This window comes from Copadichromis virginalis, linkage group LG6 (genome assembly GCF_057382275.1).
Source record: "Copadichromis virginalis isolate Kocher_CV1m ecotype Utaka linkage group LG6, C_Virginalis_male_GT1.1, whole genome shotgun sequence".
Lineage (NCBI taxonomy): Eukaryota > Metazoa > Chordata > Actinopteri > Cichliformes > Cichlidae > Copadichromis > Copadichromis virginalis.
The window spans coordinates 1,833,214-1,904,309 of NC_140623.1; the positions used below are offsets into that span (position 1 = coordinate 1,833,214).

General features: G+C 41.7%; 4 protein-coding genes and 1 pseudogene across 5 annotated transcripts; 3 read left to right on the forward strand and 2 right to left on the reverse strand.

Moving 5' to 3' along the window:
- The first annotated feature begins 2,472 nt into the window (after window positions 1–2,472).
- Window positions 2,473–15,560, forward strand: LOC146706894 (B-cell receptor CD22-like). The gene is made up of 10 exons (XM_085460713.1): window positions 2,473–2,632; window positions 6,947–7,141; window positions 9,580–9,795; window positions 9,955–10,215; window positions 11,107–11,367; window positions 12,038–12,298; window positions 12,377–12,655; window positions 14,989–15,067; window positions 15,154–15,214; window positions 15,372–15,560. The coding sequence occupies exons 1-10, from the start codon at window positions 2,473–2,475 to the stop codon at window positions 15,558–15,560; spliced, it is 1,962 nt and encodes a 653-aa protein (XP_085316839.1).
- A 12,282-nt stretch (window positions 15,561–27,842) lies between these two features.
- Window positions 27,843–33,192, forward strand: LOC146706895 (B-cell receptor CD22-like). The gene is made up of 9 exons (XM_085458186.1): window positions 27,843–27,989; window positions 28,210–28,566; window positions 28,649–28,909; window positions 30,098–30,358; window positions 31,012–31,272; window positions 31,373–31,633; window positions 31,722–31,809; window positions 31,930–31,987; window positions 32,116–33,192. The coding sequence occupies exons 1-9, from the start codon at window positions 27,920–27,922 to the stop codon at window positions 32,218–32,220; spliced, it is 1,722 nt and encodes a 573-aa protein (XP_085314312.1). The 5' UTR covers window positions 27,843–27,919; the 3' UTR covers window positions 32,221–33,192.
- Window positions 33,193–38,695: 5,503 nt separating this feature from the next.
- On the reverse strand, window positions 38,696–42,909 carry LOC146706896 (glutathione synthetase-like). Its single transcript, XM_085460714.1, has 7 exons — window positions 42,871–42,909; window positions 41,792–41,890; window positions 41,682–41,744; window positions 40,702–40,932; window positions 40,477–40,558; window positions 39,255–39,474; window positions 38,696–38,757 (listed from the first exon to the last, which is right to left on the reverse strand). Exons 1-6 carry the CDS (start codon window positions 42,907–42,909, stop codon window positions 39,455–39,457), a joined length of 534 nt encoding a protein of 177 aa, XP_085316840.1. The 3' UTR covers window positions 38,696–38,757; window positions 39,255–39,454.
- Window positions 42,910–44,988: 2,079 nt separating this feature from the next.
- On the forward strand, window positions 44,989–48,492 carry LOC146706897 (kinesin-like protein KIF1B). Its single transcript, XM_085460715.1, has 5 exons — window positions 44,989–44,993; window positions 45,078–45,188; window positions 45,307–45,373; window positions 45,521–45,605; window positions 48,440–48,492. Exons 1-5 carry the CDS (start codon window positions 44,989–44,991, stop codon window positions 48,490–48,492), a joined length of 321 nt encoding a protein of 106 aa, XP_085316841.1.
- A 6,929-nt stretch (window positions 48,493–55,421) lies between these two features.
- Window positions 55,422–69,230, reverse strand: LOC146706898 (lysosomal alpha-mannosidase-like; annotated as a pseudogene). The gene is made up of 22 exons (XR_014921002.1): window positions 69,172–69,230; window positions 65,313–65,415; window positions 64,152–64,322; window positions 63,882–64,075; window positions 63,316–63,448; window positions 63,065–63,210; window positions 62,328–62,527; window positions 62,077–62,197; window positions 61,501–61,580; window positions 61,062–61,171; window positions 60,738–60,896; window positions 60,371–60,467; window positions 59,829–60,063; window positions 59,506–59,624; window positions 58,940–59,041; window positions 58,660–58,747; window positions 58,469–58,549; window positions 58,351–58,389; window positions 58,021–58,245; window positions 57,246–57,395; window positions 57,002–57,104; window positions 55,422–55,964 (listed from the first exon to the last, which is right to left on the reverse strand). The product of XR_014921002.1 is annotated as a lysosomal alpha-mannosidase-like (transcript).
- Between the last annotated feature and the right edge of the window lie 1,866 nt (window positions 69,231–71,096).

Consider the following 71,096-nt stretch of genomic DNA (forward strand, 5'->3'; position numbering starts at 1 on the left):
ACCACCGTTACCTTCACCCTCCACATCCTATATATACATACATATATGTATGTGTTTCTATGGTGTATTGATAATCATGTGCTTTTTGTGCTGTGAACAGTTATCAAACTGTTCTCCCACTAGGAGCTCAGTCTGAGTGGAGTTTTTTTTCTCCTCCTCTTACCTTGTGTTATGTATTTTCGTTGTTTTTTTCCTATCAGCCTACCTTTCTGACATGTCTCCCCAATGTGATGTTTGTGTAAAGTTGGTCAGAAGGTTCCTTTGTAAGTGCGCATGCGCTATTAGCGTGCTGCCTGCTGTAACCCTAATTTCCTTCGGGATTAATAAAGTATTCTGATTCTGATTCTGATGGCTACAGATACCGACTACATAATGGAGCAATAATCAGCCGCCTCCTGCAAATGGATGACATCAAGTGTTATGCCAAGAGTGAATGGGGCATTGATTTCCTGATCCACACAGCCAGGATACCAGGATATACAGCAATGACATCAGAATGTTGTTTGGTTTTGAGAAGTGTAGTAAGATGGTAACAAAGAGAGGAAAAGTAGTTAGAACCCAGGAGATTGCACTACCAGAAGGCAACATTGCAGACACTGAGGACAGCTGCAAGTACCTGGGGATCCCACAGACAAATGGGAACCATGAAGAGGCCACTAGGAAAGCTGCAACTACCAAGTATCTACAGATCGTCAGGCAAGTCATGAGGAGTCAGCTGAACGGCAAGAAAATTCTGGGCTGTTAACACCTACACCCTGCCCGTGATCAGGTACCCTGCTGGTATAATAACCTGGCCAAAGGCAGCGATAGAGCAACTGGCATCAAGACTGACATACTTCTCTTGGCTTACGGCAGAGATGGTTGCATTTTCTCCTGTCTCCTCTCCCTCCCTTATCTTCCTGCTTGGCTTGTATTGTCTTTGTCTAGTTTCGTCTAACTGTCATAGACTCTCTTTGCCTTGTTCTTTAAAAATCAAGCAATTATGGATTTGATCAACTGGTCTCTAAACGCTTCTTGACACCTGAGAAATCTGGGCGTGGAGGAGCCTGATCGTCCTGCAGGAACGTTGGCTGCCAGATACACGACCATCTTTCGCTGGAACAAGTGGCATCTCGCGTGCCTAGTAACGCTCTCAATGGAGGACGTTGAAGGAAATTTTTCAGAACCTTGATAACAGCGTTCCTGCTGATTGGAACTGGCACAGCCCTGGCTTATCGACAAAGCGGTTACAGCTGCTCAAAATCCCCCAAGGCTGCCCGGCATGATTGACGGTGGGTAGAGCCACGAGCAATCAGACTGTGATTGTTGAATGCAATATGGACTAAATCATGGAGAAGCTCACAGTTGTAGAATTGGGACCAGTGACAGACACTCTCTCTATCGATCAATCAATCAATCACTATGTTCATTTGGCCTTCCTTCACCAGCCGGAAGCTCGAAGGCTGAAACTGGGACAAATACTCTCCCAGACTACAAGACTGTGTAGACTCTCTGCCCTATATCTTCTACTTCCACAAGGCCACCGGTGTTGGCTTAGGGATTGCTGACTTTTGCTTAACTGGGCAAAAGGAGACTGTTTCACGAGTTGGATACAGGATACACACATATGGACACACATATGCACACACACACCAATATACAGTCATCCCACCCCTCCCCCTTTCAAACACCTCCAACGTGCTTATGTCTTTTTATGTTGTGAAATGTGATAATCATGTGTATGTGATGAGGTGGGGTTTGTTTTTTTTTGTTCTCAAACTGATCTCCCTTTAGGAGCTCAGTCTGGGGGGAGTTCTTTTTTCTGCTCTTCTTTCATCATATTATGTATGTCCATTGTTCTGCCTGTTATGTTTGTGTAATATATTTGTGGTTGTAATGGTAAGATGGCTCTGGAATGCCAGCAGCCTTAACAGCCTTCGGGATCAAAAGAGTTTTAATGAAATGAAATGAAATGAAATGGAAAAAAAAAAAGGAAGCTCCTAACCTAAGTCCAGCATCCTGAGACTGCATGCTAAGCAGAAGGAAGAATTTTTACTGACACTATTGAGTGTCACTAAAAACAGTCCAGGATGAGGCAATGAACATCCATGAATACATCAGGAAGATGGCCCCAACCAACCACGTGCTCAGTGAATACTTCAGGCAACAGAAACCCAAGGCAGAGGAGGAACCATCATGGAAGGACAGGCCCCTACACGGTATGTACCACTGGCAGATAGTGGAGGTGGCTGACATCCAGATGTCCTACCGGTGGCTGGACAAAGCTGGACTTAAAGACAGCACAGAGGCACTAATCATGGCAGCACAGGAACAAGCTCTGAGCCCAAGATCTATAGAGGCTGGGGTCTATCACAATACTCAAGACCCCAGGTGCAGACTGTGTAAAGATGCCCCTGAGACAATCCAGCTCCCTGCAGCCCTTCTAGGGTGGTGGAGAATGACTGAACGATCATGTGGGACTTCCAGAGATAAATGGTGGTGGCTAACCAACTGGACACAGTGATGGTGGTGGTCAAGCAGGAGAAGACAGCCATACTGATAGATGTAGCAATACCAAATGACAGGAACATGAGGAAGAAGGAACATGAGAAGCTGGAGAAATACCAAGAGCTCAGAGAAATATCAAGAAGATGTGGAGGGTGAAGGTAACGGTGGTCCCAGTGATAATCGGAGCACCAGGTGCGGCGACTCCCAAGCTAGGCGAGTGGCTCCAGGAAATCCCAGGAACAACATTGGAGATTTCTGTGCAGAAGAGTGCAGTCCTAGGAACAGCTAAGATAATGCACACGACCCTCAAGCTCCCAGGCCTCTGGCCTTAAAGGGCCTTAAATTGTTTTTATTAAAAAAAATAATAAAAAAAATATGTATTTATTTTTTTAAATCAATAATTTATTTTGAATTAAAAAAAATTCTCCCATCTAAAACCTTTTATGGTCAATATTAAAAACAAAAAATAAAGACAGAAACAATATCTGCAGTGAATTCTGCAGTGCCACTTAAAGGTTACTGAACCCTGTTTGGGATATGACATTTTAAACGTTTGAGTAAAAGCAAGCCAGTGAATAAAGTTTAACTTAAAAGCTGTTTTTATTTAGAGGTCACAGTCTATTACAACAAGGAATGTGTGGCTGATGAGTTTGTCAGTTAACTCAGACTTGACCACAGTAAGTTTTTGATGTTGTTTCTTTCTTCCTTCTCTTTGTAGCTAACCTTTAAATTTGGAAAAGCAAAAAAGCGCTGCTGCCCTGAATCACACAGCAGACATTCTTGCTTGAAATGCAAAAGAGAGAACTGTGTATCACTATTTTGAAAAGGAAGGACGTTAGGGAAGCTGCTTTTATAAGCTGTTGTACGGTTGTTAAAAAGCAAATTATGCTTTTCATGAGCACAGCAGCCTCTGTTCCTGTTATTATGTGACTGTTTTATTCTCATGCACTTTACTCATCTGCTGGAGTGTTACTGTCATAACAGACAGAGAGGCAAGAGGAGCAGCAATGGCTTCAGCAGCAGCAGTCGCCCATCTTCTTTTTGCCCTTTTTTTCTCTGTTCAAGGTAATGTTTACATATTTATATATATATTAGTTTTATTGTTGTTTCCCATGTCAGACAATTATGTTGAAAGATGGTATATGTGACTCCATCCATATGTTATGATGCTGCTGGGTCATATTAAAATACAGTAACAACAGCTTTAAAACTAGTGACCAGTGGTCTGCTGATGGTACCTTTCAGTTTCCATCTTTCTGTATATATTTTAATGAACAATTGTCATAAAATAGAAACTGCCTATTTACTAGGCTTATTTTTAACAAATCCCTGAAAAAATACTGAAAGCAAAAATTAGATTTTTCTAATTTAATACTTCTTTTCTGTACAATATACAATTCCGTTTGTAGGTGTTATAATTTTCTATATACTGGCTTCCCTCTCGCCTATACTTTTTCTTACTCATCATTATATATAAAATTGGGATGTTCTTCCTGAAAAAAAAGAAGAGAGTAGGACTACATGCTGCTTTTCATACTCTAAAAATGCTCAAGTATCTCTATTTCTTTGTTTTAGTCCTTACAATATGTGAGGATACACGTTTTATGAACCTGAAAGATCTGGGTTTAGTTATTCTGCTGCATAGAATTGAACCTAATAATTTTTAATTTCATTTGGGCCTCATTGCAAAGCAAATGCTGAAAGTACATTCAGGTTGTCCTTTACCTAATAGGTAAACCGTTACATGACACTTAGCAAACACTATTAGTTTTTTATGGACTTTTGCAGAATGTTATCTGTAGCCTTATGTAAAGTAAAAACAAAGTACACAGAACTGATTATAATAAAAACTGTCTGATAATAAGCTTTTGGCTTTCTGTTATTACTTTGTGGCATGCTTTGTTGATCTTGAACTCTTGAGTTTTTTGTTCACTATTATGTTTTTGTCAAGTGTTGTTATGTTACAGTATATTCAAGTTGTGTTCTTTTTTTGTTTTATATTAATTCTTGGTCTGGTTTATTATTTCCTTTCCAATGGTCTTTTTGTATTTAACATTTTATTTAAAATCCTCCATTTTACATCATCCTTGAGTCGGGTTTCTGAGTTGTTGCTGTTATTGTTACCCCACCGCCATTCAGGTATAATTCAGGTGTAATATGGCATAACACTTATTTTTAATATACTTCTTTTTTTATGCACAAACCCCCCAATTTGTGAATAGAGCCTGCTCTGCTCTGCGTGTGTCTTAGCATGTCAGACATACACAACAGTGTCAGGACGGATTAAAAATACAGTTTTACTTCTGTTCTACTGATGTTGGACCAGATCTGGAAGATGCTGTGAAACTATAAAACTTGCAGTGCCTTTTATGAAAGGAGTCCGATACGAGTCAATGAGTGAGAGAAAATCACTTCTGACTGAACGCAATGCATAAATGGAGTGACTAAAAGTGACTAAACTCTCATACGATGTGACAATGTGATCAAACTGGACAGTGAAACCTAAGATTAGCTGGCATGATGTAAAGTAACTTGCTACCAGCTGTTTTTGTTTTACTCCCTCTTAGGCATTCAAATTGCCCTTCTCAGGCATCCAGAGAAGGGAGGTTTGTATGCTTAAGTAACTGAGACAATATCAACTCTAGGCACCAATTTGAGCACATGAATGTCTACAATGCCCCTTCTCCTCCACCTTTGGCATACAACATGTGTGGCTGTTCTCTAGCCACATATGTAAATCAGCATTAGTCAGAAGGGAAACATTTTTCCTGGCGAGTGTAACCAAATATGGTGGAGGAACACGGCGTGTTTCCACAAACCAAAAAATGCAACTGTTCTAAATTTCTGAGAATCCATCTCAGAACCGTTGGAAAATACCATTACACACACACATTATAGTGCAGGTCTCAAATCCTCCTATTGTTAGATGTGGCTGTGTGCAGACAGGAATAGGACCCAAGGTGCAGACTCCGGAGACAGTCATGAACTCAAAAAGGCTTTAATTTGGTACTCAAAATATAACATAACTGAAAAGACTCAAAACAAACTTAAACTGGAGGAATGACAGAACACACAGCTAGGAAAACGGTAGATCGCATCACAGACACAGAGAAACACAGGGCTTAAATACACAGAGGGAGCAATCAAGGAAAGGGTAACAGGAGGGAAACACAGCTGGGGCAAATCAGGCCTAACGAGACAAGGGGAAGCAAAACCAGACACATTAACATCAGACATGGACTTTCAAAGTAAAACAGGAAACACATAACACAGACTGAACAAAGACACAGACTCGCACGCACTGCAACAGAGGGAACAGAGACGTGGGACCAGGGCAGACACAAACACTGACTGGACACGGGGATATAGCCACTAAGGACACACAGAGACGCGAACTAGACAAGGGGATACAGCTGACAGGGGAGACAGAGCAGCTAGAGAAGACAGAGACATAAACTATAAGACAGAACTCAAAGAAACCAAAGACTAGAAAGTATAAATAATATAATAAACTCAAAACCCCTGGGTCAACGACCCAGGCATCCTAACACCTATCTTCCCTTTGTGTCACGTTAATCCTTTCCCCCTGTTCTTTTGTGTCACACTTCCTGTTTTATAATGGTTGTTTTTTTGATTGAGTTTAATGTCATGAGACATGGCCATTTCTCGTTTTGTCTGTTGTCTCCAGCAGACAAAATGTACTATACTGTATGTTATTGTCTCATTTTCCCCTGTCTGATTGTTAAAAGAACACTTGTAGCTGTGTGTCCTCCAAATCTGTATGTGCCTGTTCTGTGTTTCTCTCAGCATTTGAATTTCTCCGGCTCAATCGTCTGTGGTTCAGTTCCCTGGTTGTTCCTGGAATTTTGGATTAATCTACATTAATCCAAAATTCTTAATTTCTTAATTTGCAGTCTACTACAGTGAGAACATAAGTATTTGAACACCCTGTGATTTTGCAAGTTCTCCCACTTAGAAATCATGGAGTGGTCTGAAATTCATATTGTAGGTGCATTCCTACTTTGAGAGACACCTTTTAAAAAACAATTCAGGAAATCACATTGTATGATTTTTACAGCATTTATTTGTATTGCACTTTCTAAGTGGGAGAACTTGCAAAATCACAGAGTGTTCAAATACTTATGTTCCTCACTGTGCATATGTACATATCTCTTTCTTTGGCATTGTTTTTCCGTAAACAGCAATCTGTGTTCATCTGTAAACCTTATTTTATGATAGGTTAACAAAGTCAGAGTTGTTAGATAAGCTGGTTGCTGGAAAAGTGCCCACCAATACAACTCAAATTCAAAGAGTACACTTCATTAATGTTGTTATACAGAATAACAACACATACTGGATTAAAGGTAAATTCATGGCTTGCGTTTCCAGTCCCTCAAACATTACCTGGCAAAATATTAAATCCTGTTCTCTGGTGTTATTTTTCTGATTTGTGTTACAGTGGTGCAGAATAAGGCTAACTGGGGAGTGACATACGCTGCAGATAAGATATGTGCCTCTAATGGATCAACAGTGGAAATGAAATGCACCTACACATATCCTGCAGGGTATACTGTTACAGAAGAATTCTGGTGTTTTCAAGACAACAAGAACCTCAAAGTCAACTCAGATTACAAAGATCGGATTCAGTACAACTGTACTAAGGAGAGATGCACTATGAAAATGGCAGACTTGAAATGGACAGATTCCTGTGAATACAGGTTCCGTTTCATAACAGACAAATCTGATGGAAAATATACTGGTATACCTGGAATCACTTTGTCTGTCACTGGTAAAATTATCTAAAGATCTTTTTTCCCTTTTTCTTTTTCTGCAAAAGGTAGCATATTTATGTTTACAATGTGTAGACCACAAGGACCAGGCACAACCCAGATGTTTAGTTTGACTTATTTTTTTTTTAGTTTGCTCGCACATTCCAATGTTGGCTTCTGCCTCTATTGAAGTAGGGAAGGCATGATTAGATGATGCTTACCAGCTGCAATAATCAGCATTCCCTGAAACAATATCCTGAACCCGCTGCTCCACCCCTCCCCTGCAGCAGAGCCACCAACCACATCCACTGCAGTGGAGTGTGATCCAAACAGAGGGAGCAGCCAAGGAGGTAATAGTGAAGAGAGCTGACCACCCATCAGATGGCTAGGATCTCCTTCTCTATGGTGCTGTACCTGGCCTTCCACTCTCACAGTTTCCTGATTTACACAACTGGGCGGTCCCCCCCCCCCCCCCCCACCTTAACAATTGGGGCAAAACAGCTCCATGTCCAAGTCATCAGTCTGCAGAATAAAAAAACACAGGAACATCTAGGTGTGTGAAGTAGGGGTTCCCCACAGAAAGCCTTGTTAACCTGCGTCCACTGGACCAGATCTGGTACAACCTTCCAGGTGAGGTCAGTCAAGGAGCTGGTAAGCTGTGGCGGGAGTCTCCAGCTTGCCCCAGGAACTGCCTAACCTCCTTTTTGGTCTTGGGGCACGGGCAGGATGCAATTGCTGCAGTTTTGTCCATCTATGGATGCACCTGCCCACCTCCCAAGTGGTATTCCAGATACCATACCTCCCTTCGTACAACCACACACATCTTTGGGAAATTTGTGGGTCCAGGCACTCCAGGATCACAGCAGCTCCACCCAAGTGTCACTGTGGATAATAACAGTATCCAAATAGGTGACAGCACATGAAGCTTGCAGCCACAGCACCCAGTTTTTGAGGCATCGCAAGGTGGGGGGGCCCCTGACCAAGATGAATTGAAGTGCAACAAATTGGTGCAAACTGTACGGAGTGGAAAAGGCATGGGGTAATCATCAAACCATGACACCTCATTCACTTTGCATTAGTCAACTCAGAACCATATATACCAATCTTTCTTTAAAAAAGAACTAAAGGTATAAACCACAAGCTGTGCGACTCTTCTGTTCTGTTTCAGCATTTCAGCCATTTCTTTCTGCTTAGGTAACCTGTAGGGCTGTAAATGCACCATCATGCCAGGCTCGGTTTCAAAATGGCCCTCTTTAAGATTTGTAAAGCTGGCAGGGGGGAGAACACATCTGCCAACAGCTGTTGCAATGCGGCAACATCCTCTCTCTGGCCTGTCTGTGATGGTTATCACAATGCGAGAATGGTGGGATTTGGCACCTACGGCCCCAACTCATCTCTTTCTCATGACAACCTCCCCAACGTGTGCAGCTTTGCTCTTAGGTCCAGAAAATATAGAATCTCATCTTTCGCCAGGCTCAGATGTTCTCTCCAGTTTTCTTTAATCAGGTCCAACACCCCCTACAAAATTCTGCCAAACAGTAGCTCAAGTGGAGAAAATCCAGTGAAGGCTTGGAGCATCTCCCACACAGCAAACAACATAGGGTCTAACCAGCGATGAAACTGCGAATCATGGTGTTATTCAGCTGCTCCACCAGCCCATCAATATGAGGGTGATAGACGCTAGTCCCGAAAGATTTAATGCCAAGTAATTCATACAGTTTGTGTGTTATTATTATAACACCTACAAACTGTGATTGTGCAAGACATGAACGATGCGCCCAGGGATCTGCATTAAAGGTAAAGGGCACAAAGTCGCTTGATGACCTGCTGACAGACAGGGTACCCACCACTGGCACACATCTCCCCTGAATGCCCGGACGATAAATTCGGGACATTATTTGCTCCAGAGTTTTGTCAAAACGCATGTCACCAGCCATTGGGTTATATTGAGCCACCTGGAAAATCATTTCCTGGTGGCTTTTATGCACCAGCAACTGTGTGTGGTTGTCCTGCATGAGAGTGTCGCCACTCTCTCAATACAATCTGCCAATATAATCAATACAAAATACGGGAATGTCAGATTCAGGGTACACCACCTGATCATCAATTTTTATTACTTGATCGAAGGCTGAGTGTAGACTGTCATCCTGAGGCTAACCTAGTAGCCACCTACTCTAGGGCCACCTTGTGTGGACATTCCTAGGTAGTACTGGATGGGTTACGCCCTTGTCGTAGCTAATGAGTCATTTACAATGAGTGAATCTTTTGTTTTTATTTCTTTATGAACACCAGTGTTATTTTGGGACTTTTTTCACTTGTCCAGCTCTGCAGGTGGAGGTGACCAAAATAAGAGTAAATGAGTCCTGTACCAAGGCGGAGCTGAAGTGTAAGAGCAGCTGCACCGGGGATGTTTCTTATGTCTGGCTCAAGAATGGAGAGAAGGTCACAGAAGAAAATCCTCACATAACCAGCCTTCGGTTTAATGACAGCATCTGCTGTGCTTTGAAAGGACAAGAAGATTACTGCTCGGCTTCACTGTGTAAGTGCAGTGTAACTGACAAACTCTAACATAAAGGGTGGAGTTTTTTAAGAGGAACTTCCCCCAGCTTGATTTTTTTTTCTAATTTTATGTAAGCATTCGGCTTTTTGTGAATATACTTATTTCTATCTATTAAACAAATGATTATTGTTCCTCCAGATGCTCCAAAGCTTCCCTCTGTGACAGTGAGTCCATCTGGTGAGATAGTGGAGAACATTTCAGTGATTCTGATTTGTAGCAGTGATGCTAACCCAGCTGCTAATTACACCTGGTACAAGGAAGGTGGGCAAACACCCCTGTCCACTACAAAACAGCTCAGCCTCCCGTCCATCCGGCCATCTGACTCTGGAGTTTATAACTGCACAGCAGAAAATGAGCTGGGAATCAGGAAATCCAAACATCTTCGTATAAATGTAAAATGTGAGTGAAACTGCTGATATTTGGAGCCTTCTTCTTGTAAGTTACCAAAAAACAGTGCATACTTTACACAAGACTTTACACATGACTCTAACCTAAATAATATTATTGCTCCATAATGAGCAATTCAACTCACTCTGTCAGTGGATTTAAGTTTCAGCCAAATCAAATTGTTGACAATTTGCCAAGAACTCCCCCCTCCCGCTTACATATCTGTAAGGACAAACCTGCCTGGGAGTAGGTTTATTCAGTGACTAAACTGGTGGAGCCAGTTGTCGTGAATGCCTTGACTCCAACTAAGTAAAAAGAGCATTACAGGTCAGCACGATCATCTAGCATATCCTGTCTCACAATATTTATAGAGGCACTGCTTCATTAAGGACAGCATAATTCACATATGTCACTTTTTAGAACCACAGTTTAGAAGACAGATGTCTATGGACTCTTCTCTGTATGAACACCTCCCCTGAACAATTATGAACTAGACGAATAGATTACACCCTAAAGAATGACTGAATTTGAAATGTTATTATCCTGACCAGCTTCTCTTAATCTTATTCAGATATGATTTTATATTATTCTTCCATTTGCTTTTTTCTAATAGCCTTTGTAAGAAATCTGTTTCCCGATGAATGAAAAAAAAAGATTTCTATGATCATAGTTAACTAACCAACCACAGCCTAACCAGGATCAGCCAATCCTGGCTCACCTAGTTAATTAATGTTATGTGACCCTAACACAGTCCTCTCTTTATAGCTAATTTCTGATGCTCTTCTTGTACAGGAAATAAGCAGAAGTTTAAAGATTGTATATGGTGCTTTACATAGAACAATCAAGTTCTACAACAAGTAGGACCTAATTTACAGTTAACATATGTTAGCATATTTCCTCCAGATGCTCCAAAGCTTCCCTCTGTGTCAGTGAGTCCCTCTGCTGAGATAGTGGAGGGCAGTTCAGTCACTCTGACCTGTAGCAGTGATGCTAACCCAGCAGCTAACTACACCTGGTACAAGGAGGAGCTATTCCTGACTTGGCCACGAGTGGGCGTTCATCATTTCACCTCGATCAGCTCTGAGAACAGAGGAAACTACTCCTGCAAGTCAGAGAATCAGTATGGACAGATCAACTCTTCACGTGTGTTTATAAATGTCCAGTGTAAGTAGAAAAGTGCAATTTAACCCTATGATACCTAAATCATCATTAGTGATAAACTGTGCCCTAGCACTACCTCTAACCCTAGATAATCTGAATATGTAATTACTGAGAGATCATGAAGTGTCTTGAAATGTTATCACTCAGATGCTCCAAAGTTTCTTTTTGTGTTAATTCACTGTAGACACAGGGAAATTCATGAAATTAGACTATGGTTTTAGTTTAATAATATTCTTAAATCCTCTTTATTGCTTGATCTGCACAAAGGTAGGAAAAAAATGTTACAAAACAACTATTTAACTAACACACCAGGCCCTCATTTTACACAAATCTATGCAGGAATAAATGTAGCAGGAGAGTATTTAGTGTGCTGGAATCAATTTTAAGTAAATACTGTGGAAACAGTAAAGTACAGGATTTCCACAATTTCAATTTACCCTCAAATTAAAGTGGCACACTCAGTCTCAGTTTATTTAGTTATTGGGCAAAACAACATCAGTGGATTTGTAGAAATAATATGTTGTCCTTTATGACAAAGTAATAGAACATTATTCTGTAACATGATTCATGGCTTAAGGGTCATCATTTGCTTTCATGAGTTACACACACTAAGCAAATATTTGCCTTGCTATATTTGTTAGTGTAATAAAAGGCTTTATAAACTGTCCTCCAGATGCTCCAAAGCTTCCCTTTGTGTCAGTGAGTCCCTCTGCTCAGATAGCGGAGGGCAGTTCAGTCACTCTGACCTGTAGCAGTGATGCTAACCCAGCAGCTAATTACACCTGGTACAAGGAGAATAAAGCACTGCCTCTAGGACCAGAGGGCAGTCATCATTTCACCTCCATCAGCTCTGAGGACAGAGGAAACTACTTCTGCAAATCAGAGAATCAGTATGGACAGATCAACTCATCATATGTCTTTATAAATGTTCAGTGTAAGTATTCTTCATTGTCCAAAGGCTTCTCTATACTTTGCATGCTAATATAAATGAATAATCTTTATAATTTCCCAGATGCTCCAAAACTTCCCTCTGTGTCAGTGACTCCGTCTGGAGAGATAGCTGAAGGCAGTTCAGTGACTCTGACATGTAGCAGTGATGCTAACCCAGCAGCTAATTACACCTGGTACAAGGAGAAAGAAGACTCACCAAAGGCACATGGACAAACCTTCACCATTGACAAGTTTAGTCCTGCACACAGTGGGGCTTACCAGTGTAAAGTCCAGAACAACAGAGGACATCATAGCTTGACCTTTCTCTTGGCTGCTGTACGGTTAAGTGGGAATGGCACTGGTACGCCCTTTTACTTACTGAAAATCAAGTTGTTGCCAATCAGATGCTTTACAGATGGTATTGCATGGTGGATCAGAGTACACTTGTCTGCATTCATAATTCCAAATACTGTGACAAAATCCTGAACAACACTGGCTGAAAAGCCACCCCAAACTACCACAGAGCCTCCATCGTATTTTAAAGACAGCTTTAAGGCCCTTTCACATAGGACGCTGCATGCCGATTGCTGCGGTCTGAAACGCTCTTATTTCTATTGCTTGTGCTGTGCAAATTCAGTTTCCCATTATAGCACGGCATTCTTGGAAGTGAGACGTAATTGTGCATACCAGTTGAACTTTCACAGCAGCGTGCTGTGACGTACATTCGTGTGACCATTAGAAATAAATCCTACTGTGCTAGGTTCATGCACACAACCACACAATGAAGGAAAACATTCTGTACATACCAAGTTCAGTGAACTTTTTTGACACAAGTTTCAAAATGAGAATCAGAATACTCTATTGATCCCTAGGGAAAACTATGTGGGTTACAGTGCTCCAGTAAAAACAGTAACAAAAAGGCAATACAAGAAATAAGAAACAGCACAATATATACATATATATCCGACATAGCAAAATTGGTATGGTGCCGATCTGGCCCACACAATGTGCTTACATATGGCCCAGATACCACAAAGAATGACGGCCCTTTGGTGGCCCAGATCTGGTTTGCCAGCGGTGTCCCACTCATGGGCAAGCACAAGGCCAGTTGCAGACACAGTGGTGGTCCTGTGCTGGCCCATGTGTGTGGATTACCTCTGGCAAACCTGATCTGGGCCACCAAAGAGCCGTCATTCTTTGCAGTATGTGAGCTATATCGAGCCAGATGTGGCATGCCATCACACAGACAGTGCCATCTATGCCAGCCCTGGCTCATATCTGGATGACATACATCTTATCATGCCAGAAGTCAGCCAGCAGTGCGAGCTTGATACCAGATCCGGGCCAGACCTGTGGGACACATACACATAAGTCACTTACTAATAAATATCTGAATAAGAAAGAAGAGCATGTGCAAAAAGGGTGTAGCTATTGCAGTGTATACAGTGTGTTAGGTGGAGGAGTTGTACAGGGACATGGCCACAGGCAGGAATGATTTCCTGTGTCATTCAGTGGTGTTTTTTGGTAATCTCAGTCTCTCACTGAACGTGCTCCTGTGGCTAGCCAGCATGTCATGGAGTGAGTGGGAGGAATTATTATTATTATTATTATTACTAACATTGTGTTTATCTTGGAGAACATTCGCCTCTCTGACACCACCTTAAGACAGTCCAGCTCCATCCCCACAACATCCCCACAAGCTCCATCCCCTTGTGGATCCATATATTGAGTCTGTTAGCATCAGCAACTCTCAATCTGCTCCCCCAGCATGCATAGCAGGCATAGAGGATAGCAGTGGCAACAACAGACTAGTAGAACATCCTGAGCATTGTTTGACAGATGTTGAAGGACCTCAGCCGCCTCAAAAAATAGAGACGACCCTGACCGTTCCTGTAAAGTGCAGTAGTGTTTTTAGCCCAGTCCAGTATATTGTCTATGTGTTATTTATGTATAATCCACAATGTCAACATTGAGCCCCTGGATTGAAACAGGGGTCAAGTTTTTTTCTGGCAGGAGACTAGAATAAAACAGGAACACTGAGACTCGGATACGTAGACTTGACACAGGGACCAGTGAATAAAGACAGGAAAGACTGAACTTGTTAAATGGAACACAGGGAGGCATGATAACAGTAACGTACAGACCTAAGACCATAAAATACAAACACTGTGCATAACGGAATGACAATAAAGAACCAAAACCTGGAACATGAACTTAGCCATATAATAATAAAAGCCTGAATGATAATACATATCAAATACAGAACTATAATATAAAGATAAAAAAAAACTTGCTAAACATTCCCAAAACTCAAAACCCTGGGTCACAGACGCAGGACCATGACAGACTTGATCATTGCTGTTGCAGTCTGAATCCAGTTTGAATCCCCACACTGAAGCTGAAAGAGGAGAGGGTTTGGAGAAAAGTAGGTGGGCAAAGGTGTAGGATTTCCAGCTAAGTTCTGAAAATATGTATATGTATTTGATCTATCATTAGGTAGCTACTTTGGAAGGAAACAGTTCTTCCATTGAGTGTTGTAAAAGTACACGTATTCATGAGTTATACAAGGTGAAACTTGGCTTTACACTTAGTCTGAAGGGCAGTAACACTTTGTTATTCTATGGTGCCAGAAGTTGGAAACATAATATATAACAGTGTATGTAACAGAGTTTTAATGTTATCCCCCTTACTCAGAAATGTGGAAAATCATTGCTGGAACAGTGATTGGCATTCTTCTTGTTGTCATACTCATGTGGATTTTATTATCGATATGGTGAGTACCATATCATTTTAATTATTTTACTTAAAGCTTTTCAGTTAGTTTAAGCAATCTAAACCTTTATTTCTTCCTCCAACTAGGAAAAAGCAGATCCCAAGAAAGCTCCCTGAGCCTACAGAGAGCCCAGGCACAAGTGCACAGGTCAGGAAGATCAATACATGTACAAAAGGTGGTTTCACATTTCGCAGACTAAAGCTGAAAGGCTACAGTTACAGAAAATTGACTGATGATTCATGAGAACTGCATCAGGCTTAGGCTCACAGTTGTACTGAGAATCACAAATGTGTCGTGTCTACAGAAGCAACCAGTAGAGCAGAAGTGCAGCCTTCAGTATGCCAGCATTCAGTTTTCTAAGAAGCAGACAGATCCTCTCTATTCCAACATCAACCCAGCTCAGGCCCAGAAGCACAAGAAAGAAGAAGAAGAGGAAAACAAAATCCATTATGCTACTGTCAAGTTTGCCAGTTCCAGTAGAGCACCAAGGTAAGCAACACATAGACATTATCATTGCTGTAGGATAAAGTTTTGTTTTTGAGAGGAACTTGGCAGGACAGTCATGCATCACCACTTCTTCTTTTGTTTTCATAGATTTGAACATTTAATATCACACGATATACACATCAGATTTCCTCGCCCTGTAAAGCATTAACAATGAAAAATTTGCCAGAACATTCAAATTTTTTCTAGAAAACTGGAGCGTTCATTGAATCTTCTGGCAATTAAAAAAGAAATTAAAGGTCATTTTGCAGATGAGTTTTAATTTGTGCAACGTTTTTGTGTAACATATTACTCATAATTTGCTCATCTTAAGCAAAAACATACAAGAGGATCAGGGTTTAAAATTTTGCTGTATGAGGTAGTGTATCATATATCAAATATGATGCGCTCAGTGTTGCAGGGAGAGTATTTCACTTCCACTTCTGCAAACAATCTGTTTGTCTGTGTACTCATCTGTTTTTAGTTTTCATGCTTAATGTAAATCCTGTTCATACAGTCTAAAACATGACTTACTTCACACTGTTGAGTAGATAATGAGTTGGTTGTCAGCCCAGTCATGTTGGGGTTTTTTCCCTCCCTAGTTATTTGCCTATGATTCCACTGAACACATTCAAACCATAAGACTGATTTGCCTGTCTACTTTGCCTTGCATTATTTCCCAGGCAAAATAAATAGTCATGAGACTTAGCCATTGAGGTTGAGTCTGAAAGCCAATTCCATGTTAAAGTATCAAGTTTTAAATCAGAAATAAACATGGCTTTGGGGGTGGGCGGGTTATACAGCGTCCAGAGGATGGTCTGTGTATTCAAACCCACCTCTGGCGCTGGTGCTCTACCCTCAATTTTAAATGCATATAGACACTGAGGGTTTTCGGGATCAGCCGTGCTGCTCTCTGGTAGGAAGCATCATGTTTTAAATGCACTTTAGAACAGCATGCAGCAACACTACATATGAGCGGGCGGAGGGAGGTTTGGGGTCTTCACTCACCTCCATTCTCTGTTGACCGCCGGGGCTGGGAGGTATTGGCCGTCCGATTGGGGTTCAGGATGCGGGGCGTCCCTGCTACTGCAGATATGGGGGCGGTCTGCTTGCGTCCACCCCAGGGAAAAGGGTTACATCTCATGGGTCTAGGTGTGGTTTGCCTCTCTTGGAGAAAGGGTACCTGCACCTGAGGTATAGAGTATGTTTGGGAAGTGTGATTGTATGTACAGTGTCTATTTGTGTCTGTCTCCATGTCGGGTGAGTACTTGTTTATGTGCATATGAGGGAATGCACATTTGTGTCTGTGTGCGCCTGTTCGTCGGTGTCTATACTGTATGTCAGGTCAGGTATCAGACGCCACCTCTCTGGGAACATCTCAGGTCCTCCAAGGTATGGAGGCCTATCTCCCCTACCTGCCGGTTGCTGATGCCGTCAGACATGCGTTGGTGGTTCTTGGCGTCTGGGGCTGGGGCTGGGCGCTCATGTATGTACCACCTCACTCCTGGTGGCCGCTTGGCGGGGCCTGACAACTGTGGCCCAGTTGGGCCCCTTCGGGGATTAGGGGGCCCTCAGGCCTCTGTCCTCTGGGCCTGGGGCTCGGTCCTCTCTGGTACTGCTGGCTGCCAGCAGTGCCCGCGAACACATCACTGCAGCCCCGTCTGGCTGCTGGGTGACCCTGCGTCTGAGGCTCTCCTCAGCTCTTCCCAGGCAGGTGGCACTGTTGCCCCTCTGATGGTCGTCCTTGGGTTCTCGTACTTTGGGGCCTCAATCTCCCCCATACCTGCTTCATGCCCTGAGGGACGGGGCTATGGCTCCCCACACGCCCTAGCAGATCATTACATGGAGAAACCTTTTGAATACAAGCGTGTTGATCCACACAGGCGTGCACACGGGTGTTCACTGTTCATAGACACAAACTACACCTTTCTTGCCTGCTACTTCAAAGCACATTGTGTGCTGCACAATAACATTTAATATTTAGTATCTACTGTTATTTACTGTTAGCTAGTTTATTGTGATGGTGTTGTGTTTATAATGTTGCTCTCTTGTTTGTTTTTTCTTCTCTCGACAGGTGATCCAGATGATTTTTTTATTCAACCCCTTTCTCACTATCTCTTCTCCCCTCGGTTTTTCTTTCTCTCATTCTTTCTTTCTCCCTGTCCTATCCCCAAGTCATGCCTGTCCCATCTGTAACAACTGAAAATAAAATAAATACATAACAATAATAATAATAATAAAGGTCAATCAAATGGACCAATATGTCAAGACCATAATGAGCCACTTGGTACAGTAAACCCGCTAGACATCTTTCTTGGCCTTTACACAATAATTCTGATGAAGAAGAAAGAAAGAAAGAAAGAAAGAAAGAAAGAAAGAAAGAAAGAAAGAAAGAAAGAAAGAAAGAAAGAAAGAAAGAAAGAAAGAAAGAAAGAAAGAAAGAAAGAAAGAAAGAAAGAAAGAAAGAAATCGACAGCCTGATAAAAACCTATTTTGGTTTCTACAAATCATGACTGGGCGGTGATAGAGGTGAATGGATCTAGAGTTATGAACCCTTAGAATGACAGGTGGGTGCATTTTTGTCACTGTAAACTATTTAACATTCCAATAATAAACAAGGAAACTTGGTAACTAGTTACCAAGTTTAGCATGAATGTACAATCAGAATAACTGGCCAGCCGATGTTATAAACAAACAAACAAATACATGCATACATACACACAAAAAGACTAACAGTGTGAATGCATAACTTAAACAGTTATTGACACTATTTTAAACATTTGATTTATTTTATTTTATATATCCTTTCCTTTCAGTAACAAAAACCAAAAAACTGAGGAGGATCCAGCTACCCTGTACAGCGGCGTCAACAAAGCACTCCAAAAATATATGAACCAGAATTAGAAACTGCAATGCAGAAACCAACCCACTCTGTTTTTGTTATGATACATGGTACAAGGCAGTGCATTGAGGATGCCAAACTTTGCTTCACTTATTTGGAAGCGAAGAAAAATTCTGCAGATACACTGTATCGCCATGAGTATTCACTCACCCATCCAAATCAGGTCCTGCCTCCATGCACTTATGCAATTAACCGCTAGACGGGCATATTTATAAATAATATTATATTAGGGAAATTTTCCAAGACATATTTCTGACCTGGGGGTAGAACTGATTGTGAACTGGAAAGGGAAAATGCTTATGAACTTGCAAATTAAAAACATGATGCATTTAAAGTAGCCCTTTTTCATTTTTATTTAAGAAGAGAATTTGTTCTAGTGTGCGATGGCCAAACCTGTTCCTTTTCGTGGAGATAATTTCTCCTGCCTTATCGAAAATCCCTTCACATGGAAAAGAGGAGGCTGGAGTGCAGAGAAACTGGTAGAGATGCAGTTATACAGTCTACCTGGGTCTACCAAACCATCAGATAAAGAGAATAAATAAATTCAATTGCTGCACATTTGGCAGACTAGCAGTTTAAGATTAATTAAACAATAAAATATATATTTTTACAACATTACATGTAAAGAGTCAAGTGGAAGTTTTTCTAAAGTTATTTAATGATATTTATATTATGGAAGCAGATTTTTGACATTTTACCTTTTTCCCGTTTTCAGATAAAATAAACACGCACAAAACAAAAGCAAACAGCCAGAACAAAAAGCTGGAAAACCCACCAGATTCACCAAAATCAACTCAAAATTCTCCCACACAACAGAACCTCCTATTCCTCGCTGACTCCAAATCTCTCAGTGAAATGATCAGTGGTTCGCTATCTGTCACCATCAAAACACTCCACAAATCCCGCAAATGATTCATTTCCTTATAAACCATTGAATCAGACACCGAAGCAGTTAGGTTCTAAGTGAAGCTTCGGACGTCACTGATCACGTGGCTCTGGCCAAACGAATCAAGCTTCGACACAGTGCTTCTGAAGCAGTGTGTTGATTTTTTTAACACACACACCGGAGCTTCAGCTTCAAGCGGGCCATCACTACTGTAAATAGTTTTGTCAAGTAGCAATCGTGTATTTTGTTCACCTTGTATATATTCTTTACTGCAGCAGCCTAGGTGTGAGAAGCCATTTTTGTTTGAGTTTTCTCGTTTTTCATTTAGAAAGTTAGGTAAGTGAATTGTCTTTTGCTTGGTTTTCATTTGTATAGGAAAGCATAGGGACCATTAGGGAGTTTTGTTTGTTATTTTTGGCACTGCTCACTGCTGAAGAAAATAAATGGCTGCTTAGCACTTTAAAAAGATATTGTTGTTTGTGTTCTTGCTTTGGTGGAGCGGGAGTGGGCCAGTGGGTTCAATACTCGCCTAGACTAAGAACGTAACATAAATTGGGGGCTTGTCCATTCTTTTCCTTTTTTCTTGTTGGGTCTTTTGGTGAGTGGGCTCTTTCGTTCTTTGTTCATTGCCGTTGTTGCAGGTGGGTTACCTGTGTTCTGGGTTAGCTCTGCTTTTTCTGGTTGGCAGTTTTTTCTTGTGTGGGAGTATGGAATTTAAATTGGAGGATTTCACTTTAGGCCCAACTGAAGAAAAGTTGGACAGATGTAAAAAGGATGACCTCATTCTTATTGCCAATTTCTTAGATGTGACTGTGCCATTGAATGCAAAGAAAAAAGAGCTTAAAGAGCTCCTGTGTATTAAACTGCATGAAAGGGGATTGTTTGGTGAGCCAGGTCCTGCAGAGGGCGTCAAGCTGGGAGCTGTTGCTGGTATTCCTGCCCCACTGAAAAATCTCCCTTCTCAACCTGGCCCTTCTGCGGAAGAGCTGCAGTTAAGGAGGAAGTGGAGTTAAAAAAGCAGCAGTTGAAGGTGGAAGCTATGCTCCGCCTTCTGGAGAGGGCTCTGGAGATAGAGAGGGAAGCCTCTGTATCTGCCAGTCCTCCTACACCTCGGTCAGCTCCGCAGTCACCATCCCCGCAGTTACCATCCCCTAAGCCAGAAGACAGCTTTGATGTAAGTAGGCACATCAAATTAGTCCCAGCATTTAGAGAAACTGAGGTAGACTCTTATTTCACAGTGTTTGAGCGCATTGCAGGTGCACTACACTGGCCAAAGAATGTATGGTCTCTTTTACTTCAATGCAAATTGGTGGGGAAAGCTCAAGAGGTATGCACAGCTCTTTCACTTGAGGACAGTTTGGACTATGACATTTTGAAAGCTGCTGTCCTGCGTGCATACGAGCTTGTGCCAGAGGCTTATAGGCAAAGATTTAGGAATGTGAAAAAATCTGCCACCCAGACTTATGTGGAGTTTGCCAGAGAAAAGAAAACTCTGTTTGATAAATGGTGTCACGCTACAAAAGTAAAAACCTTAGATGACTTGCGTGAGTTGGTGTTGTTAGAAGAGTTCAAAAGTCAACTCCCAGAAAAAGTGGTAACCTACTTAAACGAACAGAAATTTACAACTCTTGCCATTGCTGCTGTACAGGCTGATGAGTTTGTGTTGACACACAAAGGGGTGTTTTCATCTCCTGTTCACAGCCCACCGACCTCTGTTAGCCCTAAAATCTGGTCTCCAAAGAACACCCGTCGTACCACCACCTCATCCATTTAAAATAGAGAGTGTTATTATTGCCATGAGCAGGGACCCCTCATTGCTGTTTGTCCCATTCTCAAAAGAAAGGAACAGACCAGGAAGGGTAAATCTCCCTCCCCAATAAACCTTCTACAGACTAAACCTCATGCTTTAGAAGATGTGACTGTAATTCAAAGTGATAAAGTAGATGAAGAGTTCAAGCCCTTTTTGTCAAAAGGTTTTGTTTCATTGATGGGAGAAGAAAAGAGGGTTCCTGTTAGTATTTCGCGGGACACTGGTGCAAAGCAGTCACTCATTCGTGAGGGTGTCTTACCGTTCTCAGCTCAATCCTATTGTGGTGCCGATGTGTTAGCGTGGGGAGTTAGAATGTGTGTAATGCGTGTGCCTTTGCACTTTGTGCAGCTCTCGTCTCAGTTTGTGTCGGGTGAGGTTAAACTTGGTGTGTGACCCCAGTTACCGGTTGCAGGCATTGACATCATCCTTGGAAACAATCTAGCTGGCTGCAAAGTTTTTCCGTTGCCTGAGGTAGTCGAAACACCCATTGCAGACACTAGTGGTTTTGATCTTGCTGCACCGAACTCTGTTCCTTTATTTCCTGTGTGTGCTGTGACCCGTGCGCAGGCACGCAAACATGGAGACTTGATGGATCTTAGCGACTCTTTCCTAAGTGATTCAGATCCAACAAGCGCGCCACCCGAATGTGAAAGTACCCCTGTTTCAGTAGAGCTTCAGCCTGATGAGGAAGCTATGACACTCTCAGTAGATAAAGACAAGCTTATAGAAGCCCAGAAAAATGATAAAAGCTTGTCATCCTGTTGGGCTTATGTGAAGAAACCTAAGTGTAGGAAATCTGAGTCTTACCTCATTGAGGATGGGGTGCTGATGCGCTACTGGACTCCCAGTTCTGGCTGCACACATGAGGGAGTGCAGCAAATTGTTGTTCTGCAGTCATTTCGTTCCCAGGTCCTAAGCTTAGCACATGACCATATCATGTCCGGTCACTTGGGAATCACAAAAACATACAACAGTGTCCTCCGTTACTACTTCTGGCCTGGTCTCAAATCTGATGTAGTAACATTCTGCCGCTCGTGCCATACATGTCAGCTTGGTGGTAAACCAAATCAGGTAATTCCGGTAGCTCCATTAAAACCCATCCCAGTTGTTGGGGAACCATTTGAGCATGTCATTGTTGATTGTGTTGGTCCTTTTCCAAAAACAAAGTCCGGGAACCAATACCTCCTCACCATGATGTGTACTGCCACCCGTTATCCTGAGGCCATTCCGTTGCGCTCATTAAAAACCCGTGGGATTGTGAAAGCACTTGTTAAGTTCTTTTCTACCTTTGGACTACCTAAACACATCCAAACAGATCAGGGCACAAATTTTATGTCTAAAGTTTTTGCCCAGGTCATGACAAAGCTCGGTGTTAACCATCACACTTCCAGCGCGTATCACCCAGAGAGTCAGGGTGCCTTAGAAAGGTTCCACCAAACTCTGAAAGACATGCTTCGCAAATTTTGCACTGAGTCAAGCCGTGAGTGGGATGAGGGGTTGCCACTACTGTTGTTCGCCGTCAGGGAGACATGCCAGGAGTCTTTGGGGTTCAGTCCAGCTGATTTAGTTTTTGGCCACACTGTGCGTGGTCCGCTACGTCTTTTGAAAGTGAAATTTCTCTCAGATAGGCATCGTCCCAGAGAAAACATTCTGGACTATGTTAGTTCGTTTAGAGAGAGGCTGGATAATGCCTGCAATTTTGCTCGTGATGCGCTAGCAAAGGCTCAGGTCAGAATGAAAACCCATTTTGATAAAAAGTCAGTAGCTTGTATATATTCTTTACTGCAGCAGCCTAGGTGTGAGAAGCCATTTTTGTTGATTGAGTTTTCTCGTTTTTCATTTAGAAAGTTAGGTAAGTGAATTGTCTTTTGCTTGGTTTTCATTTGTATAGGAAAGCATAGGGACCATTAGGGAGTTTTGTTTGTTATTTTTGGCACTGCTCACTGCTGAAGAAAATAAATGGCTGCTTAGCACTTTAAAAAGACATTGTTGTTTGTGTTCTTGCTTTGGTGGAGTGGGAGTGGGCCAACTTCTTGTTGCATTCAATACTCGCCTAGACTAAGAACGCAACAACTGTTTATAAGATTTGGGGAAACCTGCAGTCAGCTGAGACTGAAGAAGTCACTCGGATGAGTGACGAAACGTTTCTCCCACAAAACGCTACGTTCAGATGAACAGAATCAACTTTTGGAGATTTGAATTATACTCAAATATTATGCTGACTGTCATTTGCATCAAATATTTAGGGAAATCAGAGAAAAATATCATCTGCATAATAATTTGGAACGCGGTGTAAAAACAGAAATCAGAAAAATGAGTTTGTGGGACCATTAACAGCCTTTGCCTAGAAGATCTCAGACTGCGAGAAGAGGTGTAGGGTTCTAGAAGAATCAGCTTCAGGACCACCAGAGTCAGTCTGATGATATTGATCATTAGTACAGGTTTCCATACAGGAAACAAACAGGAGATACGTCCAAGCAGAAAGATTAGGTTAAGAGATTAATTTATAGAGTGATCATTTATGTGTTTGGTGCCATCAACTGCACTACTGTAAATGCTGTATCAACAATCATTCTGTACAATACGATAATTATACTTCTACAACTTTTTAGAACAGTTTATGACTTGCATAGTTCATATTTCTGTATAGTTTTCATATTTATATGCTGTTCATAGCCTGTATATAGCTTGAACACTCACTACAGCCTGTACATACTTATAGTCATAGCATATTCATAACATACTTCATACCGTGTACATTGTAACATACCCATAATAGACCCATATTTTGTACCTTCATACCTATAATTTCTGTAATATATCTATATCATGGCTAAAGCACCTTCTGGCTGGATGCAAACTGCAATTCTTTGCCTTGTACTTGTACGTGACATTCTATTTCTATTCTATTCTATTCTATCAACATACGATATAATGGAGTTTCTTTTCTTAACACAGTTACAAAAAGTGTGTGAATATTTATAATGATTTGATCAGATCCTGAGAGTTTATGGCTCACCTGCTAAAGCAAACAGATGTAGGGTGCAGTAATGACATCTTCTGCTGTTCTTGGCTTCACAATAATAACTCTCACTGTACTGATGTGTTTGGTAAGTCTGAGTTATCGGTGTGTGCTATCAAACAGAAATATGTCCATACGGAACCTGGTGCTTGTAGATAACAATAATTATCCTGTGATGCAGTTTAATAAGTAGAACAGGAACAGACTGTTAATGCATTTGTTAGTTTCCACTCTGATCACACTGCAGTCAGGTTCATGTTGAGTTTCTGTCAGTGTGAAAACCACAGGAAACCAATAATAGACTTAAGGCGTGACAAACTGTTTACAGCAACGGAATAGGTAACAAAAATGTCACCTCTGGTGCATGTTCATAAAATTAATTAAACTGTCCACATTTCCTTCATTTCTGAAGCTAAATGCAGACATACTGCACTCGATACAGAGAGAAGGACCAAAACAAATCCTCCCACTGCACTCAGTTAAACTCATAATGCTCCGGTCATCTGTCTATGTGACTTCAGAAGCAGTAAAACATGGCAGCAAGTAAATAATGTGACCACATGTACACACTAATAAACAATTCTACTTTGGGCGATCGTGGCTCAAGATTTTTGGGAGTTCGTATTGTAATCGGAAAGTTGTCAGTTCGAGCCCCGTTCGATACAACGACCGTCTCAGTCATTGTATCCTTGGGCAAGACACTTCACCCGTTGCCTACTGGTGGTGGTCGTGGCGCCAGTGTCCTGCAGCCTCACCTATGTCAGTGCGCCCCAGGGTGGCTCCAATGTAGCTTGCCATCACCTGTGTGTGAATAGGTTGATTACTGAATGTGTAAAGTGCTTTGGGGTCCTTAGGGTCTAAGTAAAGCGCTATACAAATACAGGCCATTTACCATTTCAAAGGTGAAGGGAAGATCATCATCTCTAAAGAGTCGTTTACGCTCTGGTGTGCAGGCAAAAGACAGAAATCACACTTCTGAAATATGTCAGCTTACTTCCTCTTCACAGCTTTCATGCGCACAACGAGCCAATACAAGAAAAAATGAACTTCCTGATTTAATCTGTACTGTTGAGTTGGTGATAAATATCTGATGTTTATCACCAACACAACAGTTTCAGCCTCTTTTAAGCTCCCTTGTTGATGCAGCTCTTTGCTCTTTGATCCACATTTGAAAACCACGCGCACAGTTTATAGTACCATTATCATACTAGTGATCTGTTGCATTGTGAACTGAAGCGCCTGCTGCTACAGGTGATCATCATACAATAAAAATAATAAAGTTATTGTGGTGAGTAAACAGATATCTCAATCTTTATTTGCAGTCCTGCTGTTTCATTAACTGCTCAACTACAGGAATGCAGCTCTATTAGCATAACACCCCCAATCAGCAACAGTGACCACAGATCATTAAATGGCACAGCAGTCTCAGTCATGATGGCCATTACTCAGTACTAAACAAATAGCTGCAATTCACATGACAAATTAACAATAGCAATGATAAATGCACACAGGATAACTGAAATAGCTCTTATTAACACTGTGACTCTACTCATGAATGTCTGCATGAACGTCCCATGAGACTTTGGGTTAGTGGCCCCCCTCCCTAAGGCACTACAATGTTCTATAAAGAAAACTAAATAATAATAAAAACACAAGACATGCAGCTTGTGGGGATAGGTTAATTGGATAATCCAAATTGCCACTAGGTGTGAATGTGTGAATGAATGTGAGTGCGAATGGTTGTCTGTCCCTGTGTGTTGGCCCTGCGACAGACTGGCAACCTGTCCAGGGTGTACCCCGCCTCTCGCCCTATGACAGCTGGGATAGGCTCCAGCGCCCCCCGCGACCCTGAAAAGGATAAGCGGAAGTGAATGGATGGATGGATGGACATAAAAAATAAGAAAAACAAGTTTTCTATCAAACAATCACATTCATGCTCTGATAAATGGCCTGCATTTGTATAGCGCTTTTCTAGTCCCTAAGGACCCCAAAGCGCTTCACACTACATTCAGTCATTCACCCATTCACACACACATTCACGATGGCAAGCTACATTGTAGCCACAGCCACCCTGGGGTGCACTGACAGAGGCGAGGCTGCCGGACACTGGCGCCACCGGGCCCTCTGACCACCACCAGTAGGCAAACACAGAGTTAGTATCTTGCCCAAGGATATTTGGCATGCCGCCAGGAGGCAGCCTGGGATCAAACCACCGACCATTCTGATTAGTGGCTGACCTGCTCTGCCACCTGAGCTACAGCCACCCCGCTGTAAAGACATCAGGGAGTAACCTGACGTTCAGTATCATGCCCAAGGATACTTTGGCATGCAGACTGGAGAAGCCAGTCAATCAAAAACAACCTTCTCATTGTCAAATGACCTGCTCTACCTAAGAGGCTTGCCTGGGATAACACATTGGACTACTGAAGACTGGAAGAAGGTATTATGGACTAATAAATGAAAATTCAAAATCTTTGGTTCATCACGCAGGATCTTGGTACGCTGCTGAGTAGAAGAAAGGATGGTTCCACAGTGGCTGTGTCCAAATTCAGAGGCATCCTTCAGAAACTGCATTTGTAGGCTGATTAAATCACAGTCAGGTGATGAAGGCTGCCCAAATTCGAAGGCTGATCCAAATGCGGCCCACAAATGCATCCACCATTTCCCTGGATTTGAAGGATGGTTTGGGTGTATCCTTTATGGCCCACCCTATCCCAGGATTCATTGCGATCCATACTGGAGAATTTTGTTCTTGTAACAATGGCGGTCGAAGTGAGAGATAAAGTGAGAGAGGAGTACAATTTTAACTGTAAGTATTAAAATCTGGTGGGATAAAAGTTTAATTCTTAAAGCAGTTGTGTTGTTAGGGTTTGGGAGTTTGCATAGACATGTTTTTTTGTAAGAATCACCTCTAAACCAGCTTGTATGATGGGTCCTGTGGTTTTTCATGTATTGCCGCTTACATACAGCTAATTTAGATTTTCTCAAATTAACCTTTTTGTGATATGTTGATCACAATGATCACCTCTTCATCAGCCACTGTGGCATATAGCTACAAGATCCATTTATACATCTTATGCTTATGAGTAGTTTTAACCCTCATGCATTACAGAACAGCATGACCCTCTCAGACCTCTCAGTGAAGCCTTCTAAAGAGAGCTACTGTAAAAAGTCTTTTAAAGACATAAATTGTCTTAAAATAAAGACAGAAGAGGAAGCCCACACACAGGCTGTATGGTTTTACTGAATTGTTTTGGTCACATGCATTTCTGCAGTGTTGGTTGTTCAAAGTAAAAAAATAACTCAACTAAACCGGATGTGATGGTGGGTGCCAGTCGCTGCGTGTTGTGGCTTTTATTAGTGACTTAGAGAGCAGAAACCCACAAAGGTATCTGAGTGCAAAAAAACAGAAAACACAAAATAAATAATAATTTTTAAAAAGCTGTTTTATTATTAGTTTACTCCTAACAAACCAGACACATGAACTTTTATTATGTTCTCACACATATTATAAATTAGGATTGAATTGTGACAATGAAAAACTGACACATTTGCATCACTGCGTGTATTAGAGGTGTGAAAAGGAAGGAAGGGCGCTTTTACTAACCTGAACTCAGTTTTCTGCCTGCAGACCACATCAGAAAGGCATCTTAAGAGACAGAGTGAGAATTGTTTTTTGATGTGTCTAATTCCTGGATACATTATTTACCTGCTAACATTTCTTTTCTTCTCTGAAGTCACACAGACAGATGACAGGAGCGGCTATGAGTTTAACTGCAGCACTCAGAGGAGTTTTTATCGTGCTGCTTTCTGTGTCAGGTACTGTATGTCTACAGATAAGACCATTTGATCTTTTTGCTCTGAAAACAAACAGGTGGTTGAAATGACAAGTGAGTCAGTGATATAATAACACAAAATGTTGATCAACCGATGCAAAACCATTTTGGAATTCTGCTGTCATTGCACTAAAACAAATTCATTTACTCCAGATACAATAGCACATGTGTTATTGTGTTTTCTGATGTGCTCTGTGTTACAGTGGTACAGAGTCAGAATGGCTGGGGAGTGACTTACACTTCTACTCAGATCTGTGCTGTAAAAGGATCATCGGTGGAGATACGCTGCACCTACACATACCCACCCAGAATAAATAATGAAACTATTGAAGTTCAGAAAAGATTATGGTTTACTAAATTGCAACAAGATGTACCTGTGGATCTAAAAACTGATCCAAACTATGACGCTCGAGTGGAGTATTATTTTTTTCGGAACAACAGCACTCTGAGAATCACAGACCTGAGAGAGAGCGACTCAGCTCAATACAAGTTCAGGTTTGAGACAAACTATCGTAGTGGACGTTATACTGGCTCTCCTGGAGTCACTTTGCTTGTTACAGGTAAAAAAAAAATTAACATTGATGTTTCTATGTATCTGTAACTGTTGCATTACACATGTTTATGGGTTTTTTCTTCCTCCAGATGCTCCAATACGCCACTCTGTGTCAGTGACTCTCTCGGGTGAGATAGTGGAGGGCAGCTCTGTGACTCTGACCTGTAGCAGTGATGCTAAGCCAGCAGCTAATTACACCTGGTACAAGGAGGATGATCAGAAACCTCTCAGTAAAGACTCCCAGCTCATCTTCAGCTCCATTCAGTCTTCTGATGCTGGAGAGTATTACTGCACAGCTGTAAACGACCTGGGGACAAAAAGGACTGGACACAACATCATCATTGTGAATTGTGTGTAAAAGACCATTAATATTTTAAAAAATACATTTCTTCATATATTGATATTCTGGTACTGTAGTTCATTCAGTAGCTTCAGTAGATTATTATTTTATTCACTTTATTCTATTGGCTTAAAGACATGTACTGCTCAATTAACACAAAGTCAAACTGCAGGGACTTTGGTACATTTAGGAAAAAGCAACCTCTGTGAATCCTTCATGTTAGTGTTCTCGTATCTGATGGATGCATGAGATGAAGGTGATAAAAGAGCATCAAAGAGTGTCTGGAGGAAGAGGAGCAACATTGCCAGAGAGCTATAAAATGAACCTGAGTGAAATACTCACGTGCATGTTTATGTTAACGGACAAACTGTCAGAAACAGACTGCATCAGGGTGGAGTAGGAAATCCTTTAGTCAGACTTGTAATCACAGCCTAGCACTGTGCAGATGCACTGGCTTTAATAAGATAACACCAGAACTGGCAGGTCCACCACTGGTGATGAGACCTGACGAGAATTCACACTGAGCACATGTGACAGAGTTTGGATTTGCTGCTTGTAATATTTATGTAAAATATCTGCCTCCTTGATTTCTTATTTTGCATTTTTGCCACTTGTTTGTTTGTGGTCATCAAACACATTTTACCATTAGACGAATGCAAAATGCAGCTTTTAAATAGTGTTTTAATTGATTTCATTTCATTTAACCCTTTAACCATCTGAATCAGCTGTGTTAGATCAAGACTACAATTAAAACATGCAGGACACTGGTCCTCGAGGCCTGGAGTTGCCCACCCCTGGTTTAGGTTAGGGTTTAAAAGCTATCCAGCTATCGATTCAAGTGATATCTTTATTCAAAAGTTCTAGAGGTGTGATAAATTAGTAACATTTTTAAAAAGAAATCTGTAAGGGGGCAAATACTTTTTCATAGTAATGTGCCTGATCTCCACGTGTTAGCGAATGATATATTCACTGCTGGATAAAATCGTCAGACCCATTTTCAAACCTAACTCTGGGGCTCATAAATCAGGAGATTCAGACCATCTTTGGTCTAAAGAAAGCATTAAAGAATGACCCATGAGTGTTTGTTTAATGTGAGCTGTAGTGTTATTGGGCGGGGCATGTAGTTTTATCTTCTACTATATAAACTCAATCATAATGTGTAATTAAACATTAAATATGTTCATGTTTCCTCCTCCAGATGCTCCAAAGCTTCCCTCTGTGTCAGTGAGTCCCTTTGCTGAGATAGTGGAGGGCAGTTCAGTGACTCTGACCTGTAGCAGTGATGCTAACCCAGCAGCTAACTACACCTGGTACAAGAACAATGATCGCAAACCTCTCAGTGAGAGCTTCCAGCTTGGGTTCAGCTCCATTCAGTCCTCTGACTCTGGAGTGTATTACTGTAAAGCCAGAAACAAGCTGGGGATGAAGACGTCTAGGAACAAACTTCTTGATGTAAAATGTAAGTAAAAACATGGCTAGTTGTTCACTGTGCAGCTTCAGTAAAGCACTCTGGATTCCAAATGGCTTCTGGATATACATCCCTGAGATGTAAACCATCAGTAAGACATGCAGTTAGTGGGGTTGGGTCTGGTCATTCTAAATTGTCCATAGGTGTGATTGTGAGTGTGAATGGCTATCTGTCTGTCCCTGCAACACCTGCCTCCTGCCCTATGGCAGCTGGCATAGGCTCCAGCCCCTCCGTGACCCTTACAAAGATAAGAGGATGGATAGATGGATGGATGGATGGATGGATGGATGGGTGGTACTGTAATTGTCTGAATGCCACAAAACCCTCCACAACAGCACAGATTTGTTTCTGCTTTGAACATATTTTTTGTGATTCTGGTTGAATCTGTAGGTTTCTTTTGGTTGGGTTTGGTTTCATTTGACTTTCAGAATGATAAGTAGAAGACTTTCCTATATTTACATCCTTTGTATTGATTTGAGTGGTTGAAGGACAGAAATTAGACTCTTACATGTCACGAGAGAGACCTGATTGGCAACCAAAGGATTATGTAAATCCAATTACCTAATCCAACGATCACACTACATGAACATGCTTAAGTCATCAATGGACAGGCAAACTCTCTGTGTCTTTACCTTCTCTTTCAGATGCTCCAAAGTTTCTGTCTCTATCAGTGAGTCCCTCTGATGAGATAGTGGAAGGCAGCCCTGTAAATCTGATCTGCAGCAGTGATGCTAACCCAGCAGCTAATTACACCTGGTACAAAGACAACAAAGTACTGTCAGTAGGACAACAGGGTGTTTATCACTTTATCTCCATCAGGTTGGAGGACAGTGGGGATTATTCCTGCAAGTCTGAGAATGTGCATGGAGAGGCCAACTCTACCTCTCTATCAGTGGATGTACAATGTGAGTGTTTTTTGTCAGTCTAAACGTTCAAAATACTTTTTAAGAATCTTAACAGAATTTGAATATAAATTTACACAGTGTTTAATTTACTGTTTACTAGATCCTCCGAGACTTCCCTCTGTGTCAGTGAGGCCCTCTGCTGAGATAGTGGAGGGCAGTTCAGTCACTCTGACCTGTAGCAGTGATGCTAACCCAGCAGCTAATTACACCTGGTACAAGGAGGATGATGAGTCACCAAAGGCATCAGGACAGAACTTCACCATCACTGACATCCAACCTGAACACAGTGGGAGTTATTACTGTGTTGCCCAGAACTCAAGAGGACATCGGAACTCCATCTTACAGCTGGATGTTGTGGCAGGTCAGTTTGATGCTCCTCACAGTTGAATGATCTGTGAAACTAGATGTGCAACTCAGACTTGCATCCTGTTTGTTTGTCTTCTTTTTAGTGAAATCAGTAATAATCGCGAACATCATCAGGTTGAGTCTGGTGGTTCTGATGCTGATTCCTTTGTTTTTGTTGAGTATACAGATAAGGTAATATATATGTATATATAAAATCATCAGTTCCATTACTTTTCTTTTCCCCCCAACTTTATCTTTAAAGCTGCTGATTCAGTTTCAATAAAAATTGATTTGTTATTGGAATTTATCCAGGAAGAAGAAACAGGCAAACTTACATACTGGAGCAGGTGGACCTGCTGATATGATCCAGGTAAGAAGTGCTACACAACAGACAGTTTTTGCAATATGAATTAGAGCCAGTAATAATTTTACCACAATGCAATATATGTTTAAAGAAGCTCTTTTAGTCTTATCATTATTTTAATGTCTCTCCATCAGTTAGATTCTCATTCTGTTTATGAGAACCTTTCAGCCTTAAAGGCCTTCGCAGCAAGCACAGACAGACAAGAAGGTGCAGGAAGATCTGGAGTGAAGTCCAACTAGCTGAGAGTCCTGCATGGAAGAAACATAATGAACTGAAATCCATGTACCTCGTAAATATTATTTACTTGTTGAACCAGATTAAAAATGATTTAAAGAGAGAATTGTCATCCCTAAAGTAGTACAGGAGACTGAGGTGAGGCGGGAATGAAGTGGACACATTAAACTTAAGCTTTTTTCTTTTTCTTAAATTTAGCAACACATTTCAAAACAAATTTTGTATTAATTTTATTGCTACCGCATGATGATGTGATGCTTCACAGAGCTAATGAGATATTTGTAAGACGTTTTGCTTTCTACTTTATTTGCCCTTTAGATCAGTGAGCTTTTGTTTGCTGTTAAACTGTGAGATAAACTGTGGGAAACAGTTTCAGCCTTCTGTTGTATACTTCTGATGTTTTTGTAAATACAAAATGTAAAGTCTTTTTTACATCAAACTCACACCATGTATCTCCCCTCCTTGTAAACAACAGCAACTTCTTCAACTGAAGTTGTAGCATCATTTCGGTTTTCTCTAAATGCAGGGTGAAGGTTTGTAGAAAGTTTTCTTTTTTTCAATTTAGCTTTAGATTGTTCTAACGTTTATTTTCAGATTGCATTCTCCTATATTAAAGACAAATACAGTTTACATGTATTTTTTTCTTCTGAATCCTTCTGTTTTGTCAACAGAAAGATTAATTTATCCAGAGACACTGTGTGCTATGTACATTTTTGAAACCAGCGAGGCTTTGTGCAGATGTAAATTATAAATTCATATACATTTGTTGCATAAAATAGTTGATGTCAATCAGAAGAGAGGTGATAACCTAATGCTGTAGCAGGTATAGTCATCCAGCTCTGATGTTTATCTGATCACTCTATTTGCATTAAATCACATATATTTGTATATTTCCTCCATAAGCACTTCTTGAATAAAATCTCTGATATATCTTTGATATATTAAACAGGGCTAAACATGTAAAATAAAAATGGTTCCAAAGAAATAATATTAAGATGAAGCTCCTGTCTCCTCACATCTCAACACTGTCACCAGTGCTGTTTTTTTTTTCAGTTCTCAGCTATTTTTGTCATGGTCCTGAGTCTGACGACTAAGGCTACGTTCACACTGCAGGCGAAAGCGCATCAAATCCGATTTTTTTGACCCTATGCGACCCATATCCGATCATGCTATGACAGTGTGAACGGCGCAAATCCGATATTTTCAAATCCGATCTGGGTCACTTTCGTATGTGGTACTGAATCCGATACATATCCGATGTTTTAGAAAGCGACTGCTGTGTGAATGGTCAAGTCGCATTAAATCCGCCTTTTACGTCACCGACACAAGACTGAAGCCAATTATCAGCGCCAGAGAAGCGCCCGAGAAGACATCGCGAACGCTTCCTGGCCATCCAGTGTAGATGTCAGTGAAACTGTTGGGAAGACAACGTGAACATTTTATTTGTACTGTATAATCTGCAGATTCTGACAGAAATCGGCAACTATCCTTTGAAGCAGCGCTCCTCTAAAACAGCAATAAGGATCATTATTAGGTTATTTACATTATTATGTAAATAACAAAATAACTTAAAGCAAAAATTGGGAAACGTGAAGTCCGAAGTCTTTTTATTAAGGGCCATCAGTCAAACAATACTGTTGCTCTGGGTCTAAACAGAGCGCGTTGTGTGTGACATCTTCTTTTGCGCATGCGGGCCGCTTTGAGCGTTCACACTAGAGCACGTTTGCTGTCGCATTTTATTTGTAGTGTGAACGAGCAGACAAAAAAATCGGATTTGATCAAAAAATCGGAATTGAGCATTAAGACCTGCAGTGTGAACGTAGCCTTAGTGTTTTGTGTTTCTTTATATTTCTTGTTCTTGTTTATTCTGTCTTTTGTTTAGGTTTGCTATGTGTTAGGGTTTTGTTTCATGCCTGCCTGTGTCCCCTCTGTCTGTCCATGGTGTCACTGTGTCTGCTCGTGAATCTGTCTAAGTTCAGTGTCTTGTCTGGTTCTCTGTGCCTGCTAGTTTCCTGTTTTATTCTGAAGGTCTCTATCTCATGTGAGTGTGTTCAGTTTACGTTTCCTCTGTCTCGTCAGCTGTGATTTCTCCCAGGCGTGTCTCCCATCCCTTGATTACTGCTGTGTGTTCTTCTGCATGTTGCCGGTTCGTCTGCGTTAATCTCCCTGTTGGTGTCATTTTGCCACTTTGAAAATAAACATTCACTCATATCAGCTGTTCTTTGCCTGCGTTTTGGGTCCTTTAATAAGTCCACATGGCTCATTAGTGTTAATTCCTCCCTGAGGGTGTCCTTTCCTCTTCATTCATGTTTCATTTAGTTATGTAACTCCCTGTTTTGCTTTGAGAGTCGCTGTCCTTGTGCTTTGCTTTGTTTGTCTCATCTCTTGTGATTTAGTCCACCTGTGTCTTGTTCTCTCCAGCTCGTTTCACTTCCCCTAATTAGCCGTCTGTGTATACATTTTCACTGTCCCCCATATCTTATGTCAGAATGCCTGCGTATCTTCTCCAGGGCACCTTATGCTGAATGTGGGTTCAAGTTTTGGTTTTAGTAGTTAATAGTTTTCATTTTTTTCATGTATATATTTGTGCAATCAGCCAAATAAATGACTTGCTTTTAGTTCATTCCAGTCAGCCTTTGTGTATCTGCCTTTAGATCATCATACTTATCGGACTCAGCCCATGACAGGATGAAATCATTAGATCTATTTTCATAGCATTGTCCATTTTAGAACTTTTAAAGGGCTTAAATCCCATGTACACTCTACCTAGTAGAAAAACACCGTCCCTAACAATAATCCCAAAACTATATGACACAGAACGTGCATTATAGCAAGACAGGGTGAAAAAACTTCCATCAGTTTGCCTGACAACTGACTGCTGGACCTCTAGAACCACCTGCTCTTTCATGCCTGTCACTTGCCACTTTATTGAAATTTACAAGATGACATCTTTCCAGCTGGACTGCTTTGACTTCACTGACAGAAACACTGCAGAAAACCTGGTACAGGAGCTATTAAGAGTGGCAAATGAGTGGCAAGACAGGACAAAGTGGTGTACTGTGTGAGTGATAATGCTGCAAACATCACCAAAGCCATAAAAAATTCTGAAGCGGACTCACCATCCATGTCTGGCACATACATTAAACCTGATGATTTAAAGATTCCCTGAAGGTAGGGAAAACAACCGTGGACAAGGTAAAGGCTATTGTGGAGTTTTTCCACAGAAGAACAGTAGCGATGCCTATGAGACTGTCCTGAGGTTTCCAGTTGTGTATAAAAGCTGCCACCTCTCTAAGCTCTGTTTTGTTCTTTGTGTGCCAAAGTCTGTTGTTATGTAAAATCCTTTCGAGAGTGCAGAATTATTAGGCAAATTAGTATTTTGTCCACATCATCCTCTTCATGCATGTTGTCTTACTCCAAGCTGTATAGGCTCGAAAGCCTACTACCAATTAAGCATATTAGGTGATGTGCATCTCTGTAATGAGAAGGGGTGTGGTCTAATGACATCAACACCCTATATCAGGTGTGCATAATTATTAGGCAACGTCCTTTCCTTTGGCAAAATGGGTCAAAAGAAGGACTTGACAGGTTCAGAAAAGTCAAAAATAGTGAGATATCTTGCAGAGGGATGCAGCAGTCTCAAAATTGCAAAGCTTCTGAAGCGTGATCATCGAACAATCAAGCGTTTCATTCAAAATAGTCAACAGGGTCGCAAGAAGCGTGTGGAAAAACCAAGGCGCAAAATAACTGCCCATGAACTGAGAAAAGTCAAGCGTGCAGCTGCCAAGATGCCACTTGCCACCAGTTTGGCCATATTTCAGAGCTGCAACATCACTGGAGTGCCCAAAAGCACAAGGTGTGCAATACTCAGAGACATGGCCAAGGTAAGAAAGGCTGAAAGACGACCACCACTGAACAAGACACACAAGCTGAAACGTCAAGACTGGTTTTTCTAAGGTTTTATGGACTGATGAAATGAGAGTGAGTCTTGATGGGCCAGATGGATGGGCCCGTGGCTGGATTGGTAAAGGGCAGAGAGCTCCAGTCCGACTCAGACGCCAGCAAGGTGGAGGTGGAGTACTGGTTTGGGCTGGTATCATTAAAGATGAGCTTGTGGGGCCTTTTCGGGTTGAGGATGGAGTCAAGCTCAACTCCCAGTCCTACTGCCAGTTTCTGGAAGACACCTTCTTCAAGCAGTGGTACAGGAAGAAGTCTGCATCCTTCAAGAAAAACATGATTTTCATGCAGGACAATGCTCCATCACACGCGTCCAAGTACTCCACAGCGTGGCTGGCAAGAAAGGGTATAAAAGAAGAAAAACTAATGACATGGCCACCTTGTTCACCTGATCTGAACCCCATTGAGAACCTGTGGTCCATCATCAAATGTGAGATTTACAAGGAGGGAAAACAGTACACCTCTCTGAACAGTGTCTGGGAGGCTGTGGTTGCTGCTGCACGCAATGTTGATGGTGAACAGATCAAAACACTGACAGAATCCATGGATGGCAGGCTTTTGAGTGTCCTTGCAAAGAAAGGTGGCTATATTGGTCGCTGATTTGTTTTTGTTTTGTTTTTGAATGTCAGAAATGTATATTTGTGAATGTGGAGATGTTATATTGGTTTCACTGGTAAAAATAAATAATTGAAATGGGTATATATTTGTTTTTTGTTAAGTTGCCTAATAATTATGCACAGTAATAGTCACCTGCACACACAGATATCCCCCTAAAATAGCTAAAACTAAAAACAAACTAAAAACTACTTCCAAAAACATTCAGCTTTGATATTAATGAGTTTTTTGGGTTCATTGAGAACATGGTTGTTGTTCAATAATAAAATTATTCCTCAAAAATACAACTTGCCTAATAATTCTGCACTCCATGTAGTTTCACCTTCTTCTAATTCAGGAGAATAATGCAAACTAAAACTACATAATAGCTTCACAATCATTAATCAGGGGCATAACGTGGCATAAGATAATATAATAATATCACAGTCCCCCTTTGATCTCTTTTAAAAGTGATCACTTACACCCTAGAATCCAGGTTTGCGAGGTCCATTTCTTCTTCTTAGTCCTGAGGCCCTGTGTCCCCGTTTAACGAGTGGACCATATTGGACGACCTCTGTGATTGTGCAGTTCAGATGCAAGAAAAACTATGACACTCCCATCGCTCTCCAGTTCTCCCACAGCTTTATCTTGGTGCTCCAGTTTCCCCAACCTCATTTTGGTGCCACCTTGTACCTTTCAAACGTACTCAGACTAGAACCTCTGTCCAAGGAGCTTTTAACCTTTACTTTATTGCTGCAGCTATCAGTGTCTTCCAGTCGAGTGATTCTCTGCTCTTCTTTATTCGACCTCAGGGGTTAGACCACCCTTCAGTCGTTGCACAGATCAGGGGATTATTCTGCCCCGATTTTCAAACAACGATCTGTGTATTCTGGGGTCACAGCCGTGTCCCCCTTTTTATCAAGAGCCTCTCGAACCTCGTTGGTCTGGTGTTCCTGGTTTTTTGCCAACCCCTTCATGGTTATTGCTGTGTTTATGGGATCCATCCTTTTGAGGTGACTAACTAGAGCCCAAACTGCATGACCCTTGGCCCCAGTTGCTGTCTCGGCAGTCTCCACGTCTATCTCTGCTGCGAAGGATCCTCATATCTCCGTGACCTCGTCTGGTGTCAGTTCCTTTCTCTGTAAGGCAGAAAACCAAAACACCTCTCTGCCTAGCCTTAATAATCTAATGTTGTTATTCATTGTTCCTCGAGTGATTCAAAATTGGTTTAGAATATTCAGAATGTTCAGGACTCTCTGGCCCAGGGACTTATTCTAATCATAATCTATGTGTGTGTAAGCGTGTTTGCATTTAGCCCTCTGCACTCAAAGTCAATACCTGCAATATATCAGTCCGGACCATCACGCCGAACGAAGCTTATGACCTTCTAAAGACTGAGTGCCAACTCATTATGAGCACATTTGCAATGCGTATATGAAAATAAAAATAACCACTTATTTTAGTAAAAGAAATCAAAAACAAATTAACCATTTTTACTTCTAACCTTTGCCACCTTTTTACAAAAATCATGTGTTTCTTTCAGCCTTCCGTCCTACGATTTCCTCTCTAGTGCGATACAGCCATGAAAAGTGTGTCCATCACAAGCCCACCACCATGATCTCAGGTCTTGAGGCAACAATCATGAAAACGAATCTTAACTGAGAGTGTTGGATGTCCTCATTGTTGCAGAGCACATGGACAGCATACTCACCTGGTTCTGTGGGCCAGCAGCACATGTCACACCATCCATCACCCTTGTCATCACATTCAATCTTGATCTGAGAGAAACCTGAAGACAGAAACGTTCAATGATAAAAACACACAGTAGAATAAAATTGTAAGAAGTCATCAGTTGATGCAGTTTAAGGACACTTGTTCTTCTGTGCAGTCTCACCTGGAGCGCACGTTTCTAGTTCATGCCATCATGACCAAAGATTCTTCAGTTAATAGTTTAAAGATGTCCGTGAATGCACTGCTAACTGCTCTTCACCCTTATAAAAATCAACATGCATTTAGAATAAGAAACACTTTTACAAAACCAAAAGCTTCACTGTACTTAGTGATTTATGTCTAAAAAACAGGTTCAGTTTGTAACTGAGAGAGCGGCTCAGTGGTGCTGAATTATATTTCCAATAGAAACACAATTTCATATGTTGTAGTAACAACACACTGCCACAAGATGGCAGCCTAGGCCTACGTTACCATGCTGTTCAAGTAAAAAAGAAAAAGTGACAGAGCCTTGAAAGAGTGACAGAGACACGTTTTATGAACTCATCTGTAATGTGTCACCTTTTCTGTAGAATGAAGAAGTGCTTCCCTTCTTTTAAAGTAAATACAGGCTTACAAAGATCCTCTAAACATGTTTCTGAAATAATCCTAAACACAATCATTAAATCAAAAATGCAAGAAACTATTTATTTAATCACTCTTCTTAACTTAATTCCTTAACTTATTACAAAAATAAACAAAGACTTTTCTGCTGTCTCACCTCTGTCAGTTTTCATGCTTTTGCAAGAACAGGTGGAGGTGCAGGTGGAACTTTGACTTCACTGTGGTTTGTATGTGCAGGCAGGAGTGTGACATCTCAGAACAGCAGAGGATTGTCGAGCACGGTGACTCCTGCTGCGACGCCCCCGTCTGACTGTCCTGAGCTCTTGGTCCTCAGCAGACGGCCCACACACTCATTCATCACCATGTCTTTACCCTGCCTGTAAGAAAACCAAGAAAAGGCTAACATTAGAAACAGCCACCAACCAATCCCTTTTACTCCACCACCCAAAAACCAGTGAGAAACACTAGTTAGTATTAACTTGGAATCAAAGTGCACTAATCCCCAGGCTCCCAGCATAACATACAGTCCAACACAAACTCCACAAACTGTCTTGCTTCAGCTGACTTTCCTTCACCTTCTCTCCAGACAATCTGTTGTGCTCTTTTCAGCACAAAGCCACATTCCTGCTCACTGATCCTCACCTCTTTTTAACCTAGTCTCAGCAACTTTGTCCCATAGCTCGCACATCCTTTCCACCTCCATCTTTCTTCCCAGCCAACTGATACATACCTTTTTCCTTCCTTAAAAGCCAGCCTAAGAACTACGATTTTATATACGCCCCATAAATGAAACTGCCATTTTCAAAAATCGTATCATCCAAATTCATGCAGCGTGGCTAAATTAAGAATGAATTGCAAACCCGAGCTTCCTTGCTAACATGATTAACAGCTAAATACTATCATAGTGGAGGTGTGAAATTACTGCTAAAATAGCTCATATGAACCCTGATACTGGACTTTGTATTTATCAAAACAAATGATCTGATATTACAAAGAAAACTAATGATTGCTTTTTACAGTATTAGCCCAGAGTGATGTAAGGCAGGGTGGTTAGTCAGCCATAACCTGCTGACAACTTGTATCTGGTAGCTTTTTCACATCCTGATCAATGTTGTTGTCAAGTGTGTCTCATATACACTATTATCTCAGTCACAGTACAGCATGCATGAATCACAGTAGATACAAAGTAACGCAAAACAGCAGGCAGTCATGTATGTGTCGTCACTGTTTTGACTGGCTCATACATGGAATGCAAGCAAATGCTGCATGTGTGTGCAGATCCACACATGCACTGCTTAAACTTCCCTAGTTTAATAAATGGTGAGCAATAAACAGAAGTTTTCAACATTTTTAAAGATGCTTCTATCCCCCCGCTGTACCTCCTCCTTCTCGCTGAGACTTCAAGACAAACCGTTCTGCTGCTGACAAGGCCACTGATACTGTTTTGTCCCTCTCTGGACCCTGTAGACGCGCGCAACCACAGAGAAATAAATCAGAGGAATAAAATGCAAATGATATTGCTTACACTGAACAGCAACACCCAGTTGAGGATTATCTAATGGCAAATTTTCCAAACAATGAAAAAAACGTGCCCTTTTTCTCACCGTGTCTAGAGTGTTAAGGTCAGCCAATGTCGCTCGGATCTGCTGCACAGCTTGAGGCTGGTCTGGGAAGAATCTGTCCAGGACTCCAGGTCTGGGGAGCACTTGCTGAACCTTCTTGGTACCAGCCAGGTGAGCGCTGATATCTGGACACTTCACAGCTCGAGAGCGCTCCATGAGGAGACGAGTATCCCAGCTCTGCAATTGAAAACAGACAATGAATTCTCTGCTTGTCTTTTTATCATTAGATGTATTTCTGTATTAAAAAATTCCGTTTATTGGGCCACTTTGTGCTAGAACAATTTTTCCAGCATAAAAGAGCCTCTATCATTTCACTAACTTTTGGAATCTTATTTCACTGCTGCTAATGACGTTTCACAAACTGTCACAGGTTTTTTAGCTTCGTTCGTATAAACTTTCTCGTGGTTGAGATTCCTGAGAAAACAGCCAGCACACTGAGCAGCAGAGGGTGACAACAGTTGGTTTATAATACGCTGAGATTTGACAGACAGAGACAGAAGAATGAAGGAGAACAACACAGAGTCACGCTATCAAGGAGAACCTGGACGGTAGATTCAGCAATTTGGCTTGAAACTTGCAAACTGTTTTAACTTGTTATGTCCGATTAAGTTTTCCTTCCAGGATGCTCGCCAGTTTTCTTTCACTTGTTTCCTGCCAGCAGAATGCACACACAGCTGCAGTAACTACACACAATGTTGCAGAAAACATGGAGCAGCAACAAACATGTGCTGGTCTCTAATCACCCATTCAAACTGACACAGCGACAGGTCTGTGGTCACTTATATCAGCCAATCAGGGCTAGACTTGGTGTTGCTTAGCAGGGAAAGAAATAAACTCAATGATAATGACGCTCCAGTTTCTCATGAATACGAATCACTTTAAGCAAGTCTGCAGGTTTCATTTTAGTGTTTTTAACTAAACTCTTTGATGTAGTCATTCTGAGTGCAAATCAAAAGTTGGACCTGTTCAGAAGTGTAGTTGTCAGGCATGTAACCGTTCCTGAAATACACCACAGTTTGCCGTCCCTGAAGTGAAAGTGACACAAAAGACACATTAATCCATGTCGACACACAGCGACCTCCATCTCCTCTTCATCCAGTTTGGAGGCCTTCCTTGAAGTCTCTCGTGCTGCTGTCCACTGGGAATCCCCACATGTGCCTTTTCCCCATGTCTATGACATGTAACAAATATAAAAAAATAGCAAGAATTATAAAGTAAATGACAAGATTTTCCATTTACTCTAATTTAACAGTAGTCATCTTGCAGAAGACAGTCGTTTGGTTACTATAGTAAAAACTATTATGTCAAATTAACCAAAATGAAAAACAAAATCACCTAAACTTGCATTTTTCACTGCCTTCTGTAAAGTGTCAACAAATGCAGACATTTTGCTGTCTTCAGCAACAAAAACGCCATCATTTTTCCTTCTATTAGTCCCACATATGATCGTTGTAAACTTGGAGAAGCCTCTCTCACTCATTTATTTTGGACTTGCCCCAAATTGCATAACTATTGGTTGGACAGTTTTAAATGTTTTTCTGATATCTACAATTGCACATTAGAGCCGGACCCAATAACTGCATTGTTTGGATCTTCCTCTTCCCTTTTACACCTCAGCTCTGCTGCACAAACTACATTTTTGTTCGGAATGGTAATTGCTAAGAAAATGATCTTGACTCTCTGGAAGTCGGATATTGTAGCTCAATTCAAAATGTGGCTAACAGAACTGACTGCTCTGTTGCACGTGGAGAGGATTAGGTACACATCAGCGGACAAACTTAGTCATTTCTTTGATGTGTGGCATTTTATTTCTGTTTATTGCCGGTGCTTAAGTAGTATTTTTGTTGTTGCTGCATAATATTTTGCTTTATCTGTGTGTTTTTGCCCGTGCTGTTGTGTTGTCTGTTTTGTTTTATTGGGTTTTTTGTTTGTTTCTTTTTTTTTTTTTTGGGGGGGGGGGGGGGGGGGGGTCTTTTTTTTCTTATATCAAAAAATCTCAATAAACATACTTTAAAAAAAATAAACGCACCATCAGCCATCATGCTAAATTTGCATCTTCAAAAGTCAATGCAGCCAGACTCACACCTGATTATAAATGTTCAGGAGACACTGTTTAATGTTTAGTGTTAACTTAAATCACTCATCATTTACAGTATTACAGAGTTCGGGGTTATGGGTTAGCACTGTCATGTTACCCGTAACTGTATTAACTATGGTAGTAACTTAACTAGCAGTATTGGTCAAATTACTTGAAAAAAGTAAACCAGTAACTATTACTGATTACTTCCCCCAAAAAGTAATCCCGTTTTGTTACTGATTACTTATTTTCAAAAGTAATTAATTACTTAGTTACTTTTTAAAAACATGATTTACAACCTGAATAGGTGATAAAACGATAGATCTTTCAGCCCAATTCTACTTTTTCTGCATAATCCATCATACAAAATGTAATCAAATGGAAAAGTCTGTTTTTAAACTTGTTTTATTAGTTTTAATCTTTTAACTTTATGCATCAAGCAAAAATGTAATTATATGCAACATTCTGACTAGAAGAAATTTGTTTAACATTTAAACCTATTTTCTGCACATTCCAGCACATAAAATATTTTTTTGTGTGTGTGTTTACACTCAGTCTTTCAAATAAATGCAAGTGAAACACAGCAGAAAATAAATAAAATGAAAGACTCAGCGGTCCTGTTGCTCTATTTTCACCTGTATAGCAGGCAGATGTTTGCTGGATTTCTTACCTGTAAACAGTGGGTCGTGTGTGATAAAAGCTTGTGCAGGAAGTAGCAGGTGTAGACTGGCCCACTGTATGAAGTGATAAGATGTGAAAGGACATATATAGGGTACCTTAAAAGTGTTTCCCTGAGCTTTTACTTGTGGCTTGAAATCTAAATAAATCGAAATAAATGTGAATTTAAAAAAGCAAAAAAAAGGAGGAGCCCGGAGCTTCGTCTTTCGCTCGGCCTACCCTGCAGTAGCAGACGAACCGTCAGAGACTCGAACTTGGTCGTTAAACTCTGGGGTCTGAATGCTGGCCTCTTAACGCTGCGCACCACACAGCCGGCCAGTTAATGCTATAAAAAAAAGGACATTTATCTTTTGTTCTTCAACAATTTTTTTTTCGTTTTTCTAAATCTATTTAGCTTCTTGTGCAGTATTGTTCCACACAAATGACACAAGGAAACCTAGCTATTTTTTATTCACAAAATGGGACTGCCAATGTTGTAGGTGTTACTGCCAAAGTCTTCCTGCTAGCCGGAACACCGGAAACCTGCTGGCGGCGCCACTATGTTCTCACCACACTCTTCAGCTTCAGCTTTGTTGCCTCTTTTCGGCACACCTACCTAGTCCCACTCATCCACTTTATCTGCTCATGGCAGATTTCCCCACACTGACCACTCCTTGGATTAAGGTAAATTCAAGCAGGTCATTACAAAAAAGACACACAGCTTATCATCGTATCCTTGTGCAACACCTAAAAGCACTCTGTTCATTTGTTTGCTAGATTAGCCGCTAGCATACACACACTGTGTTAGCGGCTTGTTGCTACACACCTGTTACTGTGTATTTTTCAATGGTTCAGCACTCCTTGGATTTTTAGACAGTAATGAGATCATGTGCACACTCCACAGAGGTCCAGAGTCCAAATGTGACCTCTAGCACCAAACGCTTGCTGCAGTTGTTGGTGTCAGAGGTGACACACAAGGTATCGGTTTTCATTGAGATTACTTTTTCATATAGGACCGTGTATGTTTGGATAGCTTTTTGCCCTTGAAAACTGCCGTTTAATATTAGACATTGTTGTCTAATGTTATAAATGGATTGATCTGAAACGTGTAAGTGTGACAAATATGGAATAAGATACGAAATCAGAAAGGAGGCAAATACTTTTTCACAGCTCTATAGTCTGTAAATGGCCTTCTTTTGGCTATAGTAGATCTTTTACTTGTTCTTTTTTTAATTGTTTGTTAAAATAGTTTTTTCGATCATATTGAGTATAGACGAATGCAACTGTGAGCTTTAGCGATTAGCCCGTTTCAACAGGACCATGATCCTGATGTGTGAGACAGCAGGGTGCTGCCATTGGTGTTGTAATGTGTGATTTAGTTCATCCTAACATTTCAGTTTGCTTCCAGTATCTATCCTCTGTGATTACTGGCTCTACAGACAGATTTAATAGAAGTGTGTGAGCTATTGGCTCAGTATAAAGGGTCAGTAGTGTTTTCATGTCACCTATCCATCCTCCATTTAGTCACCCAAAGCATGAAGTAAATACTCCTCACTTTTATTCATCTTCTCTTAAATTCAGACAAATTCCCAGTTGTTAACGTTGAGCTGTGTGTGTGTGTCAGTTGCAGCCACCAAGTTGAACACCAACACCAAATCCAACCTGGGTCAGTGTGTGTCAGCAAGTACGACCTGCTGGTCTGGTTTGAGATCAGCGAGCTGGAGCCCACTGGAGAGTGAGTATCCACCTGGAGTGTTATATTCACGCACAAGCTTTAAAGGAACCATAAAAATTATCTCCAGGAAGAACATTATAAGTTGGGATGTTGTGTCACCTCCTCCCTCCATGCACAGGTACATCCCAGCCATCGTGGATCACAGTGGAGGCCTGCCCTGTCATGGTACCTACCTGCTGCACCAGGTACAGGATTGGTGCACATGTTGTTTCCTTATTACTCACACAGTGGTAACTGCTTCCTTTGTACACAGTTGAATATCTTATTTTAAAGCGTAATGTTTCTCTAGCTGTGCTCACTGTGATCCTGAGCTCCTGTTATGTTTGCTGCAGGGGATCCAGCGGAGGATGACAGTGACCCTCATCCACGAGAAGGGCAGCGAGCTCCATTGGAAAGATGTTCATGAGCTCGTTGTAGGTGAGCAGCCTGCCTTTAGGGTCTAGTCGTACTATACCTCTGTGTAGAAAACAAAAACCCAAAGCACAGAAACAATGTTTTATAGTGTTTGTGTGCTTTTGATAGAGGAAGACAGGACAGAACATCATTAAAGGGACTTGACTTTGTGAGATCACACTGAAAACGCACCACTCGGTTCACTCTGAGATTTTTTCAGTCTGGAAAGATGAATCTGTCGGGCTTTAGGCTGCTTCTCACTTTAAGCAGTTCATGCTGTAGCTGATGGACCAAAAATGACATTTGATATTTTAGACATTCAGCTGCTGACTCTGAAGCCAACAGGCTCTTGAGTGTGGATGATTGTGTTGGTACTGGATGCTGTGATCAAACAGCTGTTCTGATCTGTCTTCATTCATGCCTGTTGTTATTAAGCCTCCTAAGCTCCAAACCAGTAAAAGCAATCTTTGGAGGCAGCACCCTTTTTAGTACTTTGCTGTATTTGTTTGTGATTGTGTGACACTGAACCACAGTGCTATGTATATCCTCTGTAACACTTAGACGTCTCCAGATCAGCATTTTCCCCCTAAGCTGTTTCTCACTATAGAGTCTTTCCTCTGTAGAAATGAGGCCAATGAGGCACCAGCAGAGCGTGTCTGGCTCTCAGTCTGTGGTTGATAGTGCCCCCTGCTGTTAATAACAGGAACAGTGTAACTAGGGCTGGGTATCGTCACTGATTTCTAGAATCGATTCAGATTCACAAGGTCCCGAATCAATTCGATCCACGTTTTGATTCAATTAGATTCGATTTAAATCGGGGAAATTTTGCCTCAGACAGTCAGAAATATTATAATTCAGATCAGTACATTTACATATTTTTGTATCTATAAAAAGGAAGCTGACACTCGCAAGACTTTGTCAAAGGTGTGAGCATCACAGCAGATGCCTTTGTGTCGAAGTAGCTGAAGATAAAACACAGAAGGTGATTTTCCTGGCCTGGGATTTTATAAAAATATTCTGCAGTACATCAAAAACGAAAGAAAACCATTAATCAACACATGAACATTACCTCTGAAGTTACAACGGTTTTATTACAGACACAGCATTTTGCATAATTTTAAAAAGTTTACATTTGTTCAGAAGCCTATTGAACAGCAGAAATTAGGTTTTCTTTTCGGAAGTAAGTAAAAGGAAAAAAAACATCAGCCGACAGCCTGTAAACAACGGTAGACTTGTGCGTAACAAGCAAGCGAATAATGTAGAAAACAGATTTTTGGACTGGAAACTGTTCTTGAAGTGTACTGTGTGTGTGTGAGAGAGAGAGAGAGAGAGAGCTGTGCATGAAGTGTGGTGGAAGCAAAACAGCAAAAGTCAGAGTGAATTCATGACGATGTTTTTGTGAAGCTTAGTTTGGATCTTCTTTTGCTGCTGGTTCAAGGTTCTTTATTTGTCACATGCATAGTTATACAAGTATAACACACAGTGAAATGTAGCCTGACACGCTCCTCGACATGTGCAAAAATTGGGGGGGGGTGTAGAGGAAGAACATTATATATATATATGTACATACATATAGTATATACACTGGGTGAATGTGCAGTAGTAGCAGCAAGCAGGTGAATTCTGTACATTAATATGAATAGACATCTGACTATTTTACAGGATAGACAATATAAACATATTTAAAATTAAAGGAATTGAAATGTACATTGTGCCTTGGTTTAGTGTCTGGAAGAGTCCTGTCTCAGTCAATTATAGATGATGTGAGAGGGCGGGTGTGTGTGTTTAGGGCACGGATGGCTTGGGGATAGAAGCTCCTCTTGAGTCTCTCTGTCCTTGCCCGGAAGATGCGGAACCTTCTACCAGATTGCAGAAGTTGGAACAGTTTGTTGCCAGGATGGGACGGGTCCTTCAGTATCTGCGCTGCTCTAGTCCGGCATCTCCTGGTGTAGGTGTCCTGAAGCGGGGGGAGAGCAATCCTGCAGCAGCGTTCTGCTGTACGGATCACTCTCTGGAGAGCTTTTTGGTCCTTCACACAGCTGTTCCCAAACCACGATGTCATGTTCTGTGTGAGGATGCTCTCCACAGCGCCTGTATAGAAAATCCTGAGGATCTTTGGAGAGACCCTGAACTTCCTCAGTTGTCGTAGGTGATACAGGCGCTGCCTAGCCTTTTTGGTCTGGACCTGAATGTGGGCAGCCCATGTCAGGTCTGAGGAGATGTGGACACCAAGATACTTGAAGGACTGCACCCTCTCCACTGGAGCTCCATTGATGATGATGGGCTTGTAGTCTCTGTGCTGACCCCTTCTGAAGTCCACCACCAGCTCCTTGGTCTTGCTGACGTTCAGCTGGAGGTGGTTCGGTCAATATTGTTTGGAGAGAGATCAAACTAACAGCTTTAGAATCAGCGCAAAAAGGGTGTAAACACAAAGCGCGGAGCCGCCGAAACATCGGAATCAGGAGCTGTCGCCTTTCAGCCCCGACCGTGTCCGTGCCGTCAGGTGAGAAAGGCGACATCTCACTGATTCTGATCCGCGGGTCCGCGCTGTGTGTTTACGTCTTTGTGTAGAATCTGTGTACCTGCTCTCATTTACTGTTTTAGCTGTTTGGTGGTTCTTGAAATTTTGTGAGGTTTAACCTGAGATTCTGGCGTTTTGGGCAAAATAAATTAATATTAAAAAATCGATTCAGGATTTTAATGAATCGATATCACGTTATCCAAGCCAGAATCAATTTTTATCGATAAATCGACAAATCGTGAGCTCAGACCATTTTATTTCTTTCTGCATAAAATACAAATCTGCATCATTTTTTAAAAAAGTGCTTTAAGCTGAACTAATTGTCCCTTTTTTCTAGAACCTGGTGAATCACCCTCTCTTCACTGTGCAGAGCTGTACAGAGCTCAATGATATTTTACAGAAAAAAATCCCCCGAGGTCCACCGAGTCAAGAGCTATCAACACTGGTTCTGTGGACAAAGTCCTGGGAAAGATATACAGTAAATCCCAAAACACGCTGTGCCAAAAAGAATTGGTCCACCCCAAGGATCGGGTCCCCCGACACAAACAGATTAACATAGTGTACGCTGTTAAGTGCCAGGAGGATTGCAAGGATTTATACATCGGGGAAACCAAACAACCTCTGGCGAACACGGAAGAGCTACCTCGTCAGGCCAGGACTCTGCAGTCTATTTACACCTACAGGCCAGTGGACACTCTTTCAATGATGAGGATGTAACATCCTGGACAGGGAGGAACACTGGTTTGAGCGCGGAGTCAAGGAGGACATTTACATGAAAAGGAAAAGACCATCTCTGAATCGAGGAGGGGGCCTAAGGGTTCATCTGTCAGCATCTTACAATGCTGTGATTGCAGCCATTCCCCAAATCTCTGTGAATGGTATTCATGGCCATTGATCAGTGGGTTTTGGTCAGTGGTTGTTGATGAATGGTCATGAGAGTTTGCATAATTAAGATTAAAGAACTGACCTCCCAGCCCATTGTTCCTTGAGTGGGCTGGTTTCAGTCATTATGCAAATGTACTGTTTATAAGGTTGGGGAAACCTGCAGTCAGCTGAGACTGAAGAAGTCACTTGGATGAGTGACGAAACATTTCTCCCACAAAACGCTACGTCCAGATGAACAGAATCAACTTTTAGAGGTCTCATTTCAGTTGTCTCAATCCACTTTATACTGTAAATTAAAAAGCCTACAATAAACATTCATCCTTTACAGTGGCAGCAGTTGGCTATTGTCTCTGAAAACAGGGTTAACTGGGCGCGCCCCTTATTCCACTGAAAACTGTAGCACATCTTAATTTCATAGCCTCGTCTGCATTCGATTAAAAATCACTTCAAGCTGAGTCGCCTGCAGCTTTATCTGGCTGGGTGCACATGGGCATTATGGATAAATCCCTGGTTTTTAACAGGAGGTTAAAATGTCACTGGCTCTGCTTTCAGTATTCTGAGATCAGTTACAATCTGCTTTTTGCATGGAAACAGGACTAGCATTAGCAATAAACATGGTTCTTGTCATCGTGATAGATAAGTTACAATGTTGATTCTTAGGACTCTTTAGCACATGAATAAGGAAAGCCTTGACAGCAGACAGTGGGACTCCTGCCATATTCTGTTTAACCACACAGGCAAGTTGAACAGTTACAGGTGCAGCCAGTATTTTATTTTTAATATATTTAAATTATCTTTGTAAATCAAGTTGCAGGCCTGGTTTTCTGAACTCATTAATGATTATTTTGAGATATTTGGCCCTCACAGGACAGACACCATACAAACATATGCTTTTAAAGATGATGATGGATTAGTGTAGATTCAAAAGAGCAACGTATTTAAAATCAGCTCTGGTTTAATTATCTGTAGCAACACTATGAGTCCATACAACACTGAAGGGGAAACGTTTTGGCAAAATAAATACTTGTACATGTGTACATTTAGGTAGTAATACAGTTCTATCTGTGCTGAGGTATTTTGAAGGTGATCTGTTATTATAAATTCTAGTGCCATCCAATAATTAGCCATAGTGCATGAATGTAGATTGTGCCTGACTTTTTAACTGCACTCCTTTCTGAGTGTATCCAGTATGTAAATATAAATGATTACCTGGCACAATGGTCTGCTGTAAGGTGGAGTTATGACGTCCCAGCTTGTTCTGGGCTTCACAGTAATAATGCCCACTGTGTTCAGGTCTGAACTTGGTGACGGTGAAGTTCTGTCCAAATGCTTTCGGTAAATTTCCATCCTCCTTGTACAAGGTGTAGTTAGCTGCTGGGTTAGCATCACTGCTACAGGTCAGAGTGACTGAACTGCCCTCCACTATCTCAGCAGAGGGGCTCACTGACACAGTGGGAAGCCTTGGACCATCTAGGAAACATGTAAAAAAGTCAAATCAAAATCACTCCTATAACCCTAAAAAGTATTACTTTGAAAGTTTTGGACAAAAAAAAATACATGCATTTTGTATCGATGGATAGATACTGTTAACTCTCATAGATACTCTTAACTCATTACTCTTAAAGAACTTCATTTGTGTTCTTTATATTAAGATGCCTCACTCACATTTCGCATCTCTCCAGCTGACACTGGAGACTGAGCTGAGTGTGTTTGGTTTCAGGTTAGTTCTTTAGTTTCCCTCAGTTTAGGTTTGTTTGCTCCCTGCTCTGCTCTTCCTGTGTTTTTGCCTCTTTATCACTTGTTTGTTTCTTTGTTTCACTCGCACCCCAGCCAGTACCTGCATTTTGGATCCTTTTCTCGATACACAACACGACTGCTGCCCCAGCCATGACACTTTTTGGGATTTCCTTACCTGGATGATTGAGAAGTCTGATCAATACGTCAACAGAGAAATGAAGTCTAAATAGTGAATATGTCTGTTGTAATGTCAAGATTTTTTTTTGTATGTAGACATGATGGAACATGTCTGCACACACAAAAAACTGGGTCACCAATCTATTATCATCTTGACATGATTGTGAATGAGAAGAATCGTGTGTAATGGCTAAACCCAGAATTATGATTTATATGTGATTTTACCTTTAGTTAATTATGCTCGTGTGTGTGTGTGTGTGTGTGTGTGTGTGTGTGTGTGTGTGTGTGTGTGTGTGTGTGTGTGTGTGTGTGTGTAAGAAAAGGAATGAGAGCAGACACAGGGTACTTTGATCTCTGAACGTCTGACTTTAAAACTATATCCATCCATTCTCTTCCAACATATCCCTTTTGTCATAGGATGAGAGGCGGGGTTTGACACTATATGATTTAGCAAAAAGCAAAAAGAAAGTACTGAGTAAACTGTGATTGAGAAACACAGAACTTTAATAGGAAAGTGTATTTGGATTAAAAGGGATTATGCTAAAGTGAGTGTGCTAATGAATCTGAATTTAATGAAATGTGAAGTGAAACCCTTTCATATGTGACTGAATGTTAAAATGTAATGGAATTATTAGTGTTAAAAGAAATAGAGAGATGGTGATATGGTGGTTAGACTGGTTTTAACATGGAACACTGAGATAAAACACAGGCTCATCTCCAACCTCAAGCTAATCGTTATTATTATTGTTGTTGTTGTTGTTGTTGTTGATTCTGCTTTTGCTTTTCTCCTCCAAAACTGCTTTAAAATAATCTCCTGCAATTAAAGTCGAAATTGTGGACATTCACTTTTTTAACCCACTGTTAAACAGTAAAAGGATAACTCTGAGTATTCAGTTAGTTTAGTGCAAATAGCACCTACAGGTTACTCCCGTCTTTTAAATTAACAGTCCCTTGGGGTTAACTGTCCAGACCTCTAAAAACTAGCCCTGATTAAAAAGCATGACATAGAGGGGAGCTGCCACGACAGGTGAATATCGAATTAACAGAGATATGAGTGGTTAAACATATGCACAGGACATGACAGAGCCTCACAAGGTGAGACAGGCAAGAAATCATGAACCAGAAATATAAATAAACTCAGAGTCAGAAAAGGAACTAAACTCAAAGACCCATAAACGCTGTAACCAGAAGTGACACCTAGAAGGATGGCTTTCTAAGAAGAGGCGATGTTGCAAGAGATTCTGATTACTCTCAAGCAAGCAGTGCCATTGATGTTCAAATAATTTGATTATTAAAAATTATCAATACAAATTAATTGCTTCAATGCTTATCTGTAATCTTCTTAATGTGTTAAAAGAAGTGAACGCGAGACCGGAAATGTAGGCTTCAGGATCATATATTAAAGCTGATGGAACAATAACATTGTTGGAAAACCATGCCATGGTCCCTGGGCTTTGAGAGGATTAATTTCTAGTTCTCTATTTGTCATTGTCCGTATGTCCTCGCCGATCCGACCTGCTATTTCTACCAGTCAACACCGGATTGTTGTATGACAAACACTGGTGAAACCCTGTTTCACAAGTTAAAGACCGTTTTGTTCTTTGGAAGATGTTCTCCTTTCTGTCCAGGAAACCTGTGAAGCAGTTTTGAAGACAGCACAGACACCTCTTTGTAAATATTTGGGGGTAAAGTTGCAGAGAGAGTTTAATAATAATGATAATGGATTGCATTTATATAGTGCTTTTTGGAGACCCTCAAAGCACTTTACAATTCCACTATTCATTCACTCTCACATTCACACACTGGTGGAGGCAGCTACAGTTGTAGCCACAGCTGCCCTTTGGCAGACTGACAGAAGCCAGGCTGCCATATCGCGCCATCGGCCCCTCTGGCCATCACCAGTAGGCGGTAGGTGAAGTGTCTTGTCCAAGGACACAACGACCGAGACTGTCCGAGCCGGTGTGGGCGTTAGAGTGGGATTAACACAAATGTGGATGTCACATTATGAAACTGTTTTTATTGCACCTTGTAAATAATCTCACTGTCTTTGATTTGATTAAGAAGTCCTGCAGTTGAGTCCTGCTTTTCCTGACAGCATTTATGGACTTTTGTTTATCAGTGTCTTTTCTTTAGACGCTCTTATTTTAAATGCTAGTTATTTGCTTAGTCATTAGGTTTGTGTTTGTGTCTCTGTGTTTGTCATTTCCTATTTTATTTCAATGGTCTCTTGTCTCTGTTGCTTTGTATTTTGTGCCACTTCCTTCCCTCATTACCAGGTGTTTGTTTATTATCCGAGTCGCTGCTTGTCATTTGTCACATCCACTCTCAATGCTGTGTGCTCCTTTGTTCTGTTTCCCTAGATTGCTAGCCTTCCTGTCATGTTTGGGTCAAATCTGAATGATTTACAACTTAAAACACTCATAAATATTGTTTTACATGTGATTGCCTCAAGGTATTATGATATCCTGGGCTCCGATGCTTTGGAACAACCTTCCTCTTCATATTAGACCAGCGTCTTCAGTGCAGGTCTTTAAGTCCAGATTGGCTTTTACCTCGGCGGGAAACTGACATCCTTCCTTATTATTTTATACTCTGTTTTGCTTTTCTTTGTTTCTGTATTGTTCAGCACTTTGGTCTGCCTGGCGCATTTTTTAAAGTGCTATATCAATAAACGATGATGATGATGATGATGATGATGATGATGATATCCTGGACACTATGCACTTGAACATATAAACGTGATGATCACCGCTTTCATTGAATTTTGTATGTTTTAATCAACCTTGTTACATCTGTGGTGTTCCCGGTCAAAAGGACCACCATAGAAAATGAATGGGAATCCACTGATGAATGGATAATAAAGTGAGCACTGGGAATGAAAATCTGTAGCTGCAACACCAGAGGCCACAAGAGCACACTCAAACCTCATGATACTGACTCAAGACCACAAAGAAAATTCAATTTGTTTTATCTATTAAATCCATTACTTTTATCTTAAAATTGGCTTTCACTTAAAGTAGTGGTTTTCGGTACATTTTCAATCAAAATTTAAATTACAAGTTAATAATAATAATAAGAATTTTCCAAGACCTACGACCTAAAATTTGGAAGTGAACTCTTTTAGCCAGTTATTGGAGATTATGTATCGGAATTTCAGGAGCAGGACCACGCCTCCAACAGTGACTCCCACCTGTTCCTAAAGTTGAAAGAATATTTGTCCAGAAGGTGATTGTGTGGCGCCAGCAAGCGGGTACGACATGGGCATTGTAAAACTGCCACAGCATCTGCAAAAATGCAGCGAGTGAAATGGTGATTATGTAGAAAAATAAATAATTCTTCAACCTTTAAAATGATGTAAATATTTCTAAAACGATAGGTGACCTTACTTTTGAGATTGCCCTCGTAGGAAAAAACCCCAAACCTTAAATACCCTGAATTAGTTTAGTTACTTAAAGTAGTCCTGAGTTTCTCTTTGGAGAGAAAAAAAAAGCTGTGTCCATGTTCTTCCAGTGTTCTTTGTTTCTTGAACATGTTGCTCCTTCTATCATCTCCACTTGTTTATTTTTTTATTCTCTTTTCTCTGGTTTCCTGTTAATCTTTCTCCTCATTTGTTCTCTCCTTCAGTGGTGGAATCTCTGCTGACCTGCAAGACAAGAGGAAAAAGTTCCAGAACAAGAGAAAGAACCAGATCACAGACTCTTCTCAGCTCAAGACCTTCCCCTGCAAGAAGTTCAAACAGGTCAGATTTACTAAACACAACCTAAATACACCATTTTTTTTAACATTAAAAACTCTTAAATAGCGCTTTTACCTGCATCCCACTCAACTGAAGGTGAAGATGGTGACTAGCTGGTGAACATAGCATAACATTTTGGTAATGACTTGGTGGAGACCAAAATGATGCTGTTCTTGTGGCTGCTGGGCATTTAAAGCTAAGAGGCCATCTGTGCAAAAGGCTGCCCACCCCAGGCATGGTTCTGCTCAGAGGGGTTTTCTCTGTATTGCTGTAGGATCTTTACCTTGCCATGTAAAACGTCATGAGGTGACTGTTGTTTAAAAGAAACAAAAAACATAAATAAATTATTTTCTCACAAACTAGGAGTACGTGAAAAGGGTTTCTGCCTGCTTAACATTTAGAACTATGTTTGTGCACAGCACAGTAAAGTGAGAGGAAGAGCAGAAAGCATCGTTACTGTTGCAGCAGCTGACGGAGTTGCTGCAGGTGAGGATCGCTTCAGCACGTCGGGTTCTTTATCATACTGTTGGCACACACAAGTCCCTCTGAATTAAAGGCAGGCAATTACCTAAATACTAATTAGTCCCGTAAAGTCTCGATGTCATCCGAGGCTTCACATCGCTGCGTGGTTGAAGACACGCTGGAGACAGCAGGCACAGATAACTGTCACTGGAAAAGGTCTGCAGCAGCAACAGCACAACATCTGTTCTAATGTCAGATTATCAGAAGTTAAATGCTGCTTCACTGATTATACACAAGATTTGTGGCACAAACACGAGGGCAGGACAGTAAGGAGGATTGATTTTTATTATTAGCTGCTTCTTGGTAAGTAGAAAAATCTAAGTATACACAACATGGCAGAAATGCAAAGATTATACTTTATTGCACATATCACTTTGTGGGAGACGATATTCTGTTACTGCAACAGCACAAAAAACCCCCACAAATATAAATGTTCTCAAAAATGTTAAAGGCAGCTTTAACAAATTCAATCTTATTCAGACATTCTGTATCAAAGACTGAAGGCATCCTGAAATGACTTTTGCCCAGGTCAGTCCGGGCTACAGCTGTGATCCGATTTTAAGTCGTAGGCAGCGTGAATACAACTTCTCATTCATCTTTTTTCCCCCTAAAAATCCTCACTTTATTAAACCAGCAATGTAAACAAGCCACAGGAATGTCAATATACGATAATTCATCCTATAAAATCTCATGTGTGATTGGCTATCTAAGGTTGACTTTGAGAAGGAACGTTCGGATCTCCATTGGCCTTAAGGTCACTCCCACGTGGACGGGTCTTGAAATGTCTTCAGCAGCGGCTTTTCTCCTGGAAAACAGACACATTATGTGAGCACAACCACAAACGACGCAAAGTGTTTTTGGTTGGTTAATCTTTAAACACACCAGCAGTGACACGGGTCAGTGACCAGCAACCAAGTCTCCTCACAAGGAACAAAATAACATGTTGAGCTCCAGAAACACCTTGTAGTATACATTACATTATGAAGCATATCAATCTGTTTATGACTCTTTATGGCTCCCTGCTGGCTTAATTAGCACCTGCAGGGAAACTGTTAAGTCGATGACTACAATCAGAGATTTAAAAGGCATCAGCAGATTTCTATCAGCCCAGCGCTCCTTCAGTGCATGGTCACCTGCCAGATGTTGAAAAATCCAGATGTTGCCAGTCTTTATATTACTATATAAAATATTATAAATAATGTAATGAAATTGTGACAACAGTAAACGAAGGCCAAAATCTGCAAATATCAGGGAATCCTCACTATGGAAGTGTGATTGAAGAGCAGTGTACTACAAAGCCAGAATAACCGATTACTGAATTATGTTAAGTGCAGTATATGTTTGCAAATAAGTTTCGTATTGAAGCCATACATTAAAAAAAAAAAAAAAAAGAACACTGACTGAAGCGCAGACTGTGCACTTCATTGTCACTGGATTATAAATGTATTCAGTTGGTGATGCAGAAAATGTGTAAATGTTTATATACTTTATTTTGCTGCTGCTACATTTCTTTCACACAGCTGGAACTGCAGCTACGAGCGCACAGAACACGCATCATTTAATCTATTAAATTATTTTCACTTTGATCTGACAACGAACCAAAGTGATTTCCACAGAAGTTCATACCTGGTCTCTGAGATTTTACCACCGACCTCCAAAATGCACAAAGCTCAAAGCAGCTGAGTTGGAATCCATATTAAAAAACGCCCGAGGAGACGACATTCATTGAAATTTAGCCAAGTTTAAATCGAGTCAGACTGGAGAACACATCCAGCTTTGAATCTAGGGTGACGTTCAAAACTGCAGTGGTGAACTAACTGACACAACACTGGTGTCCTGTACCTTTCTCAGGAGTCCAGTCAAAACGTTTCATTTCATCTTTCCACTGATTGGCCGACAGGTTCAACTCAGCCACACCCAGAACCTCCAGAGTTGAAAACAGCTTCTGCACAGACAGGAAAGACGATGGGATTAGTTACAGCAAAACGACATTCCACTGCATTGCAAACGAGAAACGACTGAATGACAGATGACCGTACGGTCGCTTTGAGTGTAACAAGGTTTAAATTGTTTCTGAATGTCTGACCTGCAGGTTGACTGTGACTGCCTGAGAGCTCACTTTGCTCTCTGAGCTCTGGTACTGATGCTCCAGTCTCAGCAGCACTGAGTCTTCATCCCACTGACTGAGTGTCAGCAGGTGGACAGCAGGGGGCAGTGCAGCCAGGAGCCCTGAGAACTAAAAGACAAAGACCCCTCACTCACAGAAACCATGCCTTTAAAAAAAAAAAAAAAAAGATTATTTAATGTATTCCAACCACATTTTCTATAAAATTACTACATAAAGTTGATATGAATTTCGACCAATTACTGGCTCTGAAAACATGTCAGCAGCAGTTGCCACTAAAGGCAACACAGCTTAGCTCAGTTCCCCTGAGAGCGAGTGAAACCATGTCTAAAAAATGCAAATATGTACACAGCAGGACAGAAATGGGTTATAACCAGCAGCATAGACAGTTGGAGACAATGACTCAAAACAAGCAGCAGACTCTCACAGGAACAGCCTGCAGTTTGTACAGTGCAGGTCACAGCACTGTACAAAGCTTTTCTTAAGCTTACATACAGGAGTTTAAGGTGTTTGAACAGGAACCTGCAAGATGGAGGCCAGCTGGTTCTTGCACTGCTAATATTTCAAACACAGATCACATCACCGTGACTTCTGAAACCCGATTAGTGAAGTGTGTTAATAACATGTCTTTAAAATACATGCAGTATTTGTACAAGTACTGTACGAATGTGCATGTGATTGGGTGAATGAGTAGAAAGGCACTATACAAGTACCAGTCCGTTTATCATTTACATACCTCCAGCTGAGTGTTTGGCTTCAGATCTCCATCAGTAAACGTAAGCAGCGGCTGCAACACCATCCCCTCTGCGAGGGGGCGGTGCATGTCGGCAGCAGTCGGCAGGGGATCGAGGGTGAGCAGGAGGCGGCCGCGGACCACCAGCCCGTCTGGGAAGATGCCAGAGATCTCGTTGAGAGGTTCACCAACACCACGGAAATCATAGTGGAGCAGCCGGTGGTGGAGCTGAGGGTGAGGAGGTTGGATAGAGAGACTTTAATAAGAACTCCTTGTGTGTGCTTAGATGGGGTCAACATGCTAATGGTGATGAGCTACGACTTTTTGCCTCACCATGATCTCCAGTGAACCATTCTGGATGCTGCCTCCACCCTGAGAGCGATCCGTTACCACAGTGAGCTTAGATGGGGTCAACATGCTAATGGTGATGAGCTACGACTTTTTGCCTCACCATGATCTCCAGTGAACCATTCTGGATGCTGCCTCCACCCTGAGAGCGATCCGTTACCACAGTGAGTTGGTCCACATCATCCTGAAGACACACAAGTGAAAGGAAAACATCACTTGTGATAATTCAATGAACTGACAGTGAATGCTCTTTGTTGCTTGTCTCTCCAAATGGAAGCTAACAAACACACAAACCTTGATATAAGCACGAGAGTTGATTGGGTAGTAGTTTCCAGCAATGGGCTCTGACTGTTTCAGGTTCCAGGTGGGCCAGAAGTCTTTCCTGTTTGGGGGGGACGGGACACACACACACTAAGTGTACAGAATTGGATTCTTTTAATGTAAAACTATCACATAACTGTACAGCTGTCTTACTTTGTATATAATCTGTAAAATACCATCCAAAACAACTGCAACAACTTTAAAAGGTTAAAATGCATTTTCCATCATCAAAAAACAAAAAGCAAACTCTTACTTCCTCTGCAGAACTTCTCTGCCGTTGGAATCAGTGTAGAAATATTCAGAGGTTTTGATGCTGGTGTCCAGACGAGTGATCACCTCCTTCCCCAGGCTGTCACTGAAAGGTCAAGACAGCAAGTGTGACGTGGGTTAAAGGTGGGTGGTGTGGGGAGCATTTTGGCCAAGATTCCTCACTTTTCCTTGAATTTATTTCTCTCGCTCACAAATAAAAAAATAAATAAATGGCTAAAATAGACCTGAAATTATGAGCTAAATCTATTCCCCAGTGGGTGTGCATGGAATCTTATGGTCTAAAATCCCCTCTTTCCATGAATTTATAATCTGACATGGGGAAAAAGATAACGGCGATCTAAGCCAATCACTTGCTATGATATGAGGAAATATTTAGAAGGGCAAAGCTCTGCTACAATATTGCCCCATATGAGGTTTTTCTCCCCTGAAAGATCAGTTGACATTAAGGCACTGAGCTTTTAGAAAGGTTGAAGAGAACAGAAATTTCAACAACCACTTATCTCTAAAAACATCTCCATTACATATGTAGTGTGCACGTGTTAAACTCACTCTATCGGCACAGGTCCCACAGTCCACTCGAGCTCCAGAGCTCTGCTGTTTGCATAGAGACGAACCACCTGAGACACCCAGGGAGCAAACCACTGCCTCACCTCCTGCACCACTGACGTCTGAGGATGAGAGCATTGCAGTACAAAATTAGACGCTGCATATTAGCCTCTAAACAGGGAGGTAAAACATGTTGGCATGTTCATTCTGACACCCACACATATAAAATGACAGCAGCCTATAATTTAGAAGTAAACTGAATAACAGTATAAAAACAAAGCTTTGCTATGAGGAATCTACGTCTGGATACGAGCAAACATCTCTACCTTAATGATCTCCGTCTTGGCCGTCCGGCTGATGACGAAAGGTGTGGAAGAGTTGGGTCTGAAGATGTAGGCTCCAGAAGGCTGCCTGCTCTCTCATACTTGCTGCTGGCACACATACTGACCTGGCAGTCCACCGCTTTGCCACTAGCATCTGACACGCTGTACGCTGTTCCATTGACCGGCAGCCTGACGGGCCAAGTGACGGGCCGAGCGAGAGGGTTGTACACATTGAGAACTGAATGACAGACAAAAAGACAAGCGAGAGAAAGGCAGCGTGAGCATTCAGTCTTATCTGTAATTACACAGAATGTATTTACAATAACTGTAGCCCAGGTTTTTTAGGCTGTACACCTTGAATACACTGTTTGTTCCGAGGATAAATCTCAGAGGGTCAGAGTGTTCAGAATTACATTTAAGATGACATATTGTGGGTTTTTTTATTATGTTACCGGTGGATGGTTGTTAAACATGGTTTAAATGACAGGATCAGTACATGTACAATTAAGACTTATGAGCCAAACCTTCAGATTTTAAATGCTCACTTTCAGACAGGATAGTGACTCGGGCACGCAGCTGTGACTCTACCCACTTGCTGTTCAAATGTCTTGATGTATCGTCAGTCATCCAGGTAAGGAACTTTTAAAAATTAATTCTGTTCATCTGGACGTAGAGTTTTCAGTGGGAGAAACATTTCGTCACTCATCCAAGTGACTTCTTCCGTTTCAGCTGACCGCAGGTTTCACTGATCACATTAACTGGGTGGACCATCACATTAGGTTCACCTGGGAGGTTATGGCAGGTTAGCCTTCTTAGACTGTGAGATTTACACCAGTAAAGGGGGACATTTAAAGTTGATGTGTACTGTAAACAAATGCTCACGGGTGAGTATTGAAGGTTTGACTCTCATCATCCACTGGAGCACAAACTGAGTGTCATCAGGACGCTACAACAGACACAGCGGCCAGGGAAGTAGAAGAACATCACATCATGAAGGCCGTTGAGGTTATCACAGTAGATTCGCTCAGCAGACAAGCCGCTGAGAGCAGCCAGACTGTTACTGACTAAAACCTGAAAGAGAGACAACAGTTAGACAAGAAACCTGTGCAAGAAAGTTTGGACTGAAGAACACTTTCTGCTAAAGACATGATAATATATTTTCCTGTACAGAAAATGACAAATTTAGCACAAGTAACTTCTGTTGGGTAAGATAATGTACTGTGAAGCCTGGAGTACCCGACAGTGTTGCCAGCCGTTAGCAAGCTTCCTGGCGTAGTCATTTGCTACGTGTTGCTTTTCTGTGCCCGACACAGCGTCATGGTGCTGAGCCACAGCCATGGCTTTCTCTACCAATGAAAGCAGCCGTCACTCAATCTCTTGTCTGACATCCAATTGGTCTTAGTAACACAAATACAACTTTTAAAGGGTATCCATATTCTCTACCGGTTCACCAATTCACTGTTGTGGGGAGGCTGGAGCCCATCCCAGCTCTCCTACATCCTGGACAGGTCCATCACAGGAGTAGCACTTGAAGACAGTCAACCATTTATGGTCATGCTATTACATGTTAACCTAATACGTAAATCTTTAGACTGTGGCAGGAAGCCAGAGTACCTACAGTATGCCTATGCAGAACCCACTAAGGAGACACAAAAAAGATTCAATCAAATCTTACTCATGGTCTGGCTTTCACCTTCCCCAAAGGGTCCTTTTCCTGGAAGCTGGACCACCAAATACCTCCAGCTGGTTACAAGTCTATTAAGAGGGAAAAACATGTAAACACAATTTAAAAAGTCACACAGGTATAAATTTTCCACCATTAAACCTATATTTCCACATCTTAAGGTAGTTCTATAGACGCAGGATACCAGTGATAGCTTTATTAAGTGCCAGCTAACAGTGTGCTTCATGCTATATATTAGCATTTATTTGCTTACAGTTCATGTTAAGAGTTAGATAAACTTTGTTTTCACAGAACAAAATTTAAAGCTTGTTAGTGTAATGTGACAATGTTATACTTATCTAGCATATGTCATGCTAACATTCTTAAAGTTTGAATGTTAGCATGCTAACTACCATCTACACTAAAACAATTAAATTTTTCTGAAAGCTCTAAAGTTGTGGGACAGGACTTACAGTTACAGAGGTAATTCTAGAAAAGCAGAAGTTTGAATGTTGTGATGTCGTCGACACAAAGTGTAATGCCGAGCACACTGTAAAATCGCCCCGCACAAAGTAAATCTCAGAGTACCTGCAGGTTGCTGTTGCTGATCCTCTCATATCGCTTCAGCGCTGGTCTGCTTGTAAAGTAGCCAGTCCAGAAATCATGAGCGTCGTCTGCATAGGGGAAGAAATCATCTGTCTTCAATGGCCTGGATAGAAAACCAATGGATTTAGCTGACATTAAAATGCACAAGACGACACTTTTTACAATAGAGTTTAACACCAACAGTGCTGCTAGAACAAGAAAACATTATCCTGCCCCTTTAAAGTTCACAGTACCAGGTGAGGTTTGCTCGGTGCAGCTCCTGCAGGTAACAGGACGGTGTAGAGTAGAGCACGTTGACTTTGCTGCCATTTGCCTGCCGGGCATTTACATAGTGGATCAGCTTGTCCAGGTTCTTGTACCACAGGTTGGCATTCTCATATTGAAAGTCTGAGCCCATGGTCATGATGATGTGGTTGGTCTTATAGACCGTAGACTAAAAAAGGAAGAGGAAATAATGCTTAACAGATTAAACTAAACAAAAAGGAAGAAAAGGGAAGAGTGAAATTAAACAATTCACACATCTCTTCAATCACACACACCTCACACTATTCAAAGCACATTTATATGATGGCTAAAGTGGTGAATGTGGATTATTAAAGGAGGACATTGCATTACACTATCTGTAGATGTCTTTATTATTATGATCATGACAGGTTCATAAAATAAAACCAGACAGGTTGAGAAAAGATTTATGGGGACCTGCATGAAGATATGCTGACATTACTTGAAACAAGAGGTTCCTACTGAAATTTTACATGTCATGTTAGCTAGTCACAGCTGTATATGGGCTGGGATAAAAAGCACAGCATCCCTTCTGCTTCCTCTTTTTCTAAATCAGAAAGCGTTGTTTGATGTCTTTTGATTTAACATGAGCATTTTTTTCATAGTGTTAGTTAAACATGCGGTGTTAAGAACACCACGTGACTGATAAATCAGTGTCTCTGTGCGCCAGTGTGGAGTTGTGTCCAACCTGACTGTTGGCGATGACGAGGAAGCGTCCCACCACATCATCAACATTATAGTCTTCAAGATCAGGATCGTCTCTGATAGGTGGGTCACTGCAGAGCTGGTCCCAGCAGAAGCCCTCAGGAGGGTTGTAGCCATTAGGAAGGATCCCTGTTGGTTAACGGGGGCAAACGGTTAAAAAATAATGTGACACCGTCCTGTTGCTGAGTCCAGAAGTCATTAACATAAAGGGATGAAGAAAGAAACTTTGCATACCAGTAAAGAGGTCAGCCATTGGAGGAGTGAGGCTGTCGGAGGCTCTCCATAGAAGCTCCTGCTCCTTATTCCTCATCCTGCGAGCCCGGTCTTGATAGTCTAGACGACCAAAGAAGAAGCCATCGAATCCCATCTGCAGCAAAAGACAGAAAGTTAATGGTTAAAGGAAATTCAAATGGAAAGCCAGTGAACTAAATTGTGCCTTCATGTAATAATGCAGCATTCTGGAAATAAGCCCATTTGATTCATTGCAGAGCAGCAAATCTGATGACGATACAGCCAAAAATTTGTAATGAGAAAACGGAGAGTCTTTCTCGACGTGAGTGCAACCTTCTAACTCTAATTAGCCTCAACTCTCTTCTTTAACTGATAAATTCTCCCATTTTAAGTCTCACTAGAAATCAGGCCTTCCTTAAGGTGACCAATTATGCTCATCCTTCTATTCTGCCCTATACTGCTGATATTAAACATGGCCAACGTTTGAAAGTGTGACAGTGAATGAGCTGAGCAATTCTGAAGTGTGACTCGTGCAAAACTCGAAGAATAAACATAAAGAGCTATGCTACCTGTGCAAACATGGAGGCGTGTTCCCGGGCGTGGCCAAAGGGGTCGATGTGCCAGGTGACGCGGGGACGGCCAAAGGCTCCAAAAGTCTCATTAAGGAACCTCAGACCAATGGTCATCTGGTCAATGACGGCGCTGTAGTGTGTGGCAGCCTCGTCGCTCATACACCAACCACCATTCACAAATTCCAGACGGCCTGCGGGAGGAGCAGCTTTTGGTAAGGATGCACTGAAACACTTAACGCAGCTGTATAGTACTGAATGGGTATTTACCTTCATTAACCAGCTGTTTGACTGTCTGCTGCACGCTGGAGCTCTGACTCTTCCACCAGCGGTAGAAAAAGGCCGTCTCCACATAGATGAACCTCCTGTCTTGATTCTTCAACAACTGATCCACAACTGAGTCCAGGATGTACTGACCAGCGTGCTGGATGTCATTACGATCTACGCACACAAATGTGCACAGATTTAGGACAAAAGAGACGTTATTTTGTAACACAGTCAATGCTTCAAGAAGTGGTCAGAATTTAGTTGCTGTGTGTCACAGTTTGAAAAATATTTATTTGCACTAACGTATCTTAACAGCAAGAAAGTATATGTGCTCATCTGCATTCATGCATATGCCCAAACAAACCACCCTCAGTGCAGATGAGTTCTGCTTACATATTAACCCAGACTGGAAATCAATATCAGATGGTAAATAATGGTAAATGGCCTGCATTTGTATAGCGCTTTTCTAGTCCCTAAGGACCCCAAAGCGCTTCACACTACATTCAGTCATTCACCCATTCACACACACATTCACACACTGGCGATGGCAGCTACATTGTAGCCACAGCCACCCTGGGGCACACTGACAGAGGCGAGGCTGCCGGACACTGGCGCCACCGGGCCCTCTGACCACCACCAGATGATGGTCACCTGCACAACACCTGGCCTTACAACTTACTATAAACAACATGTGACATTAAAATAAGCAAGCTCGACAATCAATTGCACTAAAAGCATAAAACTCTAAAGCAATGAAGAAGTAAACTGTTGCAGTAAACAGTACATTATGAGGCAGCGTGAAATACACGACAGAGTATAAAATGAAACAAAGGTGTTTTAATATCGTCTTCTGATACATTTCAACAGTAGCTCGGGCCACTTCGGGGGTGGGGTGCCCTCGGCCTCTCGGCCTGGGGCTCGGTCACTCTGGCGCAGCTGGCTGCCGGCGGAGCTCCCGGGCGCGTCACTGCAACTCCCCCTGGCTTCTGCTCCGCAGCTGCTGAGTGAGCCCTCATCTGGGACTCTCCTCAGCTCTTTCTGGGACAGTGGCACAGCTGCCCCTCTGTTGTCTTCCTTGGTCTCTTGTGCGAGTGTGAGAGTAAACACAGAGCAGGAGGTTGGCTAATAGCTTCACAGTGTTTTTTCTGTATGTGTCACACTGACCTCCATAGTAGTACTGGTCCACAGTCTTGAGCCAGCCAACGTCATCATGTGTGTGCGGGACCAGGTGGACATTCAACATGCCCGGCTTGGTGGCATGACATGACTGCACACAGACACACACTCTATGAATACAGCTGTACTGCTCTGTCGGAAGAGTCATAATGTCGACAAATATTCACTCCAAAAAGTGATCGTCTGCCAAAAACTGATTTCTGGTATTTACCAAAAAAGGATTGCTCGCATTTAAACTGCTATACATAACTTGTTAGTCTATAATATGTGAAACCTATATCAAATGTATCCCTCATGAATGATACAAGTCATCTTGAGCCACAAACAACATTCCTGTAACAAAGTAGAAGCTGCAATCAGTTTTTGGCAGTGACTTTTATATATCCTTTATTTATGCAGTTAAAAGAAGCTTGTTGACATTAAAAACGTGTTTTAAAGAAGAATCTGGCCAAGAGGACAGCAGATATTGAAAGACATCTAACAATAGTTCTGTAAACATATTTTAAGTGGAAAAAAATGATGGAATTGGTTGTAATGTAAGTGCAATAAGACAGAGTTGAAAAAGATGTAACTTTAAAATGTTATATCTAGCCCCTTTGTAAAGCCTGTTGACCGAAGTCTATTTGCCAACATAGGTAAAGATATTACACATAAAAACACAGGTAGACATTGGAAATCAGTTTTTGGCAGGCGGGCACTTTTTTGGCACAACACCAGGGCCCTGTTTCAGGAAGCCGGTTTAGTGGAAAAACTGAGTAAGTATACCCTGAGTTAACGAAAACTCTGGGTTTTCGGTTTCACAAAGCGAGTTCAGCTGCAGCCTGAGTGAGTCACTATGACGACACACGCCGTGAAGCTAACCTGCCCCCTAGCAGGTTTACTACAACTAACCCTGACTGTCTCCGCCCCTTTGTCGGAAACCTGACAGTAGGAAGTCTCAGACATGGCGTGTCCCTTCCTTGAAGAGCCGGTAGATATCGAAGCCCAAATTCTCCGCAGAGCTCTCCGCCGGGAGAGAGTGATTCGAGCGCGTCTGGACATCTTATCATTACCTGATGATTTCCTGTGCGAACGTTACCGTTTCTCAGCACAATCTATAAGTTATTTGGATAACATCCTCAGGCCATATATTACGCATGTGACACATCGCGGACATGCTCTCAGTTCTGTACATATTATTTGTATTGCACTTCGTTTTTTTGCAAACGGGAGCTTTCTGTATAATATTGGTGATGCTGAGCACGTTTCCAAGGCTACCGTCTGTCGGGCAGTCAGGAATGTTACAGTTGCACTGAAACGTCTCCTGTACTCGTCTGTGGTGTTCCCCGGTCATAGACCCACAAGATTCATCAAAGAGGGATTCCACAAAATTGCAGGTATCAGGATGACCAAAACTTAATTTATGGTGTGGTGATACTTGGACTACTACTTAAATTTTACATTTATTTTCAGGGTTCCCAGGCGTGATTGGCTGTATAGATGGCACTCACATTCCAGTCATTGCTCCTTTAGTAAATGAAGGAGACTATGTGAACAGGAAGTCTTTCCACAGCATTAATGTACAGGTACATAGTTCCCTGTAGCATTTCAAACTAACAAATTATTTCATTATAGTAATGGATGCTAATTTGTGTTCTCTGCACTGTGAAGATCATATGTGATGCTGCCAACATTATCACAAATGTGGAAGCCAAGTGGCCAGGCTCTGTCCATGACTCACAAATATTCCGTGAATGTACACTGAGCACAAAATTTGGACATGGTGAGTTGAGAATACTGTAAAATATATAAAGACCAATTGCTTCAGGGACATTTGAACTGAAGTGTATCCTTCTGTCTTAGGAGAGTTCACTGGCTACTTGCTTGGTGATAGGGGGTATCCATGTTTACCCTATTTGCTTACCCCTTACCCTGACCCTGAACCGGGCCCACAGCAGCGATATAATCTGGCTAATTGCAGGACAAGAGCCAGAATTGAAATGACTATCGGAATGCTTAAGGCCCGGTTCCAGTGCCTGCAAAGACTCAGGGTCACCCCAGAAAGGGCATGTGACATTATTGTGGCATGTGTGATTCTTCACAACATTGCCACAATTAGAGGAGAACACTGTCCTTCTGAACCAAACATCAGCAGTGATCCAAACCATGAACATCCTGACCCTCCCACGGACATACAAGATGGAAGAGCAGTCAGAGACACCATATGTCACAATCATTTCTTTTGACCCATCACCTCAACATGTTGAAAGAAGAATAAACAGATTTTTTGTTCAACTGGCTTTATTGGTCACCTGTGTTTCCTGTACACAAAGTATTAAAAGATGTAAACCTCATAGAGTGTCTCTGTTGCTTCCTCCTCTGTAACAGCTGTCAATGTTTCTTCATTATTTTCCTGTAGTAAAGAAATAAACAACATTGCTGTTCTACTGTAAACTCATATAATCTGTGGAGTATTACTCACAACTGCATGTTGGTCTGGCTCAACAGGAGGCTGCACCAGATGCAGTACACCACCACCATCAACTGATAGAATATGAGGTTTATACAGGTCACTTATAACTTACAAGGGACCAAATGGCAATTAACAAACATACCAATCACCTTACACTTCATTGTCATTATGCTCTCAAAGACAACCAAGACTGAGGGAAGGCAAAATCAGTAGGAAAATAACTTCACTACAAAATAATTCATTATGGTAAAGAGTTTATCAAATGAATGAGTAGCACTGCAAAGGTGACTGTGAAGAAAGGATGTATGCACATCATGTATTATTTTGAATTTACCTCTTATGTAGGCACTTGTGTCTTGCGGGGTTATTGACTCAGAGGATGTCCCCGCAGAGATGCCTTCGGCCACAGGGCGCCCACTGTTTTGGCTGAGGGCCAACTGCTCAGCCTCTGTGAGTGGTGGTGGTGGAGGACCCCCACCTGTTTTTCGGGCCTCCGCTTTTTTTCTGTTGGCTATAACGGGCCACATTTGAGCATACAGAGTAAGCAAATATGTACTTGTAATGTGCTCAGATAATTTCAATAAGTGCTTACAGAAAGAAAATTAATGTAGCCTCTAACTGCAATTGATTTACATCGGACAAACAGACCAAGCACTATGGCTCATAATACAATTACACCTTACCTGTTTGGACTATATTTTTATATTTCATTTTTACTTGCTGCCAGGAACGTTTGGGGCCTGTTGGGTTGCACCTGCGCTCAAATCACATCACAAAATAAAATGTATAAAATAACAAATAAAATAACATATGATAAAATAACGTGTTAAATGGGTGGAAATCCCTAGATCAATGTTTATATTAACACTCACGCATTGACTCTGTCGGCTATGTTTTGCCATGCATGCTCCCTGTCTTTCGCAGCTGTGGCTGTGTTACTTTTTTCCGCGGAATTTGCATGTTATCGGCATATGCTGCCATCAGAATTTCGGCCTCAAGCGCTGTAAAATACATTGATCACGCCTTCTTTCCCTCCGTCTCCATGGTGACTCGCTTAATCTGTGCTCCGCTTATCAGGGCTTTATGTATCCTCGTCCGCGCGCTTCACTTGGGGTTAAAGCAACTCCGCGTTGATTGAACTAATTGTTATCAGCCTTTCTGAAACCGAATATTCCGAGTTGGACAGTTCGGGATTACTCAACCCTGCGTATCGTTTTTCACTCTGAGTTTTCTAAACCGGCTTCCTGAAACAGGGCCCAGCACTTCAATGTATGTGAGCACAGTCATGTGAGTGAAACAGAAAGTAGCGCTAACAGCTCCACTGAGCTTTTTGACATGTACCTTAACCCTAACACATGTAAATAAAATACAAAAGCGCGACATAAAGTAGCTAACCTCGTATCCGCAGGTTGGAACGTCTGTTTTCTTCTCGCCGAGAGGAAAACTTAAAACCACGCTGAGGATAAACAGGAGAGCTGCCCGCCATGTTGGAAAACAACCCGAAAATCATGTGACATCTGTTTATGTTGAGGTGGGTCACGTGACCGTCACCCTGTCTACCGCATCTGACTTGAAGGCACTGGGGAAAAGTAAGCGACAAACCGCGGAATGCGCTCTTCTGGACACACATATATATATATATATATATATATGTATTTTTTTATATATATATATCACTGTATATAATGTATGTAATCACTGTACTGTTTATATGATAATAAACAGAACAGTGATAATAAACAAAGAAAGGTAAAAATTAAGTTAGTTAAATATATATCAATTAATTTGCAGACATGACCTTTTTGTACCCTTCCTGACACTAAGCAAGAGTTCTAGCATTTGCAGCCCAATAATAAAACTAAAAACATGGCAGACTAAATCCACCCTCAAGTTTAGACTTAGATAGATGAACTTTTGATATCCTATGATTTTTATAGCCCCAAACAAATGGTAATACTACTGACTCGATCATTTGAAAAATTGCTTATTCAAAAAGATAGGTACGTTTAAAAACAGACATAAGAATTTAGGGAGAGAAACCATTTTGATTGCATTTATGCGACTCATCATGCAAACAGGGAGAGCCCTCCATTTCTCAATGTCCTTTTACAGTTTTTTCAACTTGTTCAAGATAATTCAACTTAAAGATCAATTTAGGATCATTGGGCAAAAGAACACCAAGGTATTTAAGTCTGTCTGTAATTTTCTTTCCTTCTTTCTTTTTAAATTATAAATATGTATTTATTTGATTTGATTTCCGGTTGTAACAGACAGGACAGACATGACTGGGTGATAAGACAGGGAGAAAGAATGAAAGAAAGAGAGGGGGAGAAAGAAAAATAGAGGGGAGAAGAAAGGTACGCAAGATCGACAGCGCACAATGTGCTTTGAGGTAGCAGCCAAGAAAGGTTTGTGTCTGTGAAAACCCGTGTGTCCGCCTGTGTGCACACCTGTGTGGATCAGCATGCTTGTATTCAAAAGGTTTCTCCATGTAACGATCTGCTAGGGAGTGTGGGGAGCCATAGCCCCGTCCCCCAGGGCATGAAGCATGTATGGAGGAGATCCAGGCCCCAGACATCCAGAGGCCCCAGAATACGAGGACCCAAGGAGGACCACCAGGGGGGCAACCGTGCCACCCTCCTGGGAAGAGCTGAGGAGAGCCCTAAATGAGAGATCACCCAGCAGCCACAGAGCAGAGGCCAGAGGGAGTTGCAGTGGCGTGCCTGCGGGATCTGCCCAATTGCCAGAGAGAATTGGGCCTCAGGCCCAGAGGCTAGAGGCCTGAGTGCACCCCACCTCCTGGAAGGGGCCCAGCCGGGCCACGGGCGCCAGGCCCTGCCAATTGGCCACCAGGAGTGAGTCGGCACATACATGGGCGCTCAGCACCAGACACCAAGAACCACCAACACACCAATGTCTGAGGGCATCAGCCACTGGCAGGGAGTGCAGTAAGGGAAGATAGGCCTCCAAACCTCAGAGAGCCTGAGATGTTCCCAGAGAGGTGGAGTCTAAGACCCAAGCTGACATATAGACACAGACGGTGCATTCCCACCCCCATATACACAAACTCACCCGACGTGGAGACAGACACAAAGAGTCTAACTCTATATCTCAGGTCCAGGTACCTCCGCCCTCAGAGGGGCAAACCGGACCCAGGAGATGTAACCCTTCTCTCTGGAATGGAGGAAAGCAAACCGCAAAAAGCAGGGAGGCCCCGCATCTCAGACCCCAATCTGACGGCCAGCACCTCCTCCCAGTCCCCCTGCCCAGACGGTTAACAGAATGGGGGTGAGTGAAGACCCCAAACCTCCCTCCACCCG

Bases quoted from the DNA above. Each gene is read 5' to 3' on its own strand.
- LOC146706897 (XM_085460715.1), top strand. The intron at 45,189-45,306 runs GTGAGTATCCAC...CTCCATGCACAG, and splicing joins GAGCTGGAGCCCACTGGAGA to GTACATCCCAGCCATCGTGG. The intron at 45,606-48,439 runs GTGAGCAGCCTG...CCTTTTTTCTAG, and splicing joins TGTTCATGAGCTCGTTGTAG to AACCTGGTGAATCACCCTCT.
- LOC146706895 (XM_085458186.1), top strand. From the start codon at position 27,920: ATGACAGGAGCGGCTATGAGTTTAACTGCAGCACTCAGAGGAGTTTTT. The intron at 28,567-28,648 runs GTAAAAAAAAAA...TTCTTCCTCCAG, and splicing joins AGTCACTTTGCTTGTTACAG to ATGCTCCAATACGCCACTCT. The intron at 31,988-32,115 runs GTAAGAAGTGCT...TCTCTCCATCAG, and splicing joins GACCTGCTGATATGATCCAG to TTAGATTCTCATTCTGTTTA.
- LOC146706894 (XM_085460713.1), top strand. From the start codon at position 2,473: ATGGTGGTGGCTAACCAACTGGACACAGTGATGGTGGTGGTCAAGCAG. The intron at 7,142-9,579 runs GTACTAAGGAGA...TCACTTGTCCAG, and splicing joins AGATCGGATTCAGTACAACT to CTCTGCAGGTGGAGGTGACC. The intron at 15,215-15,371 runs GTCAGGAAGATC...TCGTGTCTACAG, and splicing joins GCCCAGGCACAAGTGCACAG to AAGCAACCAGTAGAGCAGAA.
- LOC146706896 (XM_085460714.1), bottom strand. From the start codon at position 42,909: ATGACAGTGCTAACCCATAACCCCGAACTCTGTAATACT. The intron at 40,559-40,701 runs GTGAGAAAAAGG...GCGCGTCTACAG, and splicing joins ACCTTAACACTCTAGACACG to GGTCCAGAGAGGGACAAAAC. The intron at 39,475-40,476 runs GTACAGCGGGGG...GTTTTCTTACAG, and splicing joins GTCTCAGCGAGAAGGAGGAG to GCAGGGTAAAGACATGGTGA.